Source organism: Diceros bicornis, chromosome 17, assembly GCF_020826845.1.
Source record: "Diceros bicornis minor isolate mBicDic1 chromosome 17, mDicBic1.mat.cur, whole genome shotgun sequence".
Classification (NCBI taxonomy): domain Eukaryota; kingdom Metazoa; phylum Chordata; class Mammalia; order Perissodactyla; family Rhinocerotidae; genus Diceros; species Diceros bicornis.
In genome coordinates, this window is record NC_080756.1 from 51,527,428 (window position 1) to 51,588,375 (window position 60,948).

General features: G+C 33.5%; 2 protein-coding genes and 1 pseudogene across 2 annotated transcripts; all 3 read left to right on the forward strand.

Annotated features, from left to right (window-relative positions):
• The first annotated feature begins 1,296 nt into the window (after positions 1 to 1,296).
• On the forward strand, positions 1,297 to 21,160 carry LOC131416337 (NKG2-A/NKG2-B type II integral membrane protein-like). The gene is made up of 6 exons (XM_058558804.1): positions 1,297 to 1,639; positions 2,043 to 2,141; positions 2,648 to 2,701; positions 3,252 to 3,403; positions 19,174 to 19,277; positions 19,511 to 21,160. Exons 1-6 carry the CDS (start codon positions 1,453 to 1,455, stop codon positions 19,629 to 19,631), a joined length of 717 nt encoding a protein of 238 aa, XP_058414787.1. The 5' UTR covers positions 1,297 to 1,452; the 3' UTR covers positions 19,632 to 21,160.
• Positions 21,161 to 26,358: 5,198 nt separating this feature from the next.
• LOC131415589 (NKG2-A/NKG2-B type II integral membrane protein-like) lies at positions 26,359 to 44,830 on the forward strand (annotated as a pseudogene).
• Positions 44,831 to 47,385: 2,555 nt separating this feature from the next.
• LOC131416341 (NKG2-A/NKG2-B type II integral membrane protein-like) lies at positions 47,386 to 60,737 on the forward strand (the record flags this gene model as incomplete). The annotated part of the gene is made up of 6 exons (XM_058558808.1): positions 47,386 to 47,584; positions 47,983 to 48,081; positions 48,582 to 48,635; positions 49,573 to 49,724; positions 60,242 to 60,345; positions 60,579 to 60,737. Coding segments are annotated over 6 exons (729 nt in total), but the record flags the coding sequence as incomplete, so codon positions are not given.
• Positions 60,738 to 60,948: the final 211 nt, after the last annotated feature.

A 60,948-nucleotide genomic window follows, 5' to 3' on the forward strand; every position in this document is an offset into this window, starting at 1 on the left:
TAGATAGAATTATATATATTTTGTATTTAGCCCAGCCTTTAAAAATTGATTCAAAATGAATTCATCAAATCATGAAGGTCGAATGTAATTCCTAATACAGGTACCTGGATGAAATAAAAGTAGTTTGATTTTTAACAAAAACCATGTTGGGGTGGGTTTCATAAAATGCTAATTTAAACTTAACTCTAAACTAAAAGCTTTAAATAATTGAAGAAAACATTGCAAAAAAGACATAACATACTGATAAAGAGACATCTATCTAATGAATTACTTTACTGGTTTAACTAATAGGAATTGGAAATAACAACACGGCAGTTGTGTTAAAATAATAGTTAAAATAACTAACATATTATGGAGAATTTATAAAGCCCAGATTGAGTATTAAGTGTTTTACATGCATTCTATATTACATATTTTTACTCTCGCTTTAGATTAGCAAAACTTGGTTGCTAGAGCGATACTAAGTAACTTTTTAAAGGTCACACATTATCAGTTTCAAAGCCAGAATTAATTCTAGATCTCACGGCAGAGCTCACTGACTGAATTAATAAATTATATTATCGGATTTATTACAATTGGTTGCACAACTAAAGCTACCCTCACTGACTTAGACAGCCATAGGATCTTTCTGGAAATTTGAAACAAAAGTGTTCTTCCATAAATTATCTACACTCCTATTTATCATTTTATGGTTTCACATCTTTGCCATTGAATCAATTTCCCATGACTTGTGTTAAATATTTAAAAAATTTTTTAATAATTGTTTTGTTTTCATTATTTATTAGGTTTTGAATAAGTTTAGTGTGTCATATAAGACTTTTCAACATAAAAATATTTCTTTAAATTTTTAATGATTTTTCAAATCTCCACAATCATTCAAAGTAAAAGATCATTTGATAACACTTCATCCCCTTTAATAAATAAATGTAAGTTTCTAAATCAAACTAATTTAGTGTAGGAAATTACTATAAATGCTAACACTACTATTCCCCCAACTTGTGAACACTCATTTTCAACCATGAATGGATTTTAAAATTGTCATAAAACTTGGTGCACCATTTTTTTCTAATATGGCATTTTAATTTGAATCCAGTTATTCTAATAGTGGTAAAATGTTTCTGTGGAGTCTGACTAAACTTATAAAGACATTATTCTTTATGAACTCCTTTATTGCTCACTAATTTGTCGCTTTACATTTCTCTAACCAATAATCTTGTGTCAAACATAGGAAATCATTTCAAAAACTACTTATTCCATCACGAAACATGTTTAAAGCTGTAAGAAAATTAGAACCACACTTTTACATTGTTCAACTGCAAAATGAGTACTATTACTCACCTCAACTCCACCCATTCGACTGTACTAGGGATCTTGTTGTTATATAAACCATCTATTAAACACTCAAGTACAGTTTTCATAGAGCACAGTCCTTGACATCACTCAGCTGCAGAGATGAATAATCAAAGCATAACCTATGCAGAGCTGAATCTGGTTAAGGACTCAAAGAAACAGCAAATGAAACCTAAGGGCACTAAAAGCTCCATTTCAGTAATTGAGGAGGAAATGACCTATGCTGAACTAAACCTTCCAAATTCCTCTCAGGATCTTCAAGGGAACGACAGGAACCACCACGGCAAAGGTAAAACATTTAATAGACACTCAAGCAGTATAACTGCTCTAGGATGTGCAGCTGGGGCACAGAGGTGCGGGGAAAGAGTAGGGAATAAGCTCACCTATTTTTCATTTGTGAAGATCAGAGCTTGAAGTTGGAATATGGCATTCTAACATGAAATTTGAGGACTAATTTCATTCAGCCATTGTTAAGATTTGTGGTCTTTGACTAACAACTCAAGGAGCACTATATTTACTGAAAATGCAATGGTATCTTCTGAGACAAAGATGACAATGGTAGATATGGGTTTGGTGGTTCAAGTTTATGTATATGATTCCCTGTGCATGTCGGTTGTCTTATATGGAAACTGTCTAAACAACTGTCTCCATCTCTCCTTTCTCAGTGTTTCCATTTCTCTGTTTCCCTGCAGATTTACCGTCATCTACATGGAAGCTCGTTGCTGGGATTCTGGGAATCATCTGCCTTGTTCTGCTGTCCACTGTGGTAACCATGACAGTTGTTATTCCCAGTAAGTAAATATTTGAAAGATTATAAGGGAACTTTTAATTTTAATGAATATCAGTGCCTCTATACATTTCTAATATTATGGACTAGAACTCTCATTTTAATGTATGCATTTAGACTAATTGTGGAGTACTCATTCTGAATTTAACAAAAGTATAAATAACAGAATGATTGTAGATAATATTTTATATATATATATATATACACATAAATCCTGATTTCATAAATCAAAGACTTGCTTTAGGAGACTGACAGACCTTGTTGAGGAATACAGATTAATTTTTGAGATTGGTTAAACCAAATACTGTAAGACATTGTGATGTTTGGTTCTTTAGGCTTTGAAATATTTTTCCCCCAATCTTCACTATTATATTTTTGGTAAAATCATATTTTTCCAGATTATTCTAATTCTAACTAAACAATATGCAAAATTTCAAAGTAAGAAACTAAAATTATTTTTATTTATTTAGATCAATAATATTGTGTATAAAAATTACTTGATTTTTCTAGCTGCTGTAACCCTGGAGTGGAAAAATTCATCCCTGGTAACAAGGAAACAGAAAGGTATATAATGATTTTCAAAGTTCTGATATTAGTATACTTTTTACTTTGTCTATATCTTAGGCTAGTTAAAAATGATAATAGACTTTTTGGAGGACAATGAATTACAAAATCGGGTAATACATGTTCACATATAATAATTATCGCACAGTCTTCCTTTTTGTGCAGCAATAGGAAGGAAATTCATTTAAAATCACCATACCCATTGTTGCTAATTGGCCCAAATTTTCTACTGATGAGAGATAAATAATTTTACTATTCTAAAAAAAAGTGTTTTTGTTCGTTGAGTTTCAAGACAATATAGAGTGAATATTTTTGTTTGTGTGTTTCTTTATATGAGCATATAAATCAGGGGTTGAGAGGCTGACTCTTCTCTGTACGTGTGTGTGTGTGTGTCTGTGTGTGTGTGTGTGTTTTGCCTTATATGTACCAGCCTGTGAGGGCGCATAGATGTTATGTACACATATGTTTCTACCTATGCAAATATGTAGGTTAATTTTTATTTTTTTAAATTTGAATTGTTTTTGGATAACAATTCATAATCTTTCTTTAGCATATCATTGTGGTCGTTGTCCAAAGGAGTGGTTAACATATTCCAACAACTGCTATTACATTAGTATTGAGAGAAAAACATGGAATGAGAGTTTGATGGCCTGTGCTTCTAAGAACTCTAACCTGCTTTACATAGATAATGAAGAAGAACTGGTAAGATTTTAAATGTTTCCAACATTTTATTAAAAGCTATTTCAGTCAATATTTGTGAAAATCATCCATATTTTTATAGATATTTGTAGTCTTTATTTTAAAGTCTCTTACTGTTCCACTGTTTGATTTTATAATATTTTATTTATATTTTTATATCACTAATGCACATTTGATAATTTCCAGTTCTTGTTTTTCAGAGAAAACCATCTTTCTATAAATGCTTTTTCTTTTCTAAAATAAACTTGCCTGTTTAATTTTACCATACATCAAGGAAACTGAACATAACACGTTTGTGCAGGTTGATTGCAAGTGAAAAAACAGATGCAATTACAAATCATGTCATGAAATAGAAGTTTCAGACCCACAGCAGCCCACCCCTGAGTGTACTCTCATCGCTTCTCCTGCCTCCTCACTTAACCACTATTCTGATTTTTCATATTTAATATTATAAATTATCTTTGCTTATTTTTAAACTTTATATAAATGGAACTTTCAGTGTACATTTTTAATGTGTCTTTTACTTCATATGATATTTTCATATTATTACATTTATCTGTAGTTAATTTTCACTTCTGTATTATATGATTATGACATTTTGGTAAAATCATAATATATATAAATATATCCTATTTAATAATTTATTTTTATACAATATAAATATTGTATTTATAACAATATTATAATAATTTATAAATATAATTGTATTATAATTGCATTTCTGTATAATTATAGTATACTGTCTTCTATGCATCAGAATGAAATTGCAAGGTCATAAATATAAGTGTATGTCAAATTTATTATATTATCTTAACCTTTTTTTAGTTTATTGTGTAAATACACATTTTAATGAATAGTACCTTGAACCAATTCTTAGTGCTATCAGGAATTTTTAATAATTCTGATTGTTGTATAACAGTATCATTATTACATTAGTAGACGTTTTCCTGGTTACTATTAGATTGAACACATTTTTCTGAGCTCTTAATCATTAGAATATTCTTTTTTGTGAGAATGAGAAGTGCCTGTTTGTGGCTCTTGCCCATTTCTCCTATGTGGTGTCTGTCTTTCTCCTTCCTAGAAGTTGTTGCTCCTTTTTGCATATGAGACCGTTTTGGATTTTATAAGCTGCAAATAGCCTTTTTTGACTCTGTGACTTACATTTTTACTCTCATATTGGAGTCTTCTAATGACCGGAATTTATTCATAGTATCAGAGTCCAATTTATCATTTTGAGTGTGAATGATTATTTTGGACCTATTTCAGAAATTAGTCAAAAGTCATGAAGATAATCTACATTACTCTGTAAGTTATATCTTTTTATTTTTAAACTTTTACATTTAGGTCTATAATCCATCGAGAATTTATTTTTTGTGATGCAGGGAGGTGGAAGTGAAGTTTATACTTTTCTACATCATTATCTAAATCATGAAGCATTATTTAGAGCAAAGGTGATTTTTTCTCCATAAATAACTTTATATATATATACGTAAATATATGTATATATATAACTTTATATATACGCATATATATGTTCTAATCTGCTTTATATAGATAATTTATCTTCTTGAAGTTTTCTAGTTTAAACTTAGGTTTGTGAGCAATTTTGAGCTTATTTTTGTATATAGTGTGACATATGGATAAAATAATAACTATTATTACATTAGTATTATTTTGTATATGATAGCCACTTGTTTCCACAACATTTGTTGACAAGACTATACTTTCTCCAGTTAATCAGTATGCATCTTTGTTGAAGTCTGTATTCCATATGTGTGTGGGTATAGTTTTTCACTTTTTAATTTGTTTCATTGACCTAGTTATCAATTTTCATGCCAAATCTATAATTTAAGCACTCTTTTTTTTTTTTACAGTAAGTTTATATTAGTTACATTAGTTCTTTTTCAAAGTTGTCTTTTCTGTTCTAGGACTTTGTATGGATGTTTCCTAATTATTTCTATCTTTTTGAAGATTGTTTTGCTTTATTTTTTTTTTACAAGCATGAATCTTAATTTTATCAATGCCTTCTGCATCAGAGTGATCACTTCATTTTATCTTGTTTACTCGGTTAATGTGATGGATTCATATTTTGGAGTTTCAAATGTAAATCCAACATAGAATTGCTTCACTAAATCTACTTCTGTCATATTCCATTGTGTTTATATTCACTGAAATCTTTATATCTATTTATGATTGCCATTGACATGTAATTTCCTTTTTTTATGATATTCTCATCAAAAATACACATAACATATTTTATTAGCCACATTCATCTTGTGGCAAGTGTTTTCTCTTTCTTCTATCCTACAAGAGATTTTATAAGGTTGGCATTATATTTTTTTTGTATATATTGCTTACATCAACATCAAAATTATCTGCAACTGAGTGTGGAAAGTTTTTTGAATTACTGATAAAATTCTAATAGAAGTTGTAAGACAATTCTAGTATTTGTATTTCTTTTTGTTTTACTTTTCACAAGTCTTAGAATTTCTTCCACTTCATATCTATTTTAAAATGTATTTGCATAATTTCATAATATTATCTTATTATAATTTTATTGAGGTCTAATATACACATAGATGGATGCACATACTCTACTCAACAGCTTACAGAATTTTCATCAAGGGTAACCATCACCAGAATGAGAAATTGAAATTCACCTGCACTACGAAATGACCCTCTCGTATTCTTTTCTGCATTAAAAAATACTTTATAGAACTGGAATCATACAGTATGTATTCTTTATTTTTGGCTTTTTCAGGTAAAGCTAAACTTGTGAGATTCATCCATATTGTTGCAGGAAGTTGTAAATGGTCAATACCTCCTTGCTGTTCCATTATCTGATTATACTACAACATATTTATCTATTCTATTGCTGAGGCTTGTGGATATTTGGGTAGTGTTCCATATGGGGTGCCATGAGTTATTCTGGTATACAGATTTCAGCATAAACTTTCAACTAAATCTATGTTTATCATTTCTTCCTTCTATAACTTTGAGTCTTGTTTTAGACTTGTTTTAAGTCTAGCTTTTTGAGAGGGAAGCTTCTCAGATCATTCATTGTAGAACATTCTTCCTTTTGAAAATATGACAAAGATATGAATTTGCTCTAAGCACTACTTTTGGTACACCCTAAAATTTTTTACATATTCTCATTTTATTGTCACTTATTCTAAGGAATTTTCTAATGTTGCTTTGGCTTTCATTTTTGAAATATAAGTTTTCCAGAAGTGTATTACTTTACAAATGTTTCGGAATTTCCCATATTTCTTTCTTTTGTGAATTTACAATTTATTGCTTTGTCTTCGGAGAATATACTTTGAATTATTTCAATCTTTTAAAATTGTTGATACCTATTTATGAACTAGAATACTTCCTATGAATGCCAGTTATATCAAGGTGTTTCATAGTGTTTTTACAGTCTTCCATAGTCTGACTGATTTTCTGACTAGCTGTTCTATCAAATACCGAGGGAAGAGGTTTTAAATCCCCAACAACAATTATTGATATTTTATTTCTCCTTTTAATTCTGATAGTTCACTTCATGTACTTCAGTATTCTGTTGCTAGGTGAATATATGTTTAAATTATTTTATCTTTCTCTTGTACTAACAGCTTTAACATTTTAAAATGTTTCTTTTTTTTCTGTTAATATTTGTTATTTTGACAGCTATTTTGTCTGATATTACAATAGCCACTTCTGCTCACTATGGTTGCTATCTATAGGGTGTATCTTTTTCCATCTTTTTACTTTCACCTATCTTCCTTCTAAATCTAAAGTGTGTGTAGAGAGCATATAGATGAATCTGACTTTTTAATTCAGTACGACAACTTCTATTTTTTGATTGGAGTGTTTATTCATTCACATTTAATGTAATAATTGATATAGTCGGATTTAGGTTTCTCGTTTGCTATTTGTTCTATGTCTATGTCTTTTGATCTTTTCTTCCACTTCTCCTGACATCTTTTGTGTTAAACACATGTTATCTTAGACTTCCATTTTAATTCCTCTGTTGATGGTTTGGCTGTATTTTTTAAACTGTTTTTTGTAGTTGTAAATGTTACAAATCTTTCTTTAACTGATTACTATCTACTTGAATTTAATTCTTACTAAATTCCAGTAAAATATAGAAACATCATCATGGCTCCACTTCCTCTCCCCCTCCTTTGTGGTCTGAATATCACTTCTACAATTACTTCTACTGAAGCCAGCTAGCACTGGTTTGTGAACACCAATTAAGCACATCCTTTCCAGCACAGCATTTATGATTTCACATTGGTGACTTGAAATGAGGTATTCCAGGTGTCCTTGCACCAGAGAAATCAACAAATGCTAAAAAATACAGTGTTCTTTTCCCCCTCAAGGTGCCCACTTAGCAATACAGGGTTTCACCCATATATGAGATCGCCTTAACTATAGAGTGTTATAATTATTGCTTTAAATAATTTTATTTTTAAAAAAATTAAGAGAAGAACACATATACACAAAGACTCTTATTTACCCGTATATTTACCATTTCTGTGCTCTTCATTCCTTCTTGTCGATGTGAGTTGCCATCTAGTGTCATTTATTTTTAGCTGAAGAATATTTTGGAAGGCAGTTCTGTTCATAAATTCTCTCAGTGCTTTTGTGTGGTATAAGATCCTTATTGTACCTTCTGTTTTTTGAAGGGCTGTTTTGCTGAATTTAGAATTCTTGTTTCAAGGAGTTTTTTTTTTTTTTTTTTATTCAGTACTTTTAGTTCTTTGGACATGTAATTCCCTGCCCTTTATTCTTCAATTTTGATAAGAACTCACCTAATAATCATGTTATTATTTTTTTATATATAATTAGCAGTTTTCCCACTACTGATTTCAAAAACACATAACTTAAAATTTACCACATTACCCAGTCTTTTTAGAAACAGACTTTATTTTCTGAGAGCATTCTTAGGTTTACAAAACAAAATTGGGACAGGTACAGAGATTTCCTATACACCCCCAGGGTCAACACATGCATAGTCTCTCCCATTATCAATATCTCCCATCAGAGTGGTATATTTGTTATAGTTGATGAACCTGCAACGACACATCTTTATCATCCAAAACCGTAGTTTGCATTAAGGTTTACTTTTGGTGTTGTACATTTTATGAATTTGGACAAATGTATAATGACATGTATCTGCCATTATAGAATTATACAGAATAATTTTACTGTCCTAAAAATCTTCCATGGTCTCTCTATTAATCCTTTCCTCCTTGCTAAATTTTGGCAACCACTGACTTTTTACTGTCTCCGTGGTTTTGCCTTTCCAGAAAGTCATACAGTAGAATCATATAATATCTTATATCTTATTCATTACTTTCTAAATGTATCGTGCATCTTAACCAATTTGTTTTAGTTGAGTATCTTTTTTATGTAAATTTCAACTGTAAAACATTATATTTGACATCTGTTTACATTACGAAGTGATCAAATGTACAGTTGAATAGTGTTGACTGTATTCACATTGTTGTGGAACAGATGTCTAGAACTTTGTCACCATCTAAAACTGCAACTCTATGCCCATTGAACAATAAATCTCCTTGTCCCCCCAACCTCCCAACCCTTAGCACTTGCCATTCTACCTTCTGTTTTTATGAGTAGCACTATTTTAGAAACCTCATACAACTGGAATTACACACTTTTCTCAGTGACTGGCTTATTTCCCTTAGCATAATGACCTGGAGTTTCATCCATGTTGTAGCATGTGACAGGATTTCTTTCCTTTTGAAGACTCAATAATCTTACATTGTATGTGTATATCACATTTTGTTTATCCATTCATCCGTTAATGGACATTTGGGTTGCATTTACCACTTGGCTATCTTGAACATTGAACATTCTTGACTGCAATGAACATGGGTGTACAAATATCTCTTCAAGATCTTGCTTTTAATTCATTTGGATATATTTCCACATGTAAGATTGCTGATTCATATGGTAATTCTATTTTTAACTTTTTGAGAAAACTCCATACTGTTTTCTATGATGACTGACCAATTTACATTCCCACCAACAGTTTACAAGGATTCCTTTTCCTCCACATTCTCATCAATGCTTATTATTTTGTTTTTTTTTTTTTTTAATAGTAGCCATCCTAATGGGTATAAGGTGATATCTCATTGTGGCTTTGATTTGTGTTTCTCTAATAATTAATGATATTGAGCATCTTTTCATATGCTTGTTTTCCATTTGTATATCTTCTTTGAAAAAGTGTCTATTCCTTTGTCCATTTCTTAATTGGATTATTTTGTTGTTGTTGAATTGTAGGAGCTCTTTATATATTTTGGATGTTAACCCCTTATCAGATATGATTTGCAAATATTTTCTCCTCTTCTGTACCTTGGCTTTTCATTCTTGTTTGTGTCCCTTGATGCACGTAGTATTTTCGTTTGGTGTAATCCCATTTGTCTATTTTTGCTTTTGCTGCTTGTGTTTTTGATGTCATACCCAAGAAATCATTGCCAAATACAATGTCATTGGATTTCTCCCCATGGTTTCTTCTAGGAGTTTCAGGTCTTATGTTTAGATCTTTAATCCATTTTGAGTTAACTTTTGTGTATGGGGTAATGTAAGCTTCCAACTTGATTCTTTTGCATGTGAATAGCCAGTTTTCCCAGCACCATTTATGAAAGATACTGTCCTTTCCCCATTGAAGAGTCTTGATACCCTTGTCAAAAATCATTAGACCAAATTTCCATGGGTTCATTTCTGGATATTTGTTAAGTTGTTTCCATAGAGGAATGAGGGGCTGAGGCTTCCTATTCCTCCATTTTGCTAATGTCATCCTCCTCCAATCTGGAACAGATTTCAGAAAAACGTGGATTCTGTGTGAGGTAGTGCAGCTTAAGTGCTGCTGGTGGTGAGAGATATCTCACCCATTCCCTGATTTTCACGCTGACTTGATAATTACCTAATACTTCTGCTTGTTCTATCAAAATTATTTTTGTTTTTGTCTTTCAAAGTTCTTCAGTCCTTTGGTTCTGACGTTTTCAGATGTGGATTTCAATGTGCTGAGTCTATGAGTATTCACTGAGCGCCTTGGGTCTACAAATATTTTTAAAATCAAACTTAAAAAGTTGTTCGTTCATTGAGTCTTAGAATAGCTTTTCTGTCCCTTTCTGTCTGTTTTCTTCTTCTCAGAGTATGTTTACGTCTATATTGGTTTTCTTGATACTGATTCAAAGGTCTGTGAACTGTGTTAATTTTTCTCTATCATCCTCTGGGATAAATAATTTCTATTACTCCATCTCCAATTTCATCAACTCTTTTTTCTGCATCTCAAATTTTCTGTAGAATCAACTTAGTAAATTTTTCATTTCAAGTAGTGTATTTTTCAACTCAGAATTTCTATTTGTTTCGTTCATATAGTGTTTATTTCCCTAGTGATATTTCCTACTTGTTTTGTCACTGCCACCATATTTTCATTTAGTTTTCTAGCCTTTTGTCAGATGTATGATTTACAAATATTTTCTCCAAGTCTATGACTTGTCTTGTTTTTCTCTTGAAAGAGCAGAAATTTTTTATTTTGATGAGGTACAGTTCATTAAATTGTTCTTTTATGGATCGTAGCTTTGGTGTTGTATCTAAGAAATCTCTACCTAACCCAAGGTCATGTAGATTATCTAATACATCTTCTTGAGGTTTTATAATTTACACTTTGGTTTGTGACCAATTTTGAGCTTATTTGTACATACAGTGTAAGGTAAGGATAAAATTATTATTTTTATTATATTTCATATTGATAGCCAACTGTTTCCACAATGTTTATTGAAAAGACTGTACTTTCTCCACTTAATGAGTTTGCGTTTTTGTTGAAATCTGCATTCTGTATATGTGTAGGTATAGTTTTGCACTTTCTAACATGTTTCATGATCTAGTTATCTGTTTTTATGTCTATTCCTTACTCTAAGCACTGTTTTTTTTAATGGTAAATTTATATTACTTTATCAGTTCTTCTTTCTCAAAGTTATCCTGTCTGTTCTAGATCTTTGCATGGATTTTTCCTTTTTATTCTTATCTTTTTTAAAGATCGTTTTGCTTTTCTTGTTTAAAGCAAGAATGAGTGTTAATTTTATCAATACCTTCTGCATGAAAGTGATGACATCATTTTTCTTCTTTTTGGTGGTTACCAAAGGGGAAGGGGAGAGGGAGGAGGGTGAAAGGGATAATTCGGTACATATGTGTGGTGATGGGTTGTAATTAGTATTTTGGTGGTGAACATGATGTAATCTATGCAGAAATAGAAGTACAATGATGTACACCTGAAATTTTTACAATGTTATAAACCAATGTTACTGCAATAAACAAAAAATTAAAAAAAACAAAAATTTTTTTCTCATGAAGAAGATTGCCCATGACCTAACATCCATTGCCAGTCTTCCTCTTTTCACTAAGGAAGATTGGCCCTGAGCTAACTTCTGTGCCCATCTTCCTCTATTTTGTATATGGGACATCACCACAGCATGGCTTAATGAGTGGTGCATAGGTCTGCACCCCACATGCGAACCTGAGAACCCCGGGCCACCGAAGCGGAGGGTGCGGACTTAACCACTACGCCACCTGCCCGGCCCCGATGACATCCTTTTTCTTTTTTACTCTGTTAATGTGATGGATTAATTTTATGGAATTTCAAATGTGAATCCAACATGGTATTGCTTCAATCAATCCACTTTTGTCATGGTCTATTATTTTTATGTATTGCTGCAATCTTTATGTCAATTTATGATTGCCACTGACATGTAATTTCCTTTTTTCTGTGATATTATCATCAAAAATACACATAACTCATATTTTATTAGCCTGTTTCATCTTGCTGAAAGTATCTTCTCTTTTCTCTACCCTACAAGAGATAGTGTAAGATTGGCATTATATTTTCTTTGTACATATTGCTTACTTCAGCATCAAAATGATCTACAACTGAATGTGGAAAGTTTTTTGAATTACAGATAAAATTCTAATAGAAGTTGTAAGACAATTCTAGTATTTGTATTTCTTTTTGTTTAGTTTTAGTTTTTACTAGTTGTATTTTTTAGAATTTCTTCCACATTATATATATATTTTAAAGTATATTTGCATATTTTCATAATTTTTTTGTGATAATATTATTGAAGTGTAATATGCACACAGAGTGATGCATGTACTATATCCCAACAGCTTAATGAATTTTCATCAAGTGTAATCATCACCTGGAATGAGAAATTGAAATTCCCCTGTACTACAAAATGACCCTCTCGTAGTCTTCTGAATTAAAAACTACTTTATATAAATGGAATCATACAGTACGTATTCTTTATTTTTGGGTTTTCAGGTAAAGCTAAACTTGTGAGATTCATCCATATTGTTGCGTGAAGTTGTAAAGGGTCAATACCTCCTTGCTGTTCCATTGTCTGATTATACTACAGCGTATTTATCTATTCTATTGCTGATGCTCATGGATATGTGGGTAGTGCTCCATTTGGGGCCACCATGAGTTATTCTGGTATACAAATTTCAGCATAAACAGTATACAGATTTCAGCATAAACCTTCAGCTAAATATATGTTTATCATTTCTTCCTTCTATAACTTTAATTGACTCTTCTTTTTATAGCTTCTTGAGAATGAAGCTGCTCAGATCATTCATTTTAGAACATTCTTCATTTTGAATATGAGAGACAAAGCTATGAATAGTCTTTAAGTATTAATGTTCGTCCCTCCTGACTTTTTTAATATATTCTCCTTTTATTATTGTTTATTATAAGATATTTTCTGATTTCCTTTTTGATTTCATCTTTGAACTATGTGAACCTTTTATAAACTAGAATACTTTCTATAAATGCCAGTTATATCAAGCTGGTTCATAATGTTTTTACAGTCTTCCATAGTCTTAATGCTAGCTGTTCTATCAATCACTGAAAGAAGAGCTTTTAAATCTCCAACAATAATTATTAAATTGTTCATTTCTCCTTTTGATTCTGATAGTTGCCACTTCATGTGTTTGAGGGTTCTGTTGTTAGGTGAATATATGTTTTAGTTGTTTTACCTTCCTTTTGTACTGACAGCTTTAACATTTTGAAATTTTTTTTTATTTCTAATAACATTTCTTGTTTTAACAGTTACTTTTTCTGATATTAAAAGAACCACTTCTGCTCACTTATGATTAGTGTTTATAGGGTATATCTTTTTCCATCCTTTACTCTTGCCTATTTGTGCCTTTGAATCTAAAGTATGTTTGATATAGAGACAGATGAATCTTACTTTTTTTTTTTGTGAGGAAGATTAGCCCTGAGCTAACGTCTCTTGCCAGTCCTCCTCTTTTGCTAAGGAAGATTGCCCTGGGCTAACATCCATGCCCATCTTCCTCTGCTTTATATGCGATGCCACCACAGCATGGCTTCATAAGCAGTACATCCGTCCATGCCCAGGATCCGAACCTGCGATCCCTTGGCTGCTGCAGCGGAGCATGTGAACTTAACCCCTATGCCACCAGGCCGGCCCCTGCATCTTACTTTTTTTTCAGTATAATGATTTCTATCTTTTATTGGAATGTTTATCCATTCACATTTAAGTTAATCATTGGTATAGTTGGATTAAGATATGCCATTTCACCCTTTGTTCTATGTCTGTGTCTTTTGATCCTTTCTTCCACCTTTCCTGACATCTTTGGTGTTAAACACATTATTTTGGTGTTCCGTTTAATTCCTCTGTTGATAGTTCGGCTATATTTTAAAAATTATTTTCTCAGTAGTTGCTGAGAGTATTACAAATATATCTTTAACTGATTTCCATCTACTTCAAATTAATTCTGACTGAATTCCAGTAAATAGAGAAACTTAGCACTAACAGCTCCATTTCCTCTCCCCCTCCTTTGTGGTCTTAATATTACTTCTAACAATATTGTCCTGAAGCCAGCTAGCACTGGTTTGGGAACACCGATTATGCACACCCTTTCTAGCACTGCATTTATGATTTCACATCGGTGTCTTGAAATGAACAATTCAGGTGTCTTTACATCACAGAAATCAACAAATGCTGAAAAATTAAGTTTTCTTTCCTCCTACGAGGTACCCACTTGCCAAGGTTGTATTCGTGATAAAGACCCAACCATACGGTGTTAGAATTGTTGTTTAAATAATCTTATTTTTTAAAGAAACTAAGAGAAGAAAATGAACACACAAAAAAACCTCATATTACCCACATATTTAACATTTCTGTTGCTTTTCATTCCTTCTTGTGGATACGAGTTACATCTAGGATCATTTACTTTTAGTTGAAGAATATTTTTTGAAGACAGTTCTGCTAATAAATTCTCTCCTTTTCGTGTATGTTGTAAGATCCTTATTGGACCTTCTCTTTTGAAGGACTGTTTTGCTGAATTTAGAATTCTTGTTTGACAGAGTTTCATTGATTTTTTTTGGTACTTTCAGTTCTTTGAATATGTCATCCACTGTCTTCTCATCTTTATTGCTTCTGATGAGAACTCATCTATTAATCATATTTTTTTCCTATATGTAATTAGTAGTTTTTCTTTTGCTGATTTCAAATACACTTAACAGTATTTACCATAGTTTTGCCTTTTCCAGAATGTCATAGAGTGGAATCATTCAATATCTTACAAATTATTTATTACATTTTAACTATATAATGCATCCTAACCATTTTTTTAAATTAGGAGAATCTTTCTTTTTTATTATATAAGAGTCATGTGTGCAACATTATAATTTGATATCTCTGTACAATACAAAGAAATCAAGTGTACAGTTTAGTCATGTTGACTATATTCAGATTGTTGTGCAACAGATATCTAGAACTATATCTAGAACTTTTTCAAGTTTCAAAACTGAAACTCTATACTCATGACCAATAAATCCCATTGTCTCTCTAACCACCCAACCCTTAGCAATTGCCATTCTACTTTTACGAGTTTCACTACTATAGAAACCTCATATAACTGAAATCATACACATTTTTTTGTGACTGGCTTATTTGCCTTAGCATATTTGGGGAGTTTCATCCATGTTGTAGCATGTGACAGGATTTCCTTCCTTTTTAAGAAAGAATAATATCACATATGTATACCCCACATTTTCTTTATCCATTCATCCATCAATGGACATTTGGGTTGCTTTTACCACTTGCCTATCTTGAACATTGAACATTCTTGACTGCAATGAACATAGGTGTACAAATATCTCTTTGAGATCTTGCTTTCAATTCTTTTGGATATATTTCCACCCGTGGGATTGCTGATTTATATAGTAATTCTGTTTTTAATTTTTTGAGGAACCTCCGTACTGTTTTCCATAGTGGATGCCAATTTACATTCCCACCAACAGTATACAAGAGTTTTTTTCTCCACATCCTTTCCAACACTTATTATTTTCTTTGTTTTTTTTTTTGGTAGTAGCCATCCTAATGGGTATGAAGTGATATCTCATTGAGGTTTCGATTTGCACTTCTCTAATAATTAGTGCTATTGAGAATCTTTTCATAGGCTTGTTGGCCTCTGGATATCTTTCTCGGAGAGTTATCTCTTCAATTGCTTTGCCCATTTTTTAATTAGGTTGTTTTTTTCTTGTTGTTGAATTGTAGGAGTACCTTATATATTTTGGATATTAATGCCTTATCAGATATGATTTGCAAATATTTTCTCTCATTCTATACCTTGTGTCCTTTAATAAAGAGAGTGTTTTAGTTTGATGCAGTACAATTTGACTAATTTTGCTTTGTCGCCTGTTCTTTTGGTGTCATGTCCAAGAAATCAATGCCAAATACAATGTCATTAACTTTCCTCATTTGTTTTCTTCTACGAATTTTAGGTCTTATGTTTAGGTCTTTAATCTATTTTTTTTTTTTTTATGGTTTAGGTAAGCCTTTTTAATAGTCTATTATTATTATTGCCTTTTTTTAATTTTTTTTATTGCAGTAACGTTGGTTTATAACATTGTAAAAATTTCAGGTGTACATCATTGTACTTCTATTTCCGTATGATTTCCTTCATTAAGTAGTAGATAATAACAACAATAAACAAACACATAGGGACAGAGATTGGATTGGTGGTTACCAGAGGGAGTACCAGAGGGGGGAGGGAGGAGGGTGAAAGGGATAATTCGATACATGTGTGTGGTGATGGGTTGTAATTAGTATTTTGGTGGTGAGCATGATGTAATCTTTAATCTATTTTGAGTTAACTTTTGCTTATAGTGTAATGTAAGCATCCAACTTCATTGTTTTGCACGAGGATAGCCAGTTTTCCTAACACTATTTGTGGAGGATACTGTCCTTTCCCCATTGAATGTCTTGACACTCTTGTCAAAAATCATGAGATCAAATAAAATAGTTTATTTCTGGATATATTGTTCAATTGTTTTCATGGAAGAACAAGGACCTGAGGCTTCCTGTTCCTCCATCTTGCTAATGTCACCTCCCCCCAATCGGGAATAGTGTCTAGGACAAACGTGGAGGTGACGTGGCCTAAGTGTTGCTGGAGGTGGGAGATATCCCACCCATTCCCTGATTTCTCACTGACTCTAGTCACTTCATAATCCTGCCTGTTTATTCAAGATTATTTTTTTTGTCTTTGTCTTCAAGTCTTCTTCAGTCATTTGATTACGATGTTTAGAGATGTGAATTTCAATGTGCTGAGTCTATTAGTATTTTCTGGGCTCCTTAGGTCTATAAATATTTTTAAAATCAAAATTAAGAAGTTGTTCATTCATAGTGTCTTAAAGTTGTTTTCCTGTCCCTTCCCGTCTCTCTTATTCTCAGACTATATTTACACCTTTGTTGATTTTCTTGATACTGTTTCAAAGGTCCTGAACTGTGTTAATTTTTCTCTCTCATCCTCTGGGATAAATAATTTGTATTATTCCATCCTCAATTTCGTCAGTTCTTTCTTCTGCATCTGAAATTTTCTGTAGATCAATCTGGAGAAGTTTTCATTTCACACAATATATTTTTGAACTCAGAATTCCTATTGAGTTCCTTTATATAATTTTTATTTCTCTATTGAAATTTTCGGCTTGTTTTGTCACTGCCATCATATTTTCATTTAATTACTCAAACATAGTTTACTCTACGGGGCCGGCCCGGTGGCGCAAGCGGTTAAGTGCGCGCGCTCCGCTGCGGCGGCCCGGGGTTCGCTGGTTCGGATCCCGGGCGCGCACCGACGCACTGCTTGGTAAGCCATGCTGTGGCGGCGTCCCATATAAAGTGGAGGAAGATAGGCACCGATGTTAGCCCAGGGCCGTCTTCCTCAGCAAAAAAGGAGGAGGATTGGCGGATGTTAGCTCAGGGCTGATCTCCTCACAAAAAAAAAAAAAAAAAAAAAAAAAAAAAAAAAACATAGTTTACTCTATAAATTACATATATTTATAATAATTACTTTAAAACATTTTTCTAATACATCCAACATTTAATCTCAGTAAAAGATTCTATTGTCTGTTTTTTTTTCCCCTGAGTATGGAAGATATTTTCCAATTTCCTTGCAGGTTTTCTATTTTTTAAAGTAGATACATTTTATAATATAGTTTAGTAAATGTGGATTCTATTTCATGTTTCTTAGATTTATAATTTTTTTTAATGTGCATAAACTTTTCTGCAGAATCTTCTCCTCAGAAGTGTGCCTCTGATATTTCTGTTCAGTTTATTTTTCAAATTCTTATGGTTTGTTTTTATTTTCTAGCCTGACTTCCTAAGGATTACCTTTGTGATTACATAGCTTAGTTGTCAATCAGTAATTTTCTTAAAAGGCTGTATTCAAATACTACAAGTCAGTAGGGCTTCTACCCTCTGCCACGTGTGTGTGTGTATGTGTGTGTGTGTGTGTGTTTTGGGGAGTGCTTATAACTTTGCACTCAGTTCTCATGTCTTCTTTGGCGTCTACTTTTTATTGGGATCATCTTGGTCTCCTCCACACATCTGCACATTTTTTCCATCATCCAAGACTGTGTAGAGCTAATGTCATATCTTCTATTGTACTCTCATTTTATTACCTTCACATTTATTTATGGTTGGCACTGTGCTTGACACAAAGAATATCACAGCCTTGAAGAAGAAAAAATATGGGTTTTCCTCATTAGTTATCAAGAAAATTCAGCACTTTGAACTGAAAAAGTAGTGGGCTATCTCATGACCCGTTCCCCTCTGATAATCAAATCTGCCCCTTGGCAGCTACAGTGTTGATTTTTGCAGCCTTCCCCAAATGTAAAAACTACAATTTTTCTTGCTCACTGAGCTGGAGTGGGGATGAGGGTAGACATTGGAGTAGTGCTAGGCGAAAAAACTACAAATTTGCTCTATTTCACTTGAATCTCTAGCAGTTTTTCCACCTCACAAATTATTGTTGGTCTTTGATTAATTCTCAGAGCCTAGAAATTGCATCTTTGTCAGTTTATCCACTTCACTTCGTCATACTAACATATTTACCTAATGTTCCAGTGTGTAACATTATATTCTAAATTGAAAGACACTATGAAGTAAAAAGAATTAACTTTATTTCTTATTACAAAATTTAAATTAGTACCAACAATTTATTTGACTTCTAGGGGTGGGCAGTGTGGCCCAGTGATTAAGTTCGGCAGCCTGGATTGAGTTCCCGGGTGTGGGCCTACCCCACGCGTCAGTGGCCATGCTGTGCTGGCAACCCAAATACCAAATTCAGGAACATCAGCACAGATGCTAGCTCAGGGCGCATCTTCTCCAACAAAAATCATCATCATAATAATAATAATAACAATTTATTTCACTTCTAATAAAATTTCTTTTCCATAGAATGTTTTGAAATTGTTGCGTGTTTTTTCATGGATTGGACTCTTCCATAGAAGCAATACTAATTCAAGGGTGTGGCCAAATGGCTCAACTTTTTCTTCCAAACTGTAAGTTTCTTGAGAGCTCTTCTATTTTATGCCTTGAAGAAATTAATCTTAGAAGGAAAAAAGCAATATATGAACAATTGTACAAACATAGTTATTTAACTGTTTCCATAGAAAAAAATATGTGGGAACTATTCAGATTTAGATATAAAACTCGTAGTCTAAATATTGTATTTATTTATCAAAATATTATTATATATTACTAAAATAAATGATATATTATCTATGTATTTCAGGTTCTCAATATCTTCAGAGGGAGATAAGAATTGTGCATTCTTGGATTTTCCTGAAAACAGACTGTCTTCTGAATCCTGTTTAGAAACAAAAAGATACATTTGTAAGCACCAGGCACTTTAGCTGAACTATATTTGATATAATGCTACTCTCACCGTCTATAAAAACCATATTTGTCATTTTTTCAAAAGCCAACTACTTTTTAAGATACTATTTTTTAGAGTGGTTTTAGGTTCAAAGCAAAATTAAGAGGAAGGTACAGAAATTTCCCATATGCCCCTTGTCCTCACACATGCATAGCCTCCCTTATTATCAACATCACTCACCAGAATGGACATTTGTTACCAAGGATGACTCCACATTGATGTATCATAATCACCAAATTCCGCAGTTTTCTAAGGCTTCACCATTTGTGTTGTAGAATTATTTTTAAATCTTTGTATCTGTTAATTTTTAAAATATATACCCAGGTACATATTATATATTTTTTAAACTTTTGTTATTTATTAAAACAAATGATGTATAAATCTCAAAACATAATATCAAGAACTGTTATTTATAAGGCTTGATAAGCTGAATAATTCCACTCATATTTTCAAATTAATTCATTTGTCCTAGCCCTTGAAGGTGTTGAAAATGCGTATTCAACAACCCAAAGTTGTAAAGTGCATAAGTCAGAGTCGAGCCAGGAGACAGAAACCAGGAGAAGTTTGATGTAAAGAATTATTAACTATTTGTAGGGGATAGCCTAGTAAGAGGGAGTAAAAGAAAATTACATAGACTGCCTTAGGGTTAAAGGAGAGTACCCAAAGGAGGAATCACTTTGCAGCCAGGTCTACTCACTGAGGTTGGGTTTCAGACATCACTGAAGACAGTGTGGGTGCAGACAGCTTCATGGCAGTCATGTTCACTGGATTGCCCTGGGACAGAGTGGTTCCTCAGTCAGTGGGTGAGGATGGATCTCAGGCTGTGACTGGGAAGCAGGAAGACCTCCCTACCAGAGTGTCAGCAAGCCGAGGCTGGAGGGCAAGGAACTATGACTGGGACTGGACACAAAACTTGCTGGAGAGTGAATACCACAGGACTTCCTGCACTCATGCAGCTGGAAAGAGCACCATAGTATCCAAAGGAGAGAAAACACCATGAAACCAGGAAGAAGAGCCCCTTCTCCTGCAGTGTCTCTCCAGTGCCTTTTACTGACAAAACAGCATGTGAGCCGACAAGGAAGAAAAGTTTACAGGATCTAGCTCCATTATCTCAGAACAGGGCAATGAGTGTTAGATTTGGAGCTGAGAGTAATAAATTGTTAATTGGCACTCAAAGTTACTATGCAAAACAACAAGGTTGTTGTATAAGAACCATTTGGATCTGCCCCACCTCAGCCGAGAATGGACCTGTTTGTATGTTCTGAATCAGTTTTAGTCTAGCATTATCAATGATTAGATTTATTTTTGGTGGAGGTTGGCATTTTCGTTTGGTAATAATTGGTGTCCGCTGATATTTTTTACATATCTGTTTTTTTCCTCCACTGGATATCAGATATTTTGGAATGTATCTTGTTTTACTAAATTTTCTATCTCTCCCCTTCTGTCACTGCTTATTAGCATGGTTAGACAATACTTTCATGGAAAAAATAAAATATTAATGAAGAAAACAAGAATAAGCGGATAAAAATTACACTTGATTACTATTTAAAAAATAAATTAATATTTCATACACATTTATCTCTTTTAATATATATATATTCTTTATACTCTCTATATTTATCCCTTGTATTCATGTAGAGAAAATATATGACTATTCTAAATTAATTTCATATAATATGTTAATGGTAGATGTAACTAATTGCTAAAGTTGTGTTACAAAAACCCAAGACAGCACTGACATTTAAAAATAAGAATTTATTTCTCGTTAACCCATTTGTGGTTTGGCAGGGTTTCAGTTGAGGTAGCCTGGGCATAAATGGATTTGCCTTTAGACCACAGATTCAGGTCATATCTTTTTTTTATATATTTTATTCTCAGAACAATGTGCTACTTGGTACATGACCTTCTATAGCAGAGATTAGCAGCTCTGAGAGGAGCAAGCAGAAATGTGCTGCTTAATTCCTGGGCTCAGAACTCATGGCTATCACTTCCCATTTACATTGTATTGTCAAAAGAAGTCACATGGCCAAACTTATTAATTTTCTGCAAAGTATATGCTTTCTCATAGTGGTCAGAAAGAGGAAATGTAGATTCACTGATAAATAAGCTAATCCACCATCATAGCCATAGGAATATTTTTCTCATTGTGTTTCATGAGATAGGCAAGTTTATTCTTAAAAGAAAAACATTGGAAAACAGAAAAAAAGATAACACTTGTTTGACTTCCCAGCTAGGTTTTTGTTTCCTCTGTGCCAAAAATTCTGGTGAAGTGGTTTTGCATAGTGGTAAATATCATCATACAGATCTTTCACCAAGATCCTTGATCCATATACAAATGAGGAGTGAGCAGTGTGGCGTCCAGTTTAAAGACATGGAAATTAAACCAGGTCATTTGAGTATAAATTGTACATGCACCTTATTAGCCCTGTGACTTAGTTTTGTAAATGTGCTGGCTCCATTTCTTCTCTTGTGAACTATGAGAGAATGGATCTTATTCATAGCGTTACTTGAAGAATATTTGAAAAGCCCTTGAAAAACATCTCTTGGCACATAAGTATTCACTAAATATCTGTTATTTTTATTTAATAACTTTATGCTTCAGTTCTATCACTTGTGACATGATTACCATAATTGTAGCACTTAATAGTTGCTAGGAATAAATAACATGATGCTTAGAGATCCCTAAAATAAAGCCTAACTGTTTTAAGTGTTTTCTGTGTGATCTTGTTTACATTTTACTTCCCTAAATATTTAATGAAGTCTGATTTCCAAGAGGACCCAAGCTCCAAAACTTTGTCTTCCTTTGTTCACTTATCAAACCTCTATTGTTTCAATGACCTAGTTTTAGCCAGGCAAAAAAAATATGTCGGATTTAACCAATTAAATCATATACATCAAAGATATTTTCATTTTAAAGTAGGTTTTAACAAATGCAATACATGTCATATGTGGACAATAAGGAAACTAGGTTTTTACTGGGCATGCATTCCCATTGTTGAAATCAAGTTGCAATTACACTTCTTTCTCTTATTGGTTAGGACTCCAACCTCCTGCCCAATGTGGTTTTTTATACGTATGTAAAGGCTATCTTTTTTGGAATTGAAGAAATTTCCAAAGAAATTGTTAAGTTTTGGTGAGATAGCCTTTAATGGTTCCTAGATTTGAGAACAGATGAAAGTTTTGCAGGTACAAAAAAGGTGCCTAAAGTTTCATATGTGTACGTAGTAAGACGTGGGAATTACTTGGTACAGTGAGCTTAGGTCATAGCCCCGAAACGACCTGATATATATATATGGAACAACATTAGGGGGATGCTAAACAAGGGTAAGTTTAGAATAGAAAATCATAAAGAAGTTAGATCTCAATGGTAGTGTTATTTGTGTCTAACTTTCTGAGAATGTACCACCTTCGGTGTGGAAAATACTGGGCTTCTTATTCTGAACTCCAGAATTAAACAGTATCATTTCAGTGCTAATATCAAAGAAAGATGGTGCCCCTTTGAAGTTTACTATATATTGGAGCAGAGCAGAATATGTGTTCTTTGCAGGCGGCCAGTTCCAAAGAGAATGGAGGAAAGATTAATTTGTGTATGTCCAATCTTGTGTTCCAAATTTACTAATCTGAAAATTCTATTTCTAGTGAATAATGAGTGTAAAGTTATGGATAAACATTATCATTTAATGTGTCCTTCTGCTCTAAATTTTATGTCTCCTCCTTTAATTACAACCATTGTTTTTTGTGCCTTCTCCTAAGACAACATGCAAAAATTTAAGTTTTTTCCCCCCAAAGGCTCTGAATTGGCTAAAGACCGTATACTTAAATGAGCCCAATTCCCTTCTGTACCCAAGGTTTATACTTTTCTGTTCTATTTCACATTCTCTTCCAAATTATATATGTCAGCATTATCCAAGATTCCCTATCAGACATTCTGGAATAAAATTCAATAACAACATAAAGGTACTACAATAGTAAATGCATAAATACATGCAAATGATAAAATGCCAGCATCAGAGAGGAACCTCAAAATTTAATAGGCACTATCAAGATTCCCATAGGTAAAACAAAGATCTCTTTCAAATTAAGGTAAAAAGATATTTAAATTTAAAGGAATTTGTGTTCTGCTTTCGGTTTGGCTAAATAAGCTCTTACTGGACTCCACTGCTGATAACAATTATAAACTCAGAAGAAAGCACGCACTCACAGACACACACACACACACACACACACACACACACCCCTCTCTGAAGATGGGGGGGAAAAAAGGCAAAGAGTTTTCGAAAGACAGTTCAGATTTCCAAAAACGAAATGTCACAGAGAGTTACCTCTTTTTACCACTTGTAACCTGAAAGTAGACCAAATTCAACTCAATTAATTTGACTAAAACTCCACTAAAAATCTTGCAGTATTTGCTATCTAAAAAAACAGAGGACAGAGTTCAAGACAACCACAGCTGCTGGAAAATTGTGGTGGAATTCCATAAAGGAGAGAGCCAGAGAGTGGCAATAAAAAATTTGGTGTATAAACTCTGCCCCAAATCTTGGCTGACACCAAAACAATCCTTGTGTGAAAAAAACTCAACCTAAACATAAATTAGAGAACTAAAATGAGATTTGAGCTGCCAGCCAAGAGAAAATTTTCAGTACTAGTCTAGCTAACCTAATTGCTTTCTAAAAAATAACATCAACACTCTTCAGAAAAATATAACTGAATCCAGAGTGCTCACAAGAGAGTCAATATTTAAAGTAATTTAACATATAAAAAACAGAAAAATGTGACCTGTCTCAAGAGAAATGACAACTCCTCCATGTCTTCCTTATACTGTCTTTTCACAGCTTTTGAATAGTCTAGTCTTTGCGAGCATTTATTTCAGAGATATTGTATGTGCATATATTTATATATTTGTTATATATAAGATGGTGCTCAGGGCAAGTTACCCCAGGAAACACCACTCTGGTATACGGATTATTTCGAGCTGAAGACAATAAAGACTCAGAAAACTCAGGAAGAATTGTTGAGTTTCCCCACCCAAACTGCCTAAAGAATTTAAAACAAAAGATCTGTTTCAGGAAGGAGTTATTATCATGATGGCTGTAATGATAATGTAAAAGAGATGTTAAAAGCACTAAGCCCCTTTTATCAAAAACTCTCTCTCTCCCTGGCCACATTATCTATAGACGTACCTGAAAAGAACTGTCAAACAAACATTTGCATTTCTATCTCCATGTGAATTACCTTCTTGCCCTCTGGAGTCCCAGACTGCCACCCACCCCCAACACCTTCCTTGCCTTTAGCTACAATACTTAAGCAAGCAGCTTAGAGAGAGGGACGAGTTGCTCATTTCTGTTTCTCCCATGTATACATGTTATTAAACTTGGTATTATCTTCTCCTGCTAACCTGTCTTGTTAATTATTTGGCCAGGCATAAGAACCTTAAGGGAAAGGGCAGAGGGGGATTCTCCCTCTCTCCCCACATATATATTGTTATTTCTTTATATTTCTGAGATATTTACATATATAAGAAATATATTTTTTCACTTTTGTTATATTCTTCTAGTGTTCTATTTATTCCACTTGCATACTTAAATTAATCAGGCTAGCTGAATTTGTAACTGTTAAATTCAGTTTAATGGCTGTTGTATACTAATTTTCCTGGTGAGAGGATTATATGTCTTTACCCTGTTTAATTCAAATTGGACACCTCATTGATGAAATACTAAGAGGCAGTTCATGGTTTTCTGTAGCTTTTTTCTCTCTGACACAGTGACCAGCAATGTTCCACCATAAAACTGTCCAGGAGTGAAGGTGATGTGGGTGAGGGGTTCTGTGGCATAAGTAAAAATTAAGCTCTCTTACTGCAGATATCAATGTGTGTTGATGTAAGCCTCCAATATTTTGGGATTGTTACTGCAGGATAATCTCGCCTCTCTTGACTGATATAATAGTTTTGAGTGCTTTATTTGCTTTTGATTTCTTTTTGATTCCTGGCCAAGACAAATGTATTTCCCTAATTGAATTTCTCTATACATTTCTATGAAGTAATTTTTACGTTACTATAGTATTCCCTATATATATATCACACAAGACACCCATATGCTCAATATGCTTTTTAGATATAAAACCATGGCTATGCTGGGAGAAGGTTGTAATACAGGCACCTTTGGGCTGTTTAAATATAACAATATAAAGAAATTAACAAATAATTTTTTTCCATTTAAAAATATTACTTTATTGGATCAAGATGAAGAGATTTAGTGTATATGGGTATTTCACTTCCCGTGGCATATCCATTGAAATCATAAGAAAAAATACGTAAAAAATAACCAATTCTTACCAGACCTTGAAAACGATGTCAAATGAATGCAGAAAAAAATTTTGTGAAATTACTTGACATGACAAGACAAATCCACTGGGATTCACACAAAACTAAATTAAAATTAAATTAAATTACAAATCAAAATTAAATTATAAATTACATCATTTAAGGTCAAATATAGAAAATAAAACAGAAATAAGATATAAGATCAGCTTAAAGGTAACAGGTAATAAAAGTTGGATGCTTAGGACCATTGTCAGAGCAAGAAATTACAGACCTTCATTAAATTCTTTAATTTGCTTTAAAGTTGATCTAGGCTCTCTGGCATCTTTATCAACCTTGAAAAAACAAAAAGCAATAGATTTTGCCCTGTTCTTATGACTCTGTGAGAATGACACTCAAGAATGTGATTTTTGGCATAGAAGATACCAGATTTTACACTAAACGTGGTGACGAGGATATCGTACCTCCAGTTACAATCACCTGCAGGAGGTATGGAAATGGCAGAAGTCAGAATGTAAGATATCCACATACTCTGCTCAGCTACAAAGTTCCTTCCACAATTTCAATATTGCCAGAGATACACTTCTTTGTATATTATCTGAATTAGTTAACAAATTAAAAGACACACTATTTCATGATAGAAAAACATTGCTCATATTTAAAGTACCAATTATCAATATGAATAGACAAATAAGAATCGCCAAACTTTTGAGGAAAAAAATGACCAACTAAGAGAAGAAGAGAATAAGTCTGAACAGTAAATTAATTGATCAAAGACAAGAATTCCAAGTAAAAGTAATCAGACTTCTGGGAATGATTTTGGAAAAATGATGGCTTCTGTGAATATAGTTAAATCTCTCTTCATATCAACAGCTACTACTCTGGTAATAATAACAACTAGCCGAAGCAGCATGTGATACTTGAAGAGTTTGAATATGAATCTCTTTGGAGATATTCATTATAAACTCAAATAGAGAAATAAGAAACAAGGTATGAGGGATGGAGCATGTACTTGAAACCATCAGGAAGCTTGATATTTTGTTTTGACTGGGGATAAAATATAAATATGAAACTGTAATTATCAAATATAAATAGAATAAAATAGAAAAATTCTAGAATCATTCTCAACCTAGGCCACATAGGATTTGGAAGCCACAATCCTAAATGGCAACTCATGCAAAAAAAAAAAAAAAAAGGACACCGAATGATGATATTCTTGAATATAGATTATAAGGTAAAAATACTTAAAGTCAATAAAAGTAGAAGAGATAGAAATGGACACACCAGAAATGGAGTTAGTGTCTGAGGGTTGAGTGATGGGGAGGAACCACAGAAATTTGGAAAAGTCACAAAAAAGAATTCTAGAAATGAAAACAAAATCATTTAAATGAAAACTTCGTAATGTGATTAAAGAACAAGAATAGAAACACTTAGGGAGAAAGTAAGTGCATGGAAAAAACAATTGAAGAAGAGAGAAACGGAGATAGAAACTATAAACGACGTTAAGAAGTAAAGAATAAAATTTCCAGAATGGGAAGATATGGAAAACAAGGTCAAGTAATATTAGAAGAGACCACCAGCTACTGTATTCAGGATTGATAACGCATATGATACTCAGATTCAAGAAGCACAATTCACCACTATCAGAAAACAGACATTTCATAAACATTTGGCTCCATCATAACACTATTTCTGATTCCTGTACTTTCTTTTAAATATATCACATTGGGCTTTTGCCCCAAGAGCACACTGAAACTATTCCCTATTTTGTAAATCTATTAATAAATACTCATCTTAGTTGAATTAGGTTCAGCAGTAGACACAGTGGATCACTTGTGCCTCGTGGAAGCCCTTTTTTCACTTGGCACCCACGGCAATGCATTTTCTTAGGATTTTTATTCCTATCTCATCGTTACTCCTTTGCTGGCTGATTTCACCTCTTTACCTTTACCTCTTAACCTCTGAGTGCCACATGGCTCAGTCTTTAGATTTTCTTTTTTTATATCTACATTAATTTCCCTGGTGATATTATCAGTCCCTTTATTTTAAGCACCACATATAAGCCGAAGAGCCCAATTTTATACTTTCCAGTCCAAATATCACCATTTAACCCAATATTTAGATATCTGAGTTCCTATTCAACAGCGTTACTTGTTTGTTTAAGAGAGAATTCATACTTGACATGTCCAATCCAAAAAACAAACTGCTGATCTCTCTATCCTACATCTACTTCATGTATGATCCTTCCCAATTCATTTATTGGAATTACAGTATTTCTAGTTTCTCAAAGCAAAAACTGTGGTTCATCCTTGACTCCCCTCCATCTTTCTTAGGCCGCATTTTGCATTAGAGAGTCTTGTCAGCACTAACTGCAAAATATGCCAAAATTCAATCACTTATCATTTCTACTCTTTGTCACCATCATCTCTTGCTTGAATTATTTTGAGTCTTCCTATTTCTTGCCTTACTCTGTATTCGTGTCTTCAGCCAAATTGACACTATTAAAACATGCCAGATTATGTTATCATCTGTTCATGTGAGGAGTGGCTCTCCATGCTTCTCCCTGAGGAAGCTGAAGCCTTACAAAAGCCTGGACGACCCGAGCCCCGTGACCTCTTGCAGCTTGTCTTCTAATACAGAGTTTCTCAACCTTTTTACATCATCACCTCCAACTTCAACCCACTAAGGAACCTTTACAGATGTCTTTTATTAACCTATCCCCATGAAAATTCAAAACCACAAATATACTACGCCTCTCTTTATGTACTTCATGTATATCTGTGTTGTACACATTAAATGAACAGGATTTTTTGACTACTCTCAAGAATCAATTTTTGTCCCCTTGTCGGAGGGATCATCTCCATGAGAATGCATGCTCTAACACTATTCCCTTCACTCACTCTGCTCCAGCTATATGAGCCTCCTCGCTCATCCTCAGATGCCAGGCATGCTTCTTCAATAGGAAATTCTACTAGTTATTTGCTCTATGAGAAATGCTCTTCTCCATTTATCTGCATTGCTAGTTTCCTCACCTACTTCATGTCTTTGTCCTGTTATTACCTCCGCAATGAATCCCACTTGAATTGCAGGTCTCATGTGTAGATGGCACTCCCAATTCCTCTTACTCTGTTCAAAAAGGTATTCATATAACATTTATCACGTTCTAACTGTCAACTTAAAGAGCAAATTCACATGTTATTTTACCCTCAAACAAGTTTATTTGGAACTAACCAAAAGAATTGCATTTCAGAATGTGTATGCTATGGGAACCATAAGCAAACCCAGAGAACAAAGGAGGGAGCTTGTTTTTGTAGAGAAAAGGGGGGAGGAGTAGGGGCTATTCGAAAGGAAAGTCCACTGGGTGAAAGTAACAGTTTAGGGTGGCAATGGCTTCTATTCTCTGAGCTGCAGCTTTGCTCATTGGCTGAGCATTTTCCAGGCTGGAAGAGAAATCTTCCTTCATTAGTAAAGTAGTTGTACTTCCTTTCAGAGATGCAAGCACATATCTCTTCCTGTTTGGAGTATTAACATGTACGACAGGGCATGAGAGCTCTCCCTACAGGCCTTCCTCACTCCAATTTAGTTGAGATTATTCTCCTTCATTTCACATAACATGTTACATATTTTAACTTTTTTTGGATTAAAAGAACAAATATTTATTCTAGTACGGATCTGGAGGCTGGAAATCTGAAATCAAGGTGTCCACAGAGCTATGCTCACTTTGAAGACTCCTGGGGAGCCTGTTTCATGACTTTCTTTTAGCTTTAGCTTAGCCAGAAGTCCTTGGTATTCCTTAGCTTATAGATGTATTACTCCAACCTCCACCTCTGTTCACATGCAGTTCTCCCTGTGTGTCAGTGTCTCCTTGTCCCAATTTCCCTCTTCTTGTAGGACATCAGATGTATTAATTAAGGGCCTACCCTACTCCAGTATGACCTCATCTTACCTTGATTACATCTGTAAAGGCTCTATTTCCATATAAGATCACATTCACAGGCTCCAGGTGGACATGAATTTGGTAGTGGGGCAGTGGAGTAGTGTGACACTATTCAGTAAAAGGTGAAAAACAGAAAATAGCTAAAAATAGCAAGTCAGTGTTTGAAATCTTTTATCTGGGTGTCAGTGTAACTAGAAATAATATTTGACTTGATATTTGTGAAAACTTGATTCCAATCACATATACATTAAAGATTGTCAGAGTGATGTGAATGTTCTCAGAGGAACCAGAGAAAGAAAGTCCTGAGCATAAAATAAGAAGCAACAGTTCACTTAGTATTCATCTCTCCATGGCATTCCAAATCTCTAAATATTCTTAACACTTTAATATGTAACACTAAGAAAACCAAATAAAGTATTTGGTTTTAGTAGATAGTATTGATAACTTTTTTGGAAAGATTACCACTTACACATATATCACCTTTTGTATCACAATTAAATTTCTGAATTTTTTAACATTGTCTTTTTATTCTTTACTCAAATTAAACTCTTCAATTCTTTTAGGGATCAACAAGAGAGAGTATAATAAAATTCAAATAACACAAAAAATACATAAGTATAGCCAAAGAGGAATAGTAATAGATACCAGTTCACTAGAATTTCTCCCATAAATGGCTGAGGTAGCCTACAAGATGAGGATCTGAGAAGTAAAATTACAGGTTCTCATCTGTGTAGAAATTATCCAGCTGTTCTATGGTTAATACAAAAGACTACAATAGGAATTTCCTTAACCAGACTGTAATTTCCTTGACTTGAGTCCATTTCAGTTTAGAAAGTGTCAAAATTTTAACTTGATTTACAGACAAATCCTATTTGTAATGTACCTCATTTTTTAATAATTAAATTTACAATTTATATAGTTAACAACGTGTTTCTTTGATTACCTGCTTAAGCTGCTCATCTACTCTTTCCACAATTTCTTCACAACAGTCATCACTTGTCAATGATAAGATTCGTTTAAAAGTTGCTTTTGAACTAACCCTATCAGAAGCAGAGAGACCAGACTGAACGGTGATCCTTTGCCTATTTGTGCTTCAGAGTTTAGAAGGCCATGTTTACATTATCTTATAACATTTACTGATTCTGACAGTTTAGAGACAGAGTGAAAAGACAAAGGACAGAAAAAAATCTAGGAAAACAATGGCAAATAAACATGATGTGGGCCAGCCCTGATGTCCCAGCAGTTAAAGTTCAGCGTGCTCTGCTCCTGTGGCCTGGGTTTGGTTCCCAGGTGCAGAACCACACTACTTATCGTCTGTCAGTAGCCATGCTATGGCGGCGGCTCACATAGAAGAACCAGAAGAACTTAAACTATACACAACTATGTATTATGCCTCTGCAGGGGAAAAAGAAGAAAAAAGGAGGAAGATTGACAAAGATGTTAGCTTAGGGCGAAACTTCTCCTGCAAAAAAAAAAAAAAAAATGATGGGTAAACATGATATCTGAGACTACATAATTTTCTTTTTTGTGAATACTTCCTAGATAACTCATTTTAGACTAATTACACAGTTAAGCCAATTGGTTAAAAATAAAATGATCAGTCAGATTATTATTTCTCTCTCCAATGATGTAATGGAAATAATCTCCTTGATGCCATAAACATATTTCTTAACTTTATTAATATAGAAAATTAAAAACTTATGGAGTGAAAATCAAGCTAACAACAATAAATAATTCAGGCTTTTTCTCAAAATAGCAAAACATTTGCTAATCTTTTTCCTAATGAAAAAACATATCATTCACTCAGAGAAAATTGTTTGTGTTGGCGTTTCTGTTCTTTTTTATCGATGAATTCCAGGTTTTTAATACCCCAAACTTTCACCAATTAATAGTCTGACCTCAATCATATTTCTCAGAATGCAACAGCAATGGCATTGGGCACAAAGCTTTTAAAAATTGCACTTAATAGTGACATAAAACATATTACAGAATTTTCTGCTGCAGCTTTTATGTTTAGTACGACTGCATACCAATTGCATTATTGTGCATTATTTTTTTACGTTTTTGGGGGGTGAGAATATTTAAGTTCTACCCTCTTGGTAAATTTCAATTATAAACAATACAGTGTTATCAGCTATAGTCATCATGTTATACATGAGATCCTCAGACTTTATTTATTTAATAAGTGAAAGTTTGTACCCTTTGCCCAACATTTCCCTATTTTCTCGACCCGTTAGACACTGGCAACCACTTTTCTACTGTTTCTATGGGTTTGGTTTTATTTTGTTCCACATATAACTGATACATGCAGTGTTTGTCTGTCTCTGTCTATCTTCTCACTTAGCACAATGGCCTCGATTTCATCCTTCTCACAGTGAAAGGATTTCCTCTTTCTCATGGCTGAATAATAATCCATTGTATATATACCATATTTTCTAAATCCATTTGTCCATTGATAGACACTTAGGTTGTTTCCATACCTTGGTTATTGTGAATCATGCTGCAGTGAACATGGGAATACAGATATCTCTTCAAGATAATGGTGTCATTTCCTTTGGACATACATCCAGAAGTGGGATTGCTAGATCATATGGTACTTGTTAACTGTTAACTGCATGAGTTAACTGTTAACTGTATGGGTGGTCAAGTCTGTCTACCTATATCTTTTAGAATATGAAAACAATTTCTCAGGGGCACTTGCCAATGGACAAACTAAATGACACACTACAAGCTCATAGTCTCCTGTATTCTGGAAATGTATGATTAAATAAACTGTCTTCAAAATAGCCCAAGTGTAAGGATTTTCTGTTCAACTTTAAGTGACACCTTGAGGAGAACCTATTTTGTCCATTATTCCTTCACTCTGAGGCTCCACAGGGCAGTCTGTGATGACCAGAGATATGGTTTGTTTACAAGAGTAACCTGGTCTCCCACTAGAGGATGCACAACTCTCTGGCTGACAGAAGGTATGTGATGCTACTCTCCTGTCTCTCTACTAGCCCATCTTATTTAGTGGCAGATTACAAGTGCTACATGTGCTGCAACAATTAACATGCAAGCAAATAAAAAATAATAATGGTATCTTTGTACAATACAGAGTAAAAAAATAAGTATAAAACATGAAAAATGTTCAAGGATTCCTTAAAATATTACAATCCTGGTCTGTGGAGAATGCATACACATGTGCATAATTGGGCTTGTGTATCAATATAGCCAGCCCTGGTTGTTTAGTGGTTAAGATTCGGTGTCATCATCCTTGTGGACCAGGTTCATTTCCCAGTCAAAGAACCACACCAACAGTCTGTCAGTTGTCATAAAGCGGCAACTGTGCATTGCTGTGATGCTAAAAGCTAAGCCATCGTATTTCAAATACCAGTCGGGTCACCCATAGTGGTCAGGTTTCAGTAGAGCTTCCATATTGGCCAGACTAGGATGTAAGAGCTGGCACCCACTTCCAAAAAATTGGCCATGGAAACCCTATGAATAACAGTGGAGCATTGTCTGAATATAGCACTGGAAAATGAGAGAATGGCACAAAAAGACTGGGCAGGGTTCCAATCTGTTGTACACAGTGTTGTTCGGAGTCGGAATTGACTCGATGGCACTAATAACAACAAAATCAATACAACTTAAAGTGAAATCCCTTAAGCATCGTGACAATGAACTGTTAATTTTGGATTTTGTAATAAACACAGATGTAATTATATATATATTATTTTATATTTATCCTACCCTTTAAAAATAGATTTTTAAATTGAATTCATCAAATCACAAATGTCAAACATGATTCTCTACACACTCCTTTGATTAAATACGAGCAATTTGATTGTTAATATAAATCAGGATGACGTAGCTTTCATAAAATGCTAATTTGAACTTAATTATGAAAAATGAAAAGATGTTTTTAAGAATTGAACAAAAGGTTGCAAAAGAAGATACACCACACTGAAAAGAGACTCTTGTTTAATGACGTTACATTTTCTATGGATATAAATCAGAAATAAAACAATGGCAATTGTGATAAAATAATTTCTAAAATAACTAACATATTACTGAGACCCTATAAATACCAATTGAGTGTTAATTGTTTTACATTCATTATATCATACATATTTTTCTTCTCATTTTAGAATACTAAACCGACTTGCTAGAACTACATAACTTTTTAAAGGTCATACATTGTACATTTCAAAGCCAGAATGTATTCTTGATGTCACTGATGACAAAGCTCATTGACTGAATTATTAAACTACATTATCTGAATTATTATAGTTGCTGACACAATTAAAGCTACCTTCACTCACTGTGACAGTCTTAGAATCTTCCTGGGAGTTTGCACCAACAGTGCTCTTCCACACATGACCTACACTGTTACTTATCATTTTATGGTTTCATATCTTTGCCATTAAATCAATTGTCAATTATTTGTGTAGAATAAGTATTTTTTAGAAATCTTTTTATATTACTTTGTTTTCATTATATATTATGTTTTGGATAACTGTAGTGAGTCATGCAACATTTTTCAAAGTATAACATATTTCATTAGAATTTTAATGATTTCTCAGAACCACACAATTTTTCAAAAGAAATTGTCATTGGACAACACCGCATTCCCTCTTAATCAATAAATGTAATTCACTAAATAAAAGTAATTTAGTGCAGAAAATTGCTGTATATGTTAACACTACTATTCTCCCAACTTCATAACACTCAATGTTCAATCATTAATGGCTTTAAGAATTTTCATAAAAATTGTTGCATTTTCTTTCCAAGGCATCATTTTAATTTTAACACAGTTATTCTAATAGTGTTAAAATGTTTCTGTGGGTCAGCATCATGGTGAAGTGAGTTGTTCCCTTTGTCTTTCCTCTGTAAGTTACAACCAGTAGGACATCCACTGATCAACAAAGGCCTCTCTGCCCAGCACACCAGGACGCCTGAGAAATCCATGTATCTATACATCTGAAGGTGGGTGGTCTAGATATCCTGGAAGCATGGGAATCAGGAGAGCAGGGTGTCAGCTCCCGAGACCAGAGATTCCAAGATCTGAGGTAACACCCATGAAGGGAGCTCTCAAATCCAGGCAGCCCATGCTGTCAGAGGCACCGGAATCACTGTGGGCCCGTGACTGGAGACTCCAGGAACTGCGATGAATCCTGTGACCGAGTCCCCTCTCTCTCCCCCAGCAGCAGTATCTTAAACACCAGCCCTTCCAGTAGTAGGGGTAGCATGCAAGATTCAGATGCCCCTAATGCAGTGGCAGCATTGCACATGACCTGAGGTTACAAAGAACACACCAGCACCTGAAACCAGGGACTGCAGGAACAGCAGTGACACTAGTGGCTCAGCCCCTCTCCCTCCCCCAACAGTGGTGGGTGGTTCCCAAGACCTGAAGCTTCAGGAAATGCACAGGTGCCTGAAACCTAGCACCCTCCCTCTCCCTGGCAGCAGCATCTCTGACAGTGGTCCTTCCAGCAGTGATGCCTGCATCTGAGATATGGATATCCCTTGCAATGGCAGCAGTGCTGGTGTGCTTTGTGGAGGCACTCATGGCTCAGCCCCTATCCCTCCCACAGAAAAGCTAGTGGCACCTTTGACCTAAGCTTTCAGGAAATTCAGAGAAGCCCATGACCCAGCCACCTCCCACTTCCATGACAGCAGTACATCCTACAGAGGGCCTTCCAGCAGCAGGGCCTGCATACAAGACCTCTGGCCTCAGCAGTGGTGGTGACACTCATGAATCCAGCACCACCCAAAGTGGCATTACCAGCACCCCCAGATAACCTAGGAGCAGCAGTGCAGGTGGCACATGTGGTGCCAGTGACTGAGCCAATGGAAAGTGTGCAAAGAGCCAAGTTACAGCAATAACAGAGCCCGCAATTCCAGTCCCCATAGCTGCAGAGTCACCCCCACCCATATGAGCAGAACCTGCAGACTCAACAAACCCAAATGTGGCAGAGGTGCTTGTGACCTCAGCTCCAGCCCCAACCTTCCCCATCCCAATCACCACAGTAGGGGAACACATGACCCAGGCAACCCTGAAGGCAGCAGAGGTGCTCCAGCATGGCGAATGCAGTGGCAATGCCCATGTCTGCAGCAACTTCATGGGCAGCAGGGCACCAGCAACCTCAGAGGCAGAAACAGTATAAAGAGAGTGCTGAAAAAGACACTCGAAGAGGCAGTGGCGGGTGAAAAGCACAGGATCTCAAATACAACCAGAAGAGCTGAGAATCAAAAGAAACAAAGCCTTACACAAATAAGAAAGGTGTTTGTTACCACAAATGCACCCACAGAGGAACAACTCTTCAAGCACCAAGAAGAACAACAGTAGCATGATATTACAAAAAGAAGGTGACAAATTTCCAGAAACCAAACTCGATGTTATGGAACTTTGTGATCTTACAGAGAATTCAAAATAGCTGTCATGAAAGATCTCACTGAGTTATAGGAAAACTCAGAAAGACAGTTCAAAGAGCTCAGGAATAAAATTAATGAGTAGAAGGAATACTTCACCAAAGAGGTTGAAACTCTGAAAAATTAAATAACCAAATAGAAATTATGGAGCTGAAGAACATATTAAAAGAGAGTAAAGATAAAGTAGAAAGAATTGGAAATAGAGAAGACCACATGGAAGACAGAATTAGTGAGCTTGAAGATGGAAAACTAGAAATAATTCAGTTGGAAGAAAAGAGAGACTTAAAATGAAAAAGAAAAAACGGAAAAAAATTATATGAGAAATAGTTGACTAAATTAGGAAAAGCGACAAAAGGATAACTGGTACCCCAGAAGGAGAAGAGAGAGAGAAAGGAGCAGAGAGCTTATTCAAAGAAATAATAGCTCAGAACTTCCCAAACTTGGGGAAGGAACTGGATTTACAAACACATGAAGCTAATAGAACACATAATTATCTCAAAACAAAAAGATGTTCTCCCAGGCACATTATCTTCAAACTGCCAAAAGTAAATGACAAAGAAAGAATACTAAATGTTGCGAGACAGAAGAAAATAACTTACAAAGGAACCCCCATTAGGCCATCAGTGGATTTCTCAGCAGGAACTCTACAGGCTGGGAGAGAGTGGAATGATATATTCAAAATATTAAAAAGTAAAAACTATCAGCCAAGAATACTCTATCCAACAAAGTTATCCTTCAGATGTAAAGGAGAAATAGAAGCTTTCCCAGACAAACAAAAGCTGAGGGAGTTCATTGCCAGTAGCCTTGCCTTACAAGAAATGTTGAAATGTTCCCTCCTATCAGAAACAAAAGTGAAAGATTTACAAAGCTTTGAGCAAGATGATAAATAGACAGAGAATCAGGAAACTGCACCTCTATATCAGAATACGTTAGTAAACACTTAATTATAACATAAAAGCTAAAGGGAAAGAAAGCAATGAAAATGGCTATAACTACTTCAATTTGGTAATGACACAGAAAAGAATAATTGGTAACAACAAAAACATAGAAGGGGAAGAGGAAAAGGATGGACTCTGCATAGGCAAATAGAGATAAGATGGTATCAGCAGAAAAAGGACAATCTCATCTATGAGCTCTTTCATACAGACCTCACGATAACCATAAAACAAAAACTAAGAGCAGATCACAAAACATAAAAAAAGAGAAAACTGAGAAATACACCATAGAAAAGCACCAAACTGAAATGGTAGACAGAAACACAAGGGAAAAGAAACAATGGAAATATAGAACAACCAGAAAACAAAACATAAAATGGCAGTATTAATCTGTCATATATCAACATTCACTGCAAATGTAAATGGATTGAATTTATCAATCAAAAGGCACAGACTGGCTGAATGGATGAAAAACACGACCCCAAAATATGCCACCTCCAGGAGACTCATGTCATCTGTAAAGACAAACGTAGGCTCCGAGTGAAGGGATGGAAGATTATACTCTAAGCAAATGGCAACCAAAAGAAAGTGGATGTCGCTGTACTTATATGAGAAAAAATAGACTTTAAGTCAAAAAAGGTAACAAGAGACAAAGATGGGCATTATGTAATGATAAATTGGATATTCCACAAGAAAACATCATACTTATTAATATATATGCACTTAACAGAGGATTACCAAAGTATATAAAGCAACTATTAAGAGACCTAAAGGGAGAAATTGACAGAAATACATTAATAGCAAGAGAATTTAATACCCCACTAGCACAAATGGGTAGGTCATCAGGACAGAAAGTCAAGAAGGAAAAATTGGCCTTAAATGGAACACAAGACCAGATGGACTTAAAAGATACATATAGAACATTCCATACAAAAAACAACAGAATACCCATTCTTCTCAAATGCACAGGGAAAATTCTCAAATATAAACCATATCTTGAAAAACAATAAGTCTCAATAAATTTAAGAAGATTGAAGACATATGAAGCATCTTTTTTAACCACAATGGTATAAAACTAGAAATCAACTACAATAAGAAAGCCGGAAAGGTCACAAATATGAGGAGACTAAACAACATGCCGCTGAACAATTGGATCAATGAAGAATGAAAGGAGAAATACAAAAAATACCTGGAGACAAAAGAAAATGAAAATACAATATGCTAAAACCTATGGGACAGAGTGGTAGTAAGAGGAAAGTATATAAGAATGCAAGTTTACCTTAAGAAACAAGAAAAATTTCAAATAAAGAGTCTAATAAAACACTTAAAAGAACTAGAAAAGGAAGAACAAATGAAGCCTGAAGTCGGCAGAAGGAAGGAAATAATAAAAAAGAGTGGAAATGATGAAATAGATACTAAAGAGACAATAGAAAAGATCAGTGAAATTAAGAGATGGTTCTTTCAAAAGATAAACAAAATTGACAAATCCTTAGCTACACTCACTAAGAAAAAAGAGAAAGGGCTCAAATAAAATCAGAAATGGGAGAGGAGTGATTACAGTGGATACCACAGATACATAAAGAATTATAAGAGATTACTATGAAAAGCTATACACTAACCAATTGGATAACCTACAAGAAACGGACAAATTCTTAGAATCACACAACCTCTCAAAACTGAATCAATGAACAGAGAATCTAAATAAATCAATCACAAGTAAAGAGATTGCAACAGTAGTCAAAAACCTCCCAAAAAACAGAATTCTGAACCAGATGTCTTCTCCAGTGAATTCTATCAAATATTCAAAGAAGATTTAATTCTATCCTTCTCAAACTCTTCCAAAAAATTGAAGACAATGGGATGTTTCCTAACTCCTTTTACAAGGGCAACATTACCCAGAAACCAATACCAGACAAGGACAACACAAAAATGGAAAATTACAGGCCAATATCGCTGATGAATATAGATTCAAAAATGCTCAATAAAATATTAGGAAATCAAATACAATGATACATTAAAAGGATCATGCACCATGATCAAGTGGGATGGTTCAACCTCTGCAAAGCAATCAATGTGATACACCACATTAACAAAATAAAGAATAAAAATCACATGATCATCTCAATACATGTAAGGAAACCATTTCACAATATTCAAAATCCATTTATGATAAAAACTCTCAAATAAATGGATGTAGAAGGAAAGTCTCTTAACATAATAGAGGATGTATACAGCAAACCCACAGCTAACATCATACTCAACAGTGAAAACCTGAAAGCTATTCCGCTAAGAACAGGAACAAGACAAGAATGCCCACTCTCACCACTCTTATTCAATATAGCACTGGAAGTCCTAGCAGAGCAAAAAGAAATAAAAGTTATCCAAATTGGAAAGAAAGAAGTAAAACTATCACTGTTTGCAGATGACATGATTCCATATATAGAGAAGCCTAAAGAATCCACCATAAACTATTAGATAATTAACAAATACAGTAAAGTTGCAGGATACAAAAATCAACATACACAAATCAGTTGCATTTCTGTATACTAACAATTAACTAGCAGAAAGAGAAATCAAGATACATTCCAATTTACAATCACAACAAAAAGAATAAAATACCTAAGAATAAATTCAACTAAGGAAGTGAAAGACATGTACTCTGAAAATTATAAGACATTGTTGAAAGAAATTGAAGAAGACATAAAGAAATGGAAAGATATTCCATACTCATGGATTGTAAGAATTAACATAGTTAAAATGCCCATATTAACTAAAGCAATTTAAAGATTCAATTCAATCTCAATCATTATCCCAACAACTTTTTTAGTGGAAATAGAGCAAACAATCTTAAAATTTATGGAACAACAAAACACCCAAATAGCCAAAGATATCCTGATAAAGAAGAACAAAGCTGGAGGTATCACATTCTCTGATTTCAAAGTATACTACAAAGCTATACTAATCAAAACAGCATGGTATTGGCAGAAAAAAAGACATACATATCAATGGATCATAACCAATGCCAAGAAATAAACCCACACACTATGGACAGCTAATTTTTGACAAAGGAGCCAAGAACATCCAATGGAGAAAGGAAAGTCTCTTCAATAAATGATGTTGGGAAAAGTGGACATCCACATGCAAAAAAAAAAAATAAACCATTATATTAGACCATACACAAGAATTAACTTAAGACTTGAATGTAAGACCTGAAAACATAAAAACCCTAGAAGAAAACATAGGCGGTGTGCTCCTTAGCATCAGTCTTAGTCATATCTTTTTGAATATCATGGCCTACCAGAGAAGGGAAACAAAAGAAAAAAATCAACAAATGGGACTACACTAAACTGAAAACTTTTGCATGGCAAAGGAAACCTCAACAACAAAAAAAGACAACCTACCAATTGCGAAAAGATATTTGCAAATCTAATATCCATTAAGAGTTCAACATCCAATTATATAAAGAACTTATACAGCTCAACACCAAAAAAACAAACAACCTGACCAAAATATGGACAGAGGATATGAACAAACATTTTTCAAAAGAAGAGATACAGATGGTCAACAGGCACATGAAAAGATGTTCACATCACTTATTATTAGGGAAATGAAAATCAAATCACAAAGGTTATTATTAAAAAGACAAAAAATACCAAGTGTTGGAGAGGATGTGGAGAGAAGGGAACTCTTGTATACTGCTGCTGAGAATGTAAACTGGTGCATCCACTATGGCAAACAGTAGGGAGGTCCGTCAAAAAACTAAAAATAGAACTACCATATGATCCAGTATTCTACTTTCGGGTATCTATCCAAAGAACACAGAAACACTAATTCAAAAAGACGCAGTCACCCCTACGTTCATTGCAGCGTTATTCGCAATAGCCAAGACCTGGAAGCAACCTAAGTGCCCATCAATGGATGAATGGATAAAGAGGATGTGGTATATATACATATATAAATGGAATATTATTTAGTCTTCAAAAAGATGAAATCTTGCCATTTGTGACAACAGGGATGAAGCTTAAGGGTATTATGCTAAGCTAAATACCTTAGCTAAGCTAAGCTACAGAGAAAGACAATTACTGTATTACTTCACTGATATGTGAAAGATAAACAAACACATAGCTGCAGAGACCAGATTGGTGGTTACCAGAGGGGAAGGGAGTGGGAGGAGGGCAAAACGGGTAAAGGGGCACATGTGTAAGCTGACAAATGGCAACTAAACTTTTGCTGGTGAACACGACGCGGTCGATACAAAAGTCGAAATACAATGATGGACACCTGAAATTTATTTAATGTTATTAACCAATGTGATCTCAATAAAAAACTTAATTAACTAAAAAAAGAAGATAGATTGTGGGGGCCAGACCAGTGGTGCAGTGGTTGGGTTTGTGCGCTCCACTTCGGTGGCCCGGTGTTTGCAGGTTCAGATCTCGGGCAGAGATCTATCCACTGCTTATCAAGCCGTGCTGTGGCAGGCGTCCCAAAAATTAAGTAGAGGAGGATGGGCACAGATATTAGGCCAGGGCCAATCTTCCTCAGCAAAAAGAGGAGGATTGCCAACAGATGTTAGCTCAGGGCTAATCTTCCTCACCAAAAGGGAAAAAAAAGAAAATATAAAGAAATCATAGATATTACTTATAAATTACTAAAGTAGTTGAAGAATCCTCAATGTTATGAGTTATCAGTGTAGGCAATTTTCATAAATAAAACTTCAAAATGCAAAAAAAAAAGAAAAAAAAAATGTTTCTGTGGATCCTGACTTTAAATTAACAATGAAGTTATTATTCAGGAACACCATTCCCTACTAATTTATTGCTTTTCAGTGCTCCAACTCATAACATTGTATCAAACATAGACTATCACTTTTAAAACGACTTATTCTATTGTGAAACACTTATTTAAGGCTCTAAGGAAATTAGAATCAGATTTTTTACATTGCTCAATGGCAAAATGAGTACTATTTCTCATCTCACACTCCACTCGGTTTGACTATACTAGGGATCTTGTCATTATATTTAGTAACATAATAATATTAATGTTACTAAATATAATATTATATTTATATAATATATATTATTAATATATATTTAAACTAAAGTAAGTTAATAAATAATAACCATTTATTAACTACTTATCATAGAGCTACGTATAACTACTTAGTTTTCGTAAAGCATCATCTCTGACATTATTCAGCTACAGAGATGAAGAACCAAAAAGTAACCTATGCAGAACTGAATCTGATTAAGGACTCAAGAAGACAGCAAATGAAACCTAAGGACACTAAACCTCCATTTCAGTAACTGAACAGGAAATAACTTACATGGAATTAAACCTTCAAAATGCTTCTTAGGATCTCCAATAGAATGACAAGAACTAACACTATATGTGTAAAGCATTTAATAATCACACAGTATAACGGTTCTAGGAAGTGCAGCTGGGGTGCAGAGGTGTGAGGAAAGAGTAGGAAATAAGCTCACATATTTTTCATTTGTGAGAATCAGAGCTTGAAGTTGAAATCCAGTATTCTAATATGAAATCTGCAGACTAATTTTATTCAGACATTTTTTTTGTTTTGCATTATATGACCAACAACTCATGGAGCATTGTATTTACTGAAAATGAAATATTATATTCTGAGAGAAAGATTATAATGGTAGATATGGGGTCCAAGTTTATATACGTTTCCCTGTGTATGTGGGTTCTCTTGTACGTAAACTTTGTAAACATTTGCCTCCATCTCTCCTTCCTCAGGGTTTCCATTTCTCTCCCTCCAGATTTACCATCACCTGAAGGGAAGTTCATTGCTGGAATTCTGGGAATCATCTACCTTGTCTTAATGTACATTGTAGTAAAAATGGTAGTCTTTAGTCCCTGTAAATACATTTTTGAAAGATTAGAAGGTAACAATGCCTCTAAACATTTCATAACATTATGGAATAGAACGCTCATCTTAATGTGCACATTTACACTAATATGGAATGGTTATTCAGAATTTGTCAAAAGTATAAATAACAGGATGATTATAGATAGTATTATACATATATTCAGATTTCTTAATTCAAAAGACGTGTTTTGGGTGACTGAAAGACATCATTGAAAAACAAATTAATTCTTGAGATCAGTTAAACCAAATGCTCTTAGAGATGTTGAAGTTTGGTCCTTTAAGCCTTTGAAATATTTTCCCCCCAAATCTTAATCACTTTATTAACTTTTCTTGGTAAAATCAATTTTATTGTAGATTGTTCTAATCCTAAACAATACACCAAATTTGAAACTAAGAAAGTAAAATTACTATGATTTATTTAGATCAATATTAATTTTTTATAAGGATTACTTTAGTTTTTTCTAGATACTGTAATACCAGAGCAGAATAATTCCTCGCTGATAACAAGGATCCAGAAACATACATTATAATTTTCAAAGTTCTGATGTTAGTATACTATTTATTTTGTCTCTATCTTAGGCTAGGCATAAATGATACTAGATTTTTGGGCAGAACATAAATTATAAACTCAGGCAATAAATGTTCATGAGTAATGATTGTAGGAGAGTGTCCTTCTTACACAACAATATGAAGAAATATTCATTTAAAATCACCATACCCATTGTTGCTGATTGGCTCCAATTTCCTACTGCTATAATATGATAAGAGATAACATTACTATTCTAAAAAAGTGCTTTCATTCATTGACTTTCAGGACATGTATAGAGTGGATATTTTTGTTTGTGTGTTTGCTTTCTATGGGCACATAAATTAGGTGATGAAAGGCTGACCCTTCTCTGTAAAGGTCCATGAGTGTGTTTGCTTTATATGTACCAGCCCGTGAGGGTGCATAGCTATGTTATAAACATATATGTTTCTATCTATGCAAATGTGTAAATTAATTTCAATTTTTTAAATTCAAATTTTAGGGGGATAACAATTCATAATCTTTTGTTAGTATACAATTGTCATTGTTCGAAGGAGTGGTTAACATATTCCAACAACTGCTATTACATTAGTATTGAAAGAAAAGAATGGAATGAGAGTTTGATGGCTTGTGCTTGTAAGAATTCTAACGTGCTTTATATAGAGAGTGAAGAAGAAATGGTAAGATATGAAGTATTTCATATGTTTTATTAAAGGCTTATTTCAGTCAATATTATATCTGTAGAATTCATACATATTTTTTTACATATTTGTAGTTTATTTTAAAGTCTGTTACTATTCCAATGTTTGAACTTATGGTATTTTATTTATATTTTTATACCACTAATGACCATTGGTAATATCCAGCTCTTGCTTTTCATAGAAAACCATGTTTCTGTTAATGTTTTTTTTCTAAAATAAACGTTGCCACACACATGTACCATGGGTTGTAATTAGTATTTTGGTGGTGAACATGATGTAATCTATGCAGAAATAGAAGTACAATGATGTACACCTGAAATTTTTACAATGTTATAAACCTATGTTACTGCAATAAACAAAAAATTTAAAAAAAATAAAATAAAATAAAAAAAAAAGAAGAAATGAATATCCTTATGAATGATAAACATTCCCTCCTTTCTTGATACAGGATGAAGAATGATGAAAAGAATTCCATTTGCTACACCTAGGTCGTTTAAATTAAAGTTTTGTTTGTTTTGATGCTCCTGTATCGTTTAGCTTGTGTTTTAAAAGTCTACTTTCCCCTCTCCATTTTTTGGTTAAGTGAAATTTTTAAAAAATACCTTTTTTTTACCATCTACATAGTTAGACATGGGCTTTAGTCAGTTACAACAAATATTTCTACTAAAATACAGACAACTAGTTATGATTGGAGGATGAATAAATGATAATATAATCAGTACTTATTTAATAGTTCAATCTCTGGCATGATCATATAGTTCAATGTTGTTTAATGTTTTATCCCTCTCAGAGACACTTAGAATTTAGAATTTTTTCCATGGTAATAGAGCTGACGTAATAAGGGTATACAGGAAAAAAGTATGTAATGCCAGAATTTAGCAACTTGTCTGAGAGTAAGACTTAAACTATCTACACAAGGCCTAAGTTTCCAGTGTTTGTGATTGAGATTAGCATAACGTGCTCAAGTCTGTCCTCCTATATCTTTTAAAATATGAAAACAATTTTTCAGAGGCACTTGTCAATGGACAAACCAAATGATACACTACAAACCCCAGTCTCCTATATTTTGGAGGGGTGTGGTAAGAAAAACTGCCTTCAAAATAGCCCAAGTGTAATAATTTCCTGCGGCACATTAATCAGAAATCTGCTTTTTCCACTATTGCTTCACTCTGAGCCTTCACAGGGCAGTCTGTGAAGACCACAGATGTTGTTTGTTTACAAGAGTAACCTGACCTCCCACTAGAGGATGAAACACTTTCTGGACAACAGAAGGTATGTGTGGCTACTCTCCTGTCTGCTAGTCCATTTCCTTTAGTGGGAGATTACAAAGGCTGGATATGCCACTGAGGTACGATTTATATACAATCAAATCAAAGAGAACATTAGTATCTTTATCTCAGGGTATAAAAAAGCATAAAAGATGAAATATGTTGGAGGAGTTCTTAAATTATTCAAATTCTTGCCTATGGAGAGTTAAAGTGCATACACATGCATAATTGTGTTTGTAAAATGATAAAATTTAAAGTGAAATACAAAAACCATGATGACAATGAACAGTTAACTTGGGATTTTGTAATCAACATAGATAGATTATATACATTTTGTATTTAGCCCAGCCTTTAAAAATTGATTCAAAATGAATTCATCACATCATGAAGGTGGAATGTAACTCCTCATACAGGTACCTGGATGAAATAAAAGTAGTTTGACTTTTAATAAAAATCATGTTGGGGTGGGTTTCATAAAATGCTAATTTAAACGTAACTCTAACAAAAAACTTTAAAAAATTGAAGAAAACATTGCAAAAAAGACATAACATACTGATAAAGAGACATCTATCTAATGAATTACTTTACTGGTTTAACTAATAGGAATTGGAAATAACCACATGGCATTTGTGTTAAAATAATAGTTAAAATAACTAACATAATATGGAGAATTTATAAAGCCCAGATTGAGTATTAAGTGTTTTACATGCATTCTATATTACATATTTTTACTCTCGCTTTAGATTAGTAAAACTAGGTTGCTAGATCGATACTAAGTAACTTTTTAAAGGTCACACATTATCAGTTTCAAAGCCAGAATTAATTCCAGATCTGACAGCAGAGCTCACTGACTGAATTAATAAATTATATTATCTGATTTATTACAATTGGTTGCACAACTAAAGCTACCCTCACTGACTTAGCCATAGGATCTTTCTGGAAATTTGAAACAAAAGTGTTCTTCCATAAATTATCTACACTCCTATTTATCATTTTATGGTTTCACATCTTTGCCATTGAATCACTTTCCCATGACTTGTGTTAAATAAGTATTTAAAAAAAATTTTAATTGTTTTGTTTTCATTATTTATTAGGTTTTGAATAAGTTTAGTGTGTCATACAAGACTTTTCAACATAAAAATATTTCTTTAAATTTTAATGATTTTTCAGATCTCCACAATCATTCAAAGTAAAAGATCATTTGATAACACTTCATCCCCTTTAATAAGTAAATGTAAGTTTCTAAATCAAACTAATTTAGTGTAGGAAATTACTATAAATGCTAACACTACTATTCCCCCAACTTGAGAACACTCATTTTCAACCATGAATGGATTTTAAAATTGTGATAAAACTTGGTGCACCATTTTTTTCTAATATGGCTTTTTAATTTGAACCCAGTTATTCTAATAGTGTTAAAATGTTTCTGTGGAATCTGACTAAACTTATAAAGACATTATTCTTTATGAACTCCTTTATTGCTCACTAATTTGTCGCTTTACATTTCTCTAACCAATAATCTTGTGTCAAACATAGGAAATCATTTCAAAAACTACTTATTCCATCATGAAACATGTTAAAGCTGTAAGAAAATTAGAACCACACTTTTACATTGTTCAACTGCAAAATGAGTACTATTACTCACCTCAACTCCACCCATTCGGCTGTACTAGGCATCTTGTTGTTATATAAACCATCTATTAAACACTCAAGTACAGTTTTCATAGAGCACAGTCCTTGACATCACTCAGCTGCAGAGATGAATAATCAAAGCATAACCTATGCAGAGCTGAATCTGGTTAAGGACTCAAAGAAACAGCAAATGAAATCTAAGGGCACTAAAAGCTCCATTTCAGTAACTGAGGAGGAAATAACCTATGCTGAATTAAACCTTCCAAATTCCTCTCAGGATCTTCAAGGGGAAGACAGGAACCACCACGGCAAAGGTAAAACTTTTAATAGACACACAAACAGTATCACTGTTCTAGATTATGCAGCTGAGGCACAGAGGTGCGGGGAAAGAGTAGGGAATAAGCTCACCTATTTTTCATTTGTGAAGATCAGAGCTTGAAGTTGGAATATGGTATTCTAACATGAAATCTGAGGACTAATTTCATTCAGCCATTGTTAAGATTTGTGGTTTTTGACTAACAACTCAAGGAGCACTATATTTACTGAAAATGCAATGGTATATTCTGAGACAAAGATTACAATGGTAGATAGGGGTTGGTGGTTCAAGTTTATGTATATGATTCCCTGTGCATGTCGGTTCTCTTATATGGAAACTATCTAAACAACTGTCTCCATCTCTCCTTTCTCAGTGTTTCCATTTCTCTCCCTGTAGGTTTACCATCACCTCCAGGGAAGCTCATTGCTGGGATCCTGGGACTCATCTGCCTTGTCCTGCTCTGCAGTGTGGTAACAATGATAGCTGTTATTCCCTGTAAGTAGATTTTTGAAAGATTATACGGGGACTTTTTACTTTAATGATCATCAGTGCCTCTAAACATTTCATAATATTATGGACTAGAATTCTCATTTTAATGTATGCTTTTAGACTACATATGGAATGGTTATTCTGAATTTATCAAAAGTGTAAATAAGAGAATGATTGTAGAAAGTATTACATATATATGTATTCTGATTTCATAACTCAAAGACATACATTAGGAGACTAAAAGACTTTATTGAGAAAGCAAACTAATTCTTGAGGTTGGTTAAACCCAATATTTTAAAAGATGGTGAAGTCTGGTCCTTTAGGGTTTTGAAATATTTTTCTCCCAGTCTTTATTACCTTATTAATTTTTCATATAATAGTATTTTTCCACATTATTCTCACTCTAAACAATACACCAAATTTCAAAGTAAGAAATTTAAATTGTGATTTAATTAGATAATATTAATTTTTATACAAATTACTTTTTTTAATACTAATTTTTCTAGCTATTGTACCTCTGGAGCAGAACGATTCATCCCTGATAACAAGGAATCAGAAAGGTATATAACAATTCTCAAAGTTCTGATATTAGTATCATTTTTATTTTGTCTCAATCTTAGGCTAGTTAAAAGGTATGAGAAACATATTTTGGAACAATCAGATAAATATGAATATGCAGTATATATTAGATAACATTTTGAATTAATATAAATTTTCTTAAGCTTGAAAATAGTATTGTGGTTTAGTATCGAAAAATGGCCTTATTCTTAGAAGACACATTCTGAAATATTTATAAGTGAAGTGTCTGATTGCTTTCAAAGTGTCAGCAAAACAAAGCATATAAATATATATGTATGTGTGTATAAATTTATAGATATGTAAAACATGAATAATATGTATCTGAAAGAAGGCAAACAACAAAGCATTAATAATTGGTAAAGTAAAGGTTATAAAATGCAAGTTTCTAATGTACTATTTTTCCACTTCTGTAGGTTTTAAGATTGTTAAAATAAAAAATTTGAGGAAAAAAAATGATAATAGATTTTTGGGCATACAATGAATTAAAATTGAGTAATAAATGTTCATAAATAATGATTAGAGGAGATTATTCTTCTTATGCAACAATATGAAGAAAAATCATTTAAAATCACCATACCCATTGCTGTCAACTGGCTCAAATTTCCTACTGATAAGAGATAAATAATTTTAATATTCTAAAATAGTGGTTTCATTTGTTGATTTTCAGGACATATACAGGGTGGATATTTTTCTTTGTGTATTTGCTTTCTATGGGCACATAAATTAGGAGACGAGAGGCTGACCCTTCTCTGTAACTGTGTATATGAGTGTTTTTTTTTTTGTTTTATGTGTACCAACTTGTGAGGTTGCATAGATATGTTATGTACATATATGTTTATACCTATGCAAGTCTGTAAGTTAATTTCCATTTTTTAGAACTCAAATTGCTTTGGATAACAATTCGTAATCTTTCTTCAGCATATCATTGTGGTCGTTGTCCAAAGGAGTGGATAACATATTCCAACAATTGCTATTACATTAGTATTGAAAGAAAAGCATGGAATGAGAGTTTGACGGACTGTGCTTCTAAGAACTCTAACCTGCTTTACATAGATAATGAAGAAGAAATGGTAAGATTTTCAATGTTACTAAAATTTTATTAAAAGCTTATTTTGATCAATATTATATTTGTAGAATTCATCCATATTTTTGTATATATTTTTAGTTTTTTATTTTAAAGTCTGTGGTTATTCCATTGTTTGACTTCATTTATATTTTTATATCACTAATGCACATTTGATAATTTCCAGTTCTTGCTTTTCATAGAAAACCACGTTTCCATAAATGCTTTTTGTCCTAAAATAAACTTTTCTATTTAGTTATACCATACATCAAGGAAACTAAACATATCATGATTGTGCAGGTTGATCACAAACTAAAAAGACCCATGTGATTACAAATCAGGTCATGAAATAGAAGTTTCCAGCCCCCAGCAGCCCACCTCCGAGTGTACTCTCATCATTTCTCCTCCCTCCTCACTTAAGCACTATTCTGATTTTTAATATTATAAATCATCATTGAAAAATTTTGAACTTTATATTATACAACATTCAGTATGATTTTTATATGTCTTCTTCATTCTCGTATTGTATTTTTGCAATTCATCCAATTTTTGCATTTCTCTGTAGTTTGTTAATTTTAACCTCTGTATTATATGAATTTGACATTTTGTAATCTATTCTACAGAGCAAACATTTAGTTGCTTTTTAATATGTGGGTATTATAAATAATTATTTTATGAAAATCCTTGTGTACATATTATATTGCATTTTTATAATTTATATATGACATATAAATATGTTATATACAATAAATTATATTTATATAATATTATTATATTTGTAATATATAACAATTTATAAATATTATTATATTGTTATAATTGCATTTATGTATAATTATAATGTATTGTCCTCTATGTGTCAGAATGAAATTGCAGGGTCATAAATATATGTCTATATCAAATTTACTAAATTATCTCAACATTTTCCTAGTTTTGTGTGAATACATATTTTATCCAATAGTTCCTTGTTCCAAAACTTAGTACTCAGGAATTTTAATATTGTAGGTTCTGATTGTTATATAACAGTATCATTATGATATTAATAGACATTTTACTGAGTACTATTTGATTGAACATATTTTTCTGAGCTCTTAATCGTTAAGATATTCTCCTTTGGGAAGTGCCTGTTCGTGTCTCTAGTTCTGTCTACCCTTTCTCCTACATGATGTCTGTCATTTACCTTCCTAGATGTTTTTGTTATATTTTGGATATGAGCTCTTTTTTGATTTTATGAGATGCAAATAACTTTTTTGACTCTGTGACTTACATTTTTACTCTCATATTGGAATCTATTAATGACAAGAATTTATTCATGTTATTAGTGTCCAATTTATCATTTTGGGCGTTAGTGATTATTTTGGACCTATTTCAGCAATTAGTCAAAGCTCATGAATATAATCTTCTATATTACTCTCTAGGTTTTATCTTTTTTCTTTAATTTTTAACTTTTACATTTAGGTCTATAATCCATTGGATTTATTTTTTGTGATGCTGTATTTGTGATGCTGTGAGATGGAAGTGAAGTTTATACTTTTCTACAACATTGCGTAATTTATGGAGCATAGTTCATAGCAAAGATGATCTTTTCTTCATAAATAGATTTTCATATATGTATGAAGTTATATATACACACATATATGCTCTAATCTGCTTTATATGGATAATATATATTATATATTATCTTTATATTGATGATAATATGTATATAAAATCACAGTCTATCCAGTCTATCATAGTCTACAGAAATTTGAGTGAAATGGAGAAGGCTTACCTTCCTTTACGTCCCTTACTGTATCTATTTAAAATATAATTGTCTTATATGTTTCATCTACATACATTGAGAATCACATGTTATAATATTGCTTCAACTTCTAATTTTGCTTCAATTATCAATTTGGAAAACACAAGAGGAAAAGGAAAGTCTATCCTATGTAATGATATTTTATTCCTTCTTTTGTTCTCTCTTCCTTCCTGAATATCCAAGATTTAATTTCTGCTTAGACGATTCCCATTAGCTATTCTTTTAGAGTGGACCTGATGGTGCCACATTTTCTTAGTTTTCTTTTATCTGAGAATGTCTTGATTTCCCCTTAATTCCTGAGTGATACTTGCACTGGATTTTTCTGTGGATTTTGGTTGGAATAAGACAATTAAGAGTCTAAAAGTTTTCTGCTTCTCTAGCCTGCCCCTTTTCTGGTCCTTTGACTGGAGAGAAAAAACTTTTCTTGAGACTGTTGTCTGTAGCCATTGGTGTTCTGGTTTGCCTGTTTCTCCAGCATCCAGTCGGAGATATATGAGGTCAAAGAAATTCCAGGGAGCTCACCACCATATAATCCCTCAGATCCCAGGTCCCAGTTCCGTCAGCTTTCTCAGCTTTCAGAATCTTCTTATACTTGTCTTATATACAATGCCCACTGTTTTGAGCTGTATTTAGTGGGAGGAATAGGGAAAAGTACTATCCACTCTCTCTTCGGGAGCACTATCCAGTAAAAGTGCTACCACTAAAAAGTTCATCCATTCCATATTTCCAGAACAGGAAGTCTGATGTGTAGTAATTTTAATTTAATTTTCGTAAGGCTAAAAATATTGAGCGTCTTTTCATGTACTTATTTGCCATCTGTATATGTTTTTGGTGAAATATTCATTGAAATATTTTGCATATTTTTTGTTATTTAGTTTGAGAGTTTTTTTTTTTTTTTTGAGGAAGACTGGCCCTGAGCTAACATCTGTTGCCAATCTTCCTCCTTTTTTTCCCCAAAGCCCCAGTAGGTAGCTGTATGTCGTAGTTGTGCATCCTTCTAGTTGCTCCATGTGAGATGCCACCTCAGCGTGGCTTGATGAGCGGTGCCTAGGTCCGCACCCAGGATCCGAACCAGCAAACCCCAGGCTGCCAAAGCAGAGCAGGCAAAAGCAACTGCTATGCCACCAGGCCTGCCCCGTCAGAGTTCTTTATACATACTGGAAGTTAGCCTTTCATCAGATGTATGATTTGCAAATATTTTCTCCAAGTCTATGACTTGTCGTGTTTTTCTCTTGAAAGAGCAGAAATTTTTTATTTTGATGAGGAACAGTTCATTAAATTGTTCTTTTATGGATCATAGCTTTGGTGTTGTATCTAAGAAATCTCTACCTAACACAAGGTCGTGTAGATTATCTAATACATCTTTCTGAGGTTTCATAATTTACACTTTGGTTTGTGACCAATTTTGAGCTTATTTGTACATACAGTGTAAGGTAAGGATAAAATTATTATTTTTATTATATTTCATATTGATAGCCAACTGTTTCCACAATGTTTATTGAAAAGACTGTACTTTCTCCACTTAATGAGTTTGCGTTTTTGTTGAAATCTGCATTCTGTATATGTGTAGGAATAGTTTTGCACCTTCTAACATGTTTCACGATCTAGTTATCTGTTTTTATGTCAATTCCTTACTTTAAGCACTTTTTTTTTTATGGTAAATTTATATTACTTTATCAGTTCTTCTTTCTCAAAGTTATCCTGTCTGTTCAAGGTCTTTGCATGGTTTTTTCCTTTTTATTCCTATCTTTTTTAAAGATCGTTTTGCTTTTCTTGTTTAAAGCAAGAATGAGTGTTAATTTTATCAGTACCTTCTGCATCAAAGTGAGGACATCATTTTTCTCTTTATTCTAATTAAAAACAATTTTTTTCTCATGAAGAAGATTGCCCATGACCTAACATCCATTGCCAATCTTCCTCTTTTCGCTTAGGAAGATCGGTCCTGAGCTAACATCTGTGCCCATCTTCCTCTATTTTGTATATGGGACATCACCACAGCATGGCTTAATGAGTGGTGCATAGGTCTGCACCCCGGATGCGAACCTGCGAACCCCGGGCCACCAATGCAGAGGGTGCGAACTTAACCACTACACCACCGGCCAGGCCCCAATGACATCATTTTTCTTTTTTACTCTGTTAATGAGATGGATTAATTTTATGGAATTTCAAATGTGAACCCAACATGGTATTGCTTCAATCAATCCACTTGTGTCATGGTCTATTATTTTTGTGAATTGCTGCAATCTTTATGTCAATTTATGATTGCCATTGACATGTAATTTCCTTTTTTGTGTGATAGTGTCATCAAAAATACACATAACTCATATTTTATTAGCCTGTTTCATCTTGCTGAAAGTATCTTCTCTTTTCTCTACCCTACAAGAGATATTGCAAGATTGGCATTATATTTTCTTTGTATATATTGCTTACTTCAGCATCAAAATGATCTGCAACAGAATGTGGAAAGTTTTTTGAGTTACAGATAAAATTCTAACAGAAGTTGTAAGACAATTCTAGTATTTGTATTTCTTTTTGTTTAGTTTTAGTTTTTACAAGTTGTATTTGTTAGAATTTCTTCCGCTTTATATATGTATTTTAAAGTGTATTTGCATATTTTCATAATATTGTTTTTATGGTAATTTTATTGAAGTGTAATATACACGCAGCGGGATGCACGTACTATATCCCAACAGCTTACTGAATTTTCATCAAGTGTAACCATCACTTGGAATGAGAAATTGAAATTCCCCTGCACTACAAAATGACCCTCTCATAGTCTTCTGAATTAAAAACTACTTTATATAAATGGAATCATACAGTATGTATTCTTTATTTTTGGCTTTTTCAGGTAAAGTTAAACTTGTGAGATTCATCCATGTTGTTGCATGAAGTTGTAACGGTCAATACCTCCTTGCTGTTCCATTGTCTGATTATACTACAGCATATTTATCTATTCTATTGCTGATGCTCGTGGATATTTGGGTAGTGATCCATTTGGGGCCACCATGAGTTATTCTGGTATACAAATTTCAGCATAAACAGTATACAGATTTCAGCATAAACAGTCTACAGATTTCAGCATAAACAGTATACAGATTTCAGAATAAACTTTCAGCTAAATATATGTTTATCATTTCTTCCTTCTATAACTTTAATTGATTCTTATTTTTATAGCTTCTTGAAAAGGAAGCTGCTCAGTTCATTCATTTTAGAACATTCTTCATTTTGAATATGAGAGACAAAACTATGAATAGTCTTTAAGTATTAATGTAGTTCCATCCTGACTTTTTTATATATTCTCATTTTATTATTATTTAGTATAAGGTATTTTCTGATTTCCTTTTTGATTTCATCTTTGAACTATGTGAACCTTTTATAAATTAGAATACTTTCTATAAATGCCAGTTATATCAAGCTGGTTCATAATGTTTTTACAGTCTTCCATAGTCTTAATGCTAGCTGTTCTATCAATCACTGAAAGAAGAGCTTTTAAATCTCCAACAATAATTATTAAATTGTTTATTTCTCCTTTTGATTCTGATAGTTGCCACTTCACGTGTTTGAGGGTTCTGTTGTTAGGTGAATATATGGTTTAGTTGTCTTACCTTCCTTTTGAACTGACAGCTTTAACATTTTGAATTTTTTTTTTATTTCTAATAATATTTCTTGTTTTAACAGTTACTTTTTCTGATATTAAAAGAACCACTTCTGCTCACTTATGATTAGTGATTTTAGGGTATATCTTTTTCCATCCTTTACTTTTGCCTATTTGTGCCTTTGAATCTGAAGTATGTTTGATATAGAGAGCATATAGATGAATCTTACTTTTTTTTGTGAGGAAGATTAACCCTGAGCGAACATCTCTTGCCAGTCTTCCTCTTTTGCTAAGGAAGACTGGCCCTGGGCTAACATCCATGCCCATCTTCCTCTACTTTATATGGATGCCACCACAGCATGGCTTGATAAGCAGTGCATCGGTCCGGGCCCAGGATGCGAACCTGCGAACCCTGGGCTGCTGCAGTGGAGCGTGTGAACTTAACCCCTATGCCACCAGGCCGGCCCCTGCATCTTACTTTTTTATTCAGTATAACAATTTCTATCTCTTGATTGGAATGTTTATCCGTTCACATTTAATATAATCATTGGTATAGTTGGATTAAGATATGCCATTTCACCCTTTCTTCTTTGTCTGTGTCTTTTGATCCTTCGTTCCACCTTTCCTGACATCTTTGGTGTTAAACATGTTATTTGGGTGTTCCATTTTATTCCTCTGTTGATAGTTCGGCTATATTTTAAAAATTATTTTCTCAGTAGTTGCTGAGAGTATTACAAATATATCTTTAACTGATTACCATCTACTTCAAATTAATTCTGACTGAATTCCGGTAAATACAGAAACTTAGCACTAACAGCTCCATTTCCTCTCCCCCTCCTTTATGGTCTTAATATTACTTCTAACAATATTGTACTGAAGCCAGCTAGCACTGGTTTGGGAACACCGATTATGCATACCCTTTCTAGCACTACATTTATGATTTCACATCGGTGTCTCGAAATGAACAATTCTAGGTGTCTTTACATCACAGAAATCAACAAATGCTAAAAAATTAAGTTTTCTTTCCTGCCACGAGGTACCCACTTGCCAACGTTGTACTCATGATAAAGACCCAACCATACGGTGTTATAATTGTTGTTTAAATAATCTTATTTTTTAAAGAAACTAAGAGAAGAAAATGAACACACAAAAAAACCTCATATTTACCCACATATTCAACATTTCTCTTGCTTTTCATTCCTTCTTGTGGATACGAGTTACATCTAGGATCATTTACTTTTAGCTGAAGAATATTTTTTGAAGACAGTTCTGCTAATAAATTCTCTCCTTTTCGTGTATGTTGTGAGATCCTTATTGGACCTTCTCTTTTGAAGGACTGTTTTGCTGAATTTAGAATTGTTATTTGAGAGTTTCATTGTTTTTTTTTGGTACTTTCAGTTCTTTGAATATGTCATCCACTGCCTTCTCATCTTTATTGCTTCTGATGAGAACTCATCTATTAATCATATTTTTTTCTATATGTAATCTGTAGTTTTTCTCTTGCTAATTTCAAAAACACTTAAGAGTATTTACCATAGTTTTGCCTTTTCCAGAATGTCATAGAGTGGAATCATTCAATATTTTACAAATTATTTATTACTTTTTAACTACACAATGCGTCTTAAACATTTTTTTAAATTAGGAGATATTTTCTTTTTTATTATATGAGTCAGGTGTGCAACATTATAATTTGATAGCTCTGTACACTACAAAGAAATCAAGCGTACAGTTTAGTCATGTTGACTATATTCACATTGTTCTACAACAGATATATAGAACTATATATAGAACTTTTTCAAGTTTCAAAACTGAAACTCTATACTCACTGACCAATAAATCCCATTGTCTCTCTAACCATCCAACCCTTAGTAATTGCCATTCTACTTTTATGAGTTTCACTACTATAGAAACCTCATATAACTGAAATCATACATATTTTTTTGTGACTGGCTTATTTGCCTTAGCATATTTGGGGAGTTTCATCCACGTTGTAGCATGTGACAGGATTTCCTTCCTTTTTAAGAAAGAATAATATCACATATGTATACCCCACATTTTCTTTATCCATTCATCCATCAATGGACGTTTGGGTTGCTTTTACCACTTGCCTATCTTGAACATTGTACATTCTTGACTGCAATGAACATAGGTGTACAAATATCTCTTTGAGATCTTGCTTTCAATTCTTTTGGATATATTTCCACCCATGGGATTGCTGATTTATATAGTAATTCTGTTTTTAATTTTTCGAGGAACCTCCATACTGTTTTCCGTAGAGGAAGCCAATTTACATTCCCACCAACAGTATACAAGAGTTTTTTTCTCCACATCCTTTCCAACACTTGTTATTTTCTTTCTTTCTTTTTTTTGGTAGTAGCCATCCTAATGGGTATGAAGTGATATCTCATTGAGGTTTCGATTTGCATTTCTCTAATAATTAGTGCTATTGAGCATCTTTTCATATCTGGATATCTTTCTTGGAGAGGTATCTCTTCAATAGCTTTGCCCATTTTTTAATTAAGTTATTTGTTTTTTGTTGTTGTTGAATTGTAGGAGTTCCTTATATATTTTGGATATTAATCCCTTATCAGATAGGATTTGCAAATATTTTCTCTTATTCTATACTTTGTGTCCTTTAATGAAGAGAGTGTTTTAGTTTGATGTAGTACCATTAGACTATTTTTGCTTTTGTCACCTGTGCTTTTGGTGTCATATCCAAGAAATCAATGCCAAATACAATGTCATTAACTTTCCCCATTTGTTTTTTTCTACGATTTTTAGGTCTTATGTTTAGGTCTTTAATCCATTTTGAGTTAACTTTTGCTTATAGTGTAACGTAAGCATCCACCTTCATTGTTTTGCATGAGGATAGCCAGTTTTCCTAACACTATTTGTGGAGGATACTGTCCTTTCCCCATTGAATGTCTGACACTCTTGTCAAAAATCATTATATCAAATAAAATAGTTTATTTCTGGATATATTGTTCAATTGTTTTCATGGGAGAACAAGGACCTGAGGCTTCCTATTCCTCCATCTTGCTAATGTCACCTCCCCCCAATAGGGAATAGTGTCTAGGACAAACGTGGAGGTGACGTGGCCTAAGTGTTGCTGGAGGTGGGAAATATCCCACCCATGCCCTGATTTTCTCACTGACTCAAGTCACTTCATAATCCTGCCTGTTCCTTCAAGATTATTTTTTTGTCTTTGTCTTCAAGTGTTCTTCAGTCATTTGATTACGATGTTTTGAGATGTGAATTTCAATGTGCTGAGTCTATTAGTATTTTCTGGGCTCCTTAGCTCTATAAATATTTTTAAAATCAAAATTAAGAAGTTGTTCATTCATAGTGTCTTAAAATTGTTTTCCTGTCCCTTCCTGTCTCTCTTATTCTCAGACTATATTTACACCTTTGTTGATTTTCTTGATACTGTTTCAAAGGTCCTGAACTATGTTAATTTTTCTGTCGCATCCTCTGGGATAAATAATTTGTATTATTCCATCCTCAATTTCATCAATTCTTTCTTCTGCATCTCAAATTTTCTGTAGAATCAATCTGGTGAAGTTTTCATTGCACACAATATATTTTTGAACTCAGAATTCCTATTGAGTTCTTTTATATAATTTTTATTTCTCTATTGAAATTTTCTGCTTGTTTTGTCACTGCCATCATATTTTCATTTAATTACTCAAACATAGTTTACTCTATAAATTACATATATTTATAATAATTACTTTAAAACATTTTTCTAATATATCCAACATTTAATCTCAGTAAAAGATTCTATTGTCTGTTTTTTTTTCCCCCTGAGTATGGAAGATATTTTCCAATTTCCTTGCAGGTTTTCTATTTTTTTAAGTAGATACATTTTATAATACAGTTTAGGAAATGTGGATTCTATTTCATGTTTCTTAGATTTATTATTTTTTTGTAATGTGCATAAACTTTTCTGCAGAATCTTCTCCTCGGAAGTGTGCCTCTGATATTTCTGTTCAGTTTTTTCAAATTCTTATTGTTTGTTTTTATTTTCTAGCCTGACTTCCTAAGGATTACCTTTGTGATTACATAGCTTAGTTGTCAATCAGTAATTTTTTTGAAAGGCTGTATTCAAATACTACAAGTCAGTAGGGCTTCTACCCTCTGCCACATGTGTGTGTGTGTGTGTGTGTGTGTGTGTGTTTTGGGGAGTGCTTATAACTTTGCACTCAGTTCTCATGTCTTCTTTGGTGTCTACTTTTTATTGGGATCATCTTGGTCTCCTTCACAAATCTGCACATTTTTTCCATCATCCAAGACTGTGTAGAGCTAATGTAATATCTTCTGTTGTACTCTCATTTTATTACCTTCACATTTATTTATGGTTGGCACTGTGCTTGACACAAAGAATATCACAACCTTCAACAAGAAAAAATATGGGTTTTCCTCATCGATTATCTAGAAAATTCAGCACTTTGAACTGAAAAAGTAGTGGGCTATTTCATGACCCGTTCCCCTCTGATAATCAAGTCTGCCCCTTTGGCAGCTACAGTGTTGATTTTTGCAGCCTTCCCCAAATGTAAAAACTGCAATTTTTCTTGCTCACTAAGCTGGAGTGGGGATGAGGGTAGACATTGGAGTAGTGCTAGGCGAGAAAACTACAAATTTGCTCTATTTCACTTGAATCTCTAGCAGTTTTTCCACCTCACAAATTATTGTTAGTCTTTGATTAATTCTCAGAGCCTAGAAATTGCATCTTTGTCAGTTTATCCACTTCACTTAGTCAAACTAACATATTTACCTAATGTTCCAGTGTGTAACATTATATTCTAAATTGAAAGACACTATGAAGTAAAAAGAATTAACTTTATTTCTTATTACAAAATTCAAATTAGTTCCAAAAATTTATTTGACTTCTAGGGGCTGGCAGTGTGGCCCAGTGATTAAGTTCGGCAGCCTGGATTCAGTTCCCGGGTGTGGGCCTACCCCACTCGTCAATGGCCATGCTGTGCTGGCAACTCAAATACCAAATTCAGGAACATCAGCACAGATGCTAGCTCAGGGCGCATCCTCTCCAACAAAAATAATAATAATAATAATAATAATAATAATAATAATAATTTGTTTCACTTCTAATAAAATTTCTTTTCCGTAGAATGTTTTGAACTCCTTCAGGGTTTTGTCATGGGTTGGACTCTTCCATAGAAGCAATACTAATTCATGGGTGTGGCCAAACGGCTCAACTTTTTCTTCCAAACAGTAAGTTTCTTGAGAGCTCTTCTATTTTACGCCTTGAAGAAATTAATCTTAGAAGGAAAAAAGCAATATATGAACAATTGTACAAACATAGTTATTTAACTGTTTCCATAGGAAAAAATATATGGGAATTATTCAGATTTAGATATAAAACTCGTAGTCTAAATATTGTATTTATTTATCAAAATATTATTATATATTACTAAAATAAATGATATATTATCTATGTATTTCAGGTTCTCAGTATCTTCAGAGGGAGATAAGAATTGTGCATTCTTGTATTTTCCTGAAAACAAACTGTCTTCTGAATCCTGTTTAGAAACAAAAAGATATGTTTGTAAGCACCAGGCACTTTAGCTGAACTATATTTGGTATAATGCTACTCTCACCGACTATAAAAACCATATTTTTTCAAAAGCCAACTACTTTTTAAGATACTATTTTTTAGAGTAGTTTTAGGTTCAAAGCAAAATTAAGGGGAAGGTACAGAAATTTCCCATATGCCCCTTGTCCTCACACAGGCATAGCCTCCCCTATTATCAACATCACTCACGAGAATGGACATTTGTTACCAAGGATGACTCCACATTGATGTATCATAATCAC

What these genes read in the sequence shown, in the direction of transcription:
- LOC131416337 (XM_058558804.1), top strand. Translation starts at nt 1,453, where the DNA reads ATGAATAATCAAAGCATAACCTATGCAGAGCTGAATCTGGTTAAGGAC. An exon ending in CATGACAGTTGTTATTCCCA is followed by an intron (nt 2,142 to 2,647) that starts GTAAGTAAATAT and finishes TGATTTTTCTAG; the next exon opens with CTGCTGTAACCCTGGAGTGG. An exon ending in GGTAACAAGGAAACAGAAAG is followed by an intron (nt 2,702 to 3,251) that starts GTATATAATGAT and finishes ATCTTTCTTTAG; the next exon opens with CATATCATTGTGGTCGTTGT.